This window comes from Euphorbia lathyris, chromosome 1 (genome assembly GCF_963576675.1).
Source record: "Euphorbia lathyris chromosome 1, ddEupLath1.1, whole genome shotgun sequence".
In the NCBI taxonomy this organism is placed as follows: Eukaryota; Viridiplantae; Streptophyta; class Magnoliopsida; order Malpighiales; family Euphorbiaceae; genus Euphorbia; species Euphorbia lathyris.
Genome location: NC_088910.1, coordinates 30,924,005 through 30,996,093, shown reverse-complemented (window position 1 = coordinate 30,996,093; position 72,089 = coordinate 30,924,005). Strand labels below are relative to the sequence as shown.

At 36.9% G+C, this 72,089-nt stretch overlaps 1 protein-coding gene across 6 annotated transcripts; it reads left to right on the top strand.

The window, feature by feature from the left end:
- Positions 1-26,083: 26,083 nt before the first annotated feature.
- LOC136226791 (structural maintenance of chromosomes protein 6B-like) lies at positions 26,084-47,838 on the top strand. 6 transcript variants are annotated; one of them, XR_010687868.1, is made up of 30 exons: positions 26,084-26,397; positions 26,655-26,760; positions 27,109-27,242; positions 27,496-27,594; positions 30,438-30,493; positions 30,959-31,045; positions 31,124-31,444; positions 31,942-32,061; positions 32,391-32,525; positions 34,586-34,662; positions 34,756-34,831; positions 35,465-35,539; positions 35,721-35,825; positions 36,541-36,710; positions 36,829-36,931; positions 37,047-37,159; positions 37,786-37,990; positions 39,240-39,371; positions 39,452-39,566; positions 39,651-39,736; positions 39,911-40,006; positions 40,883-41,019; positions 41,100-41,202; positions 42,076-42,155; positions 42,291-42,369; positions 42,515-42,572; positions 42,784-42,881; positions 43,098-43,192; positions 43,421-43,533; positions 47,435-47,838. XR_010687868.1 is itself a non-coding variant. In XM_066015445.1 (29 exons), the coding sequence occupies exons 1-29, from the start codon at positions 26,241-26,243 to the stop codon at positions 43,476-43,478; spliced, it is 3,276 nt and encodes a 1,091-aa protein (XP_065871517.1). In that variant the 5' UTR covers positions 26,084-26,240; the 3' UTR covers positions 43,479-43,775. The 6 variants fall into 6 exon arrangements, 2 of the variants coding, with proteins under 2 accessions (XP_065871517.1, XP_065871539.1); XR_010687863.1 differs by having other exon boundaries at positions 47,429-47,838; XR_010687865.1 differs by lacking the exon at positions 47,435-47,838 and adding an exon at positions 43,870-44,147.
- Positions 47,839-72,089: the final 24,251 nt, after the last annotated feature.

Genomic DNA, 72,089 nt, shown 5'->3' with positions numbered 1-72,089 from the left:
AGCTCAGAATGACTATGAATAATATCAGAGTGTGAATGTGCAGTCGGGTAATTGAGGGCCTGATGGAGCTTTGCTTTAGCAGATTGGAGTCTTGATGAGAACTGTCTTCTGAACTGCGATCCCCATTTTCCCATTGCGGAACGACACTCATTAATTTTGTCAAGGAAATGCAGACTCGGGTGAGCGTTCCAGGAGTGAATAACCGTATCAACAAAATCAGGGTCCTGAAGCCAGCAATTTTCAAAACGAAATGTGTGGTTCCGAGAGGGTCTTACTGGAGCGGGCGTGATTTGCAGTAGGAGTGGTAGGTGATCTGATGATGAGAAGGATATACTGGAGAGACTTGCATTTGGGAATTGAGCCTGCCAAGAAGACGAGACCAAACCTCTGTCCAGCCTTTCTTCCACAAACAGGGGAGTTCCTCTGCTGCGTTTGATAGGGGTCAAAAACCCCTATCTTTGGGTACGGTTTTAGGACGGGTTTTAGTGTTATTTGGTTAATAAGCGAGCAATTCTCGCATTTAAATGCTTTTGTGTGAGTTAGTTAGAAATTGGAAATGTTTTATTTACTTTTCGCTGTTTAGGCTCATTTTGTGCTCAATTTAGGCAAATACAGCCAAATTGGCATGCATCTAATAATTCCGTTATCTTTTGAAGCTAATTGATCCGTCAAAAGTCGCACCAAACGAAGCGTTTGCTCAAATAAGCGATTGGCGGGTCAATTTAGCCTTTGGACTAATGTTGTTTGGAGTTTTTGTGCATGCGCAGGGATAAGTTCTGGCGAAAAGACACGTAATTGGCATTTCAGCGACCGCGCGGGAGCGCATCGGGCTAGACTACTCGACGAACTGGCCTTCGCAGGCCAGCTCGCCGAGCAGGCTGTGCTTGCTCACCGAGTAGGCCCTCTGGTGGCCTGCTCGTCGTGAGCAGGCATTGCCTGCTCGGCGAGCAGACCTGCGGGAATTGGTCAAAAAGACCAATTCCGCCCACACGATGCCACGATGGACCCCACGACTTCCTACACGCATAAGGACACGAATTAGGTCAAGAAGAGGGCCCGAACCGCGTCTATAAATAGGATTTTTCCAATGTAAATTAGGCATCTTTCATTATTTGTAAATTACTTTAGCTTTCCCCTTGAATTTCCTCTCCATATCCTCCATCTTCATCAACCTCCATTGAAGCTCATTCAAAGCTGTTCTCGAGGAATATTCAAGGTCCGTCCTTAAGACCTAAGAAGCCGATTGCAGAGTAGACAGGTTCCTTGAAAGGGATTTTCGTATCTCCTTTTACTTTTCCTTGTTTTTACTCTTTGATACAGTCTATGAATCCTAGGCTAATTGTATCCTGTGACATTGTTCTTCATCTTTAATAATATTTTAGCTCTTGTTTTGTTCTATGATTGTTTGTTTAATCTTTGTCTTACGCTTTATTCAATTGGTTTAACTCATTCAAAAGCCCCAAAATCGAGTAGGCACATATTGTGAGCTGAATTTGACCTAGTCAGAGCCTAGGAGATTGACGACCTCTTAGTTGATTAAGCCCAAATTGCTGAGCCTTAGACCTAGTTCCGGCCTTACAAGGGAATCACGCACTAGGAACTTCAGGAGGGTAAGTAGTGTTAATCTCCTTGAATACAAGTGACTTAGATTAGGATTTTAATCAATAGACCTAATAACCTAACCTCATTATTATCGTTCATACCATGTTCCTTCGGGTAATTGCATTAGTGAAAGATCAATTAGGAGTAGTTTAACTTAATTAGGAGTAGTTTAACTTAATTAGGCGTAGAATAACTTAGTTAGAACTAGATAACTTAGCTAGGAGTAGCGTAATTCAACCTAGGAGTAGATTAACTTAATCAAAACCAATTCAAACCCCACAAAGCCTAGATAACACCTGAGACCGAGTAGTTCAATACTTGTGGTAAATAAGTCCTGTGGATTCGATACCTGGACTTTCCAGATTTATTACTTGATAACGACGGGGTAAACTTATCCCTTAGTGAGCCTTGCGGTAGCGAACGCCGTGAGGCGCATCAAGTTTTTGGCGCCGTTGCCGGGGACTTATTTCTTCTGCAATATCGAACCAAAGGTCAATTTGTTAGTTTAGGTATTCATTGTGAATACCTTTGTTAATATCATTTATACTTGTATATATATACTTGTCAATAATAACTATATTTGTTTATACTTATACTTGTTCATATCATTGTCTATATATACTTGTTTATAATCATGATACTTGTTTATACTTATTGTTTATACTTGTTTATATATACTTGTTTATATATACTTGTGTATAATAATCATACTTGTTTATACTTACGCTTGTTTATATTCGTTTATACGAACGTGTATTTATACTTGTCAACTTCATCTATACTTGTCTATCGGTGCTTGTTTATACCGTTTTGTACTTGTATACTCTTATATCTATATTTGTTCATATTCTGACACATACTTGTTTATCTTTACTAGTTTGCACCATGTACGTCAATCTATATTTGTCAATATAAACCAATACTTGTACAAAACCATGTAACCTTGTATGATGTGTATAATTTTCTTTCCGCTTTCATTTATTTCGTGTATTTATTCCTTCTCAGCGTATGCCTACAAGATCAGCAAGAATACCGTGTGTCCCTCTTAACCCTGAACTTGAACGTACTCTTCGCAGGAGCAAACAGATTGGAAAGCTGAAGCAAGATGAGATCATCGAGCCTATCAAGATGACTGACAATGAATGGAACAATGAGCGGAACACTGAGAACACCGGGCCAGAAACTGACACTCGTCTGATGAGTGAGATCCTGGCACCGCACCGACACCAGCATTTGTCCGGCATTGCCGCTCCGAATATTCCGGCCAATACATACGAAATCAAGTCCGGTATAATTCACTTGATTCAACAGACCGGACTGTTTGGAGGGGAAGCACACGAGAGCCCGAATGATCATCTGGATCGCTTCCTGATGTGCGCAGACACTGCAAGGACAAATGGGGTTCCTCAAGATGCTGCTAGGCTGAAGTTGTTCCCATTTTCTCTGACTGGGCAAGCTCTGGAATGGCTGAGAACACTGGAGCCTGGATCAATCACGACTTGGGCAGGATTGGAGAAGGAATTCTTGTCCTACTACTTTCCTCCCTCGAAGACAGCGATGCTCAGGGGAGAGATCACCTCCTTTCACCAACCTGAGCACGAGGCGCTCCATACATCTTGGACCCGATTCAGAAAGATGCTGCGCATGTGCCCTCATCATGACATACCCAAGCATCAGTTGGTGAGCGTCTTCTACCACGGATTGACACCCACCAACAGGGCTATTGTAGACTCCGCAACGGGTGGAGATTTGTTCAGAAAGACAGCAACAGAGGCGTATGACATGATTAATGAGCTGGCTAGGTAAAGTGTGCAGTGGCAAAAACAGAAGCTCGCTGGCCCCACAAGGCAGCGGGTATTTGCTGTGGAAGAACAAGAACAAAATCTGAGTGTTGCGGATATAAGTAGGAAGATGGACGTCCTGTTGGCTAAATTCAGCCAACCTCCCACCTGTGTGCACTGTGGCGGCGACCACCATGGAAAGGAATGTCAGGCAGGTAGCCCTTTCGCTGGAGACGGGGTGGAGATGGTCAATTATATTGGGGGACAGCCGAGGTACAACCAGAACTATAACAACTACAACCCCAATAACCACAACTCCTACAACAACAACAACAACTATAGGAGGCCTCAGCACCCGAACCTATCTTACGGGAATTCAAATCAGAATGTGCTTCGACCCCCTAGCGGTTTTGTTCAGGAGCATAGGTCCGGCATTGCCGCTCCGAATATTCTGGCCAATACATACGAAATCAAGTCCGGTATAATTCACTTGATTCAACAGACCGGACTGTTTGGAGGGGAAGCACACGAGAGCCCGAATGATCATCTGGATCGCTTCCTGATGTGCGCAGACACTGCAAGGACAAATGGGGTTCCTCAAGATGCTGCTAGGCTGAAGTTGTTCCCATTTTCTCTGACTGGGCAAGCTCTGGAATGGCTGAGAACACTGGAGCCCGGATCAATCACGACTTAGGCAGGATTGGAGAAGGAATTCTTGTCCTACTACTTTCCTCCCTCGAAGACAGCGATGCTCAGGGGAGAGATCACCTTCTTTCACCAACCTGAGCACGAGGCGCTCCATACATCTTGGACCCGATTCAGAAAGATGCTGCGCATGTGCCCTCATCATGACATACCCAAGCATCAGTTGGTGAGCGTCTTCTACCACGGATTGACACCCACCAACAGGGCTATTGTAGACTCCGCAACGGGTGGAGATTTGTTCAGAAAGACAGCAACAGAGGCGTATGACATGATTAATGAGCTGGCTAGGTAAAGTGTGCAGTGGCAAAAACAGAAGCTCGCTGGCCCCACAAGGCAGCGGGTATTTGCTGTGGAAGAACAAGAACAAAATCTGAGTGTTGCGGATATAAGTAGGAAGATGGACGTCCTGTTGGCTAAATTCAGCCAACCTCCCACCTGTGTGCACTGTGGCGGCGACCACCATGGAAAGGAATGTCAGGCAGGTAGCCCTTTCGCTGGAGACGGGGTGGAGATGGTCAATTATGTTGGGGGACAGCCGAGGTACAACCAGAACTATAACAACTACAACCCCAACAACCACAACTCCTACTACAACAACAACAACTATAGGAGGCCTCAGCACCCGAACCTATCTTACGGGAATTCAAATCAGAATGTGCTTCGACCCCCTAGTGGTTTTGTTCAGGAGCATAGAGATCAGGGGCTTGGCATGCCCCCATATCAACAGCAGAATCAAGGGCCAATGCAACCTCCTAAGGAATCTGACGAGGTGGTTACTCTTTTGAAGGAGATCTCGGATAGGCTTACCAACAATGAAGCTTTCTGCAAGGATTTGAGCAATCAAGTAGCTCAGATCAATAGGGACAGGCAAGAAAGGCCACAGGGTTCTCTCCCAAGCACAACGGAGAAGAATCCAAAGATCCTGAGAAAGGATTGAGTAAGGGGGAGAAATCGAGTTCTCCTCGGTTTAATTTCAAGCTTGAACAATTGTTTCTGCAATTTTTTTCCATTCTTTTTGTTTTGATTAAGTTTGATTGTTAATCTTTGATTTCATATTTTATATATATTGTCAAGCTTTGCACCCCATACTCTCTCTAAAAAAAATGTAAGATGTAAAATAAGGAATAAAAAGATAAAGATAGGGGATGACTCATCATCCCCTTCCTTATCTTCTTCTTCCTTTCCTTCTTTCTTTTTATTCACTTCTTCTTTCTTTCTTTTCTTCTCTTTTTCCTTTTCACAAAACCTAAACCCCAAATCCTCCATACTAACCCAAATTCAACGACTAAGGTATGTATTCTTACCTATTTTTGATTTCTAACATGTTTCCAGGTTTAGATTTTAGTTTAGGGTGTTAATTTTTAGGATTTGGGACAAAACCTAAGTTTTGGGTTTTTTTATCTTTTTTCTTAAAATAACCTTTTACTTGCTTTTAATTCTTGATATTCTTGCAATTTATAGTTACATTATGATCAATATGTGATTTGGGTATGATTTTTGTTCTTAATTTGTGAAAATTTGGAGAAATTGCTCAATTTGGGAAAAATCTCCATTTTAGCTCAAAGTTCAACTATTTAGTTTATAGTTGACAACTTACCAATAGAGTTCTATATCACATTCTTAATACATTTTAGTCATTGGGCACCTCTAATTTTGCACGAATTTAAGAATTACGGGTGAAATTACTTAGGGACTGAAAGCTTACGATTTTGGTCCCTAAGTTTCTAAACTATGGTTTTATCTCTTTAGTGGTGATTTGGAGGTTTATGTTTATGTTTATGAAAAGATTCTAACTAGTCCGTTTGGTCTATCTCTCAGGTACGATGGGAAGGAAAGGCAAGGGCAAGATCGCGGTTGACAATGAAGCCGACTCTAACGTCGAATTCAGCGATACCCTGCAAGCTAAGTATAACTCACCTTTCGGATTGGTAGATGAGCGAGATGGACTGTTATATCAGTGGTTTTCTAGGCAAGACCTTGCCACTCGAATCATTGTTGATCAGAAATATCTGGCATCTATAGGTCTAGAAAAGGACTTCAATGAAGTCCTAAAATTCCACGGTTGGCATAGACTGGCCACGAAAAGGACCCTAGAGTATTACGACCTCACTGTAGAATTTCTGACCACTTTGAGAAAAGAGCTACCCTTGGGGTGTGGTAAGCATTCTTTCAGACTAAACGGTGTACCTGATGCGCCCTCACCTAGTCTGAGATGAAGACTCACTAAGGGATAAGTGTACCCCGTCGTTATCAAGTAATAAATTTCTGGTTAAGTCTAGGTTATCGTCCACAGGATTTATTTCTGCAAGTATCGAGCTACTCGGTTTCAGATGTTATCTAGGCTTAGGGGGTTTTGAGTTGGTTTGTTTCAGTTAATCTACTGCTAGGTTGAATTATACTAATCCTAGCTAAGTTATCTGATTCTAACTAAGTTATTCTACGCCTAATTAAGTTACTCTACCCCTAATTAAGTTAAACTACTCCTAATTGATCTTTCACTAATGCAATTCCGAAGGAACATGGTATGAACGATAATAATGAAGATAGATTATTAGGTCTATTGAATAAAAACCTAATTTGAGTCACTTGTATTCAAGGCGATTAACCCTACTTACCCTCCTGAGGTTCCTAGCGCGTGATTCCCTAAGGCCGAAACTAGGTCTAAGGCTCAGTAAATTGGCGCTTAATCAACTAAGAGGTCGTCAATCTCCTAGGCTCTGACTAGGTCAGATTCAGCTCGCAATACGTGCCTACTAGATTTTGGGGCTTTTGAATGAGTTAAACCAATTGAATAAAGCGTAAGACATATATTAGACAAATAATCATAGAACAAAACAAGAGCTAAATTATTATTAAAGGCGAAGATAAATGTCACAAGATACAATAAGCTAAGTTCGGCAACTGTATCAAAGAGTACAAACAAGGAAAGATAAAAGGAGATACAAAAATCCCTTTCAAGGAACCTGTTTACTCTGCAGTCGGCGACTTAATCTTAAGGACGGACCTTGATAATTCCTCGAGAAAAAGCTTTGAAGGAGCTTCAATGGAAGTCGAAGAAGATGGAGGAGATGGAGAGGAATTACAAGGGGAAAGCTAAGATAATTTACAAAATTGAAAGATACTAATTTACATTGGAAAAACTCTATTTATAGGCGTGGCTCGGCCCTCTTTTTGACCTATTTTCGTGTCCTTATGCAGGTAGAAAGTCGTGGGGTCCGTCGTGGCATCGTGGGGGCGGAATTGGTCTTTTTGACCAATTCCCGCAGGTCTGCTCGCCGAGCAGGGCGAGCTGCTCGGCGAGCTGCTCAGCGAGCAGGCGCTACTCGCGACGAGCAGTGCCCTGCTCGGCGAGCATGCATCCTGCTCGCCCGAGCAGGCATCCTGCTCGCCCGAGCAGGCATGGCCTACGGAGGCCCGCTCGTCGAGCATTCTTGCCCGGTATGCCCCCGTGTGCTTGTCGACTGCCGTCGATGCCTTTTTCGTCCGAACTTATACCTGCGCATGTACAGAAACTCCAGATAACATTAGTCCAAAGGCTAAATTGACCCGCCAATCGCTTATTTTGAGCAAACGCTTCGTTTGGTGCGACTTTTGACGGACCAATTAGCTTCAAAAGATAACGGAATTATACTATGCATGCTATTTTGGCCGTAATTGCCTAAATTGGTCATAAAACGAGCCTAAACAACGGAAAATAAATAAAACGTTTCCAATTCCTAACTAACTCACACAAAAGCATTTAAATGCGAGAAATGCTCGCTTATTAACTAAATAATGCTAAAACCCGTCCTAAAACCGTACCCAAAGATAGGGGGTTTTGACCCCTATCAAGCCTCCTCGCACTTAAAACTTTACTTGTCCCCAAGTAAACTAAAAAACTAAACCCGCAATCACAAGCAAGCTAGAAAACCTCCCGGTTTGACTAGGTGCTTGACATAATTTCGAGCATCTATAATTACATGCATTCGGAAATACAAAGTAGAGACACGATATCCAAAAGCCGCATTTCAATTATCATAGGTTATAGTTTTAAGCAAAAGGACACATGTTCAATTAAACGAGCTTGAGGGGATCGCTAAGTAAAACACCTCACCATAGGTAGTTCACTCATTTCACACAATTTTGGTGGCTAAAGTGTTTACTCTCGGCTTATGTTCTTGCTTAGGATTACGTTGATTTTGCACGTTCATCCGAGGTCCTCTACTATGCTATATGACTCCGATGATATCAAAAACAGCCTCGAATTTGGGTTGTAATGTGGTTAGAGGGTTAAAGGTACAACAAGGGTTAATAGTTCTAGCGCTAGAAAAACAAAGTTCAAATGGCTTTAGCAAATATGAAGTGATTGAGCTTTTTATTCATCCATTATTCTCTTTTTGGGATGTTTTCTTGAGACGTTTTGATTTAAAGAACTGGGGGATGAAGTTCTCCCCTTTTAGTTCGTCTCTTTTTTTTTTCTGTTTTTCTCTTCTTCCCCCTTTTTTTTTGGATAGTGATGCTCATTCACTTCTTAGCCTTTTGGCTTGCTACTATAATGCCATAAATAAAGAAAAAGCGCTAGAAGAAAACAAAGGCTCAATTTGAGCTTTGCAAAAATTTTGGGTTAAGTAGCAAACCAAGTTGTGGTTTGCAAAAAAAATAGGTTAGAACGAAAGAAAAAAAAAATCTATAAACTACAAAAATATAGGCTCAAAGGGGCTTTCTAGAGTGGATGAAAAAGAGAAAATAAGGTAAAGAAAAAGGGTTAATTCTAATGAGGCTGATTTCATCGTTTATCATCTCAAATCATTGCATGTAGGTTCAACACAGTATTAGGTGCAAAATCTGTAATCTTCCACAAGTCAAAGCATTCACACAAAAATGTCAAGAAAAAGAGCTTTTTGATGTTCGCTCTTAGGCTCAAATTCAACTCACAATTCTTTGGGTTTCAATTTTGTGTTTACTAGTTTTCCCCAAACTCAAGTTCAACATCACATGCCTTCACTTCTTAAGTTATCTACCTAAGTAATGATTTTAGCATTTCTTCAAAAGTAGGGTCTAAATGCAAACTTTAGCTCATGCTTTTACAGATACAAGGATTGTGTCTTACACCTAAACTAGTTGTCATGCAATATTAGCTTCGGTTCTCAGTCCTCGAGGATAAATAACGAAGTTTAGATTCGAAGGAGGTTCACGGTTTTAGGTCCTAAACATGCAAAAACATAAATAAAACCCGAAAACGCTGAACTAAACTAGACACGACGCAACAAAAATTTAAAAATTATACAATTTTTGTAAGTTTGTCTACCCCTCCTCCTCACACTAAAAATATGCAATAAGTTCCAACATTGCATCACAAATCATAAAGTACGAGTGTAAAAAGTTAGGGTGGAGAAGACAACTTACTAACCAAAGTTAAAAACAGAAATCTATAATTGAATTAAAAAGAAAAACAAACCTAGAAAAAGTGTAATCCAAACTTAGGTTGCCTCCCAAGAAGCGCTAGTTTATAGTCGGTTAGCTCGACATGGAGTTCCTTCCTAGGTGTAAGCTTCTACTCGCGTTAGGAACTCGAACTCCTTGAGAAATAACCCGTACCTACAAAACGGATTAAGAGCCTCTAATAAGTTTAATGAAAGTAGGAGGTCGAATTTAAACATATTATGAAAAAGTTTGGTTTGCTCCCTTTTGGATTCTCTTGGTAGGTCGAAGAGAATGAAAGCTTCTGAGCATGAAGCAAACCTAAACTTTTCTAATTTTTGAGGAAAAGGTAGTTGAGATACACAAGTTTTGATTTGATCTTTTATCTCTATCACATGATTTAGAATTTCAGATTTTGAACCGGGGTTGCTTACCGCTTCCGGTTCCTCACTTACCTCGAGTGATGCATGTGATAGTGGACTTGGTTCTACCTTTTTGTCATTCCTCAAGGAGATGGCTTGAGCTGATTCCCTTTGTGGGATTTCTATGTTTTCCTTTATGCCTGGGAGAGCATCTCAGGATTGCTCTTGCATCTCATGGTTTATTTGAGCCAATTGGTTGCTCAAGTCCTTGCAAACCTCCTCGTTGATTGTAAGTCGGGCTGATATTCCTTTCAAAAGGGACATCACCTCATCTCATGAGCTAGAGGGTTGTGGAGGAACTTGGCTTGCTTGTTCGTAAGGGAACATTCCCAATTCGTTTTCCCTGTGCTCATTAACAAACCTATTTGGAGGCCTCAACATGTTAGGGTTCCCGTAGGACAGATTTGAGTGTTGAGGTCTCCTCCAATCACTACCATAAAAGCTGTAAGAATTGGGGTTAGAATTATACCTTTGGTGATTACCCATAAAACTTACACTTTCATTGGTGTTGAGGCTCAGTTTCGTCATCAAGATATCCATTTTCTCATTTAAGTCGGCCATGGAGGGATTGGGAGCCTCATTCTCCAGGGCATGAATGTATTGTCTTGATGGGATAGTAAACTTTTGAGCTTGCCACTCGACTCTTTCTTGCCAATTCATTGATCAGAGAATGCTGAGAAAAAGTGAAGTTCTAGCACAAAAGTTGATAAGTAAAAGTATATAGAACAAATACAAAAGATATGAACAAGTATAGAAGTTATAAAGAATTATATATAAACAAGTATAAATGATATAAACAAACGATATTCACAAGGAATGCCTAAACTAACAAATCGACCTTTGGTTCGATATTGCAGAAGAAATAAATCCCCGGCAACGGCGCCAAAAACTTGATGCGCCCTCACCTAGTCTGAGATGAAGACTCACTAAGGGATAAGTGTACCCCGTCATTATCAAGTAATAAATTTCTGGTTAAGTCCAGGTTATCGTCCATAGGATTTATTTCTGCAAGTATCGAGCTACTCGGTTTCAGATGTTATCTAGGCTTAGGGGGTTTTGAGTTAGTTTGTTTAAGTTAATCTACTCCTAGGTTGAATTATACTAATCCTAGCTAAGTTATCTGATTCTAACTTAGTTATTCTACGCCTAATTAAGTTACTCTACCCCTAATTAAGTTAAACTACTCCTAATTGATCTTTCACTAATGCAATTATCCGAAGGAACATGGTATGAACGATAATAATGAAGATAGATTATTAGGTCTATTGAATAAAAACCTAATCTGAGTCACTTGTATTCAAGGCGATTAACCCTACTTACCCTCCTGAGGTTCCTAGCGCGTGATTCCCTAAGGCCGAAACTAGGTCTAAGGCTCAGTAAATTGGCGCTTAATCAACTAAGAGGTCGTCAATCTCCTAGGCTCTGACTAGGTCAGATTCAGCTCGCAATATGTGCCTACTAGATTTTGGGGCTTTTGAATGAGTTAAACCAATTGAATAAAGCGTAAGACAGAGATTAGACAAATAATCATAGAACAAAACAAGAGCTAAATTATTATTAAAGGCGAAGATAAATGTCACAAGATACAATAAGCTAAGTTCGGCAACTGTATCAAAGAGTACAAACAAGGAAAGATAAAAGGAGATACAAAAATCCCTTTCAGGGAACCTGTTTACTCTGCAGCCGGCGACTTAATCTTAAGGACGGACCTTGATAATTCCTCGAGAAAAAGCTTTGAAGGAGCTTCAATGGAAGTCGAAGAAGATGGAGGAGATTGAGAGGAATTACAAGGGGAAAGCTAAGATAATTTACAAAATTGAAAGATACTAATTTACATTGGAAAAACTCTATTTATAGGCGTGGCTCGGTCCCTCTTTTTGACCTATTTTCGTGTCCTTATGCAGGTAGGAAGTCGTGGGGTCCGTCGTGGCATCGTGGGGGCGGAATTGGTCTTTTTGACCAATTCCCGCAGGTCTGCTCGCCGAGCAGGGCGAGCTGCTCGGTGAGCAGGCGCTACTCGCGACGAGCAGCGCCCTGCTCGGCGAGCAGGCATGGCCTACGGAGGCCCGCTCGTCGAGCATTCTTGCCCGGTATGCCCCCGTGTGCTTGCCGACTGCCGTCGATGCCTTTTTCGTCCGAACTTATACCTGCGCATGTACAGAAACTCCAGATAACATTGGTCCAAAGGCTAAATTGACCCGCCAATCGCTTATTTTGAGCAAACGCTTCGTTTGGTGCGACTTTTGACGGACCAATTGGCTTCAAAAGATAACGGAATTATACTATGCATGCTATTTTGGCCGTAATTGCCTAAATTGGTCATAAAACGAGCCTAAACAACGAAAAATAAATAAAACGTTTCCAATTCCTAACTAACTCACACAAAAGCATTTAAATGCGAGAAATGCTCGCTTATTAACTAAATAATGCTAAAACCCGTCCTAAAACCGTACCCAAAGATAGGGGTTTTTGACCCCTATCAGTACCCTATCGTCTCAATGACGTCACGTTAGCAGCCTTGATGGGAGTCTATAACCATCCAGAGGCAGTCTCGGGTTTTGAGGAACCCATGACAAAAGATAAAGCTTGGGAGCAATTAACAGGCTTATCAGAATTTGACTCCCGCACTGCTAGCCCAATCCACCTTCGAGACCCAGTGTTAAACCTTGTCCACAAGTTTGTGGCTCACAACTTGTTAGGGAAAAATGAGAGCAATAAGGTCTCAAAGACAGAATTGCTCATACTGTGGTGTGTGGCCAACCATAAACCCGCTAATAATATCAAAGCCATCTTTGAAGGCTTTTCAAGCCAAACAAGTAAAAAACGCGGGTCCGTTGGCCTTGGTCATTTGGTTACCAACTTCCTTGATAGCCAATTCAAGGATTTGGACATTCAGGAAGATGGTTTCCACCCCACCTTGCTTAACTCTACATTTCTAGGAAAGTCTACTTTCCATTCAGTTATGAACAGGAACCCATCTGGAGGAGCAAGCTCAAGTGGGAGGACAAGAAAACGGGCAAGGAACCCACTACGACAAAGAGAGGAAGAGCACGACAAACCTGAGGAAGGAGAAGCTGCAGCAGCAGATGACCAAATGGAACACCAAGCGCTGGGGACGGAGGCCCAGTTCCAAGCCATCAACACGATGATGGCAGAAATGCGAGATCTTAACCTACGGACCTTTAACACTATTCAACAGATGGACCAACGGTTCACGAACTTTGAGCAGAATATGGACCGAAGGCTTTCAGGTCTTGAATACGTAGCGGCAGACTACTGCGAACGCTACAACATGTCTTGGCCATACCCCCCGGCTGATCAGTAAGTTGTCTTCTCCACCCTAACTTTTTGCACTTGTTCTTTATGATTTGTGATGCAATGTTGGAACTTATTGCATATTTTTAGTGTGAGGAGGAGGGGTAGACAAACTTACAAAAACTGTATAATTTTTAAATTTTTGTTGCGTCGTGTCTAGTTTAGTTTTGCGTTTTTTCGGGTTTTATTTATGTTTTGCATGTTTAGGACCTAAAACCGTGAACGTCCTTCGAATCTAAACTTCGTTATTTGCCTTTAAGGGCTGAGAACCGAATCTAAGATTGCATGACAACTAGTTTAGGTGTAGGACACAATCCTTGTATCTATAAAAGCATGAGCTAAAGTTTGCATTTAGACCCTACTTTTGAAGAAATGTCAAAATCATTACTTAGGTAGATAACTTAAGAATTGAAGGCATGTGATGTTAAACTTGAGTTTAGGGAGAACTAGTAAACACAAAATTGAAACCCAAAGAATTGTGAGTTGAATTTGAGCCTAAGAGCGAACATCAAAAAGCTCTTTTTCTTGACATTTTTGTGTGAATGCTTTGACTTGTGGAAGATTACAGATTTTGCACCTAATACTGTGTTGAACCTACATGCAATGATTTGAGATGATAAACGATGAAATCAGCCTCATTAGAATTAACCCTTTTTCTTTACCTTATTTTCTCTTTTTCATCCACTCTAGGAAGCCCATTTGAGCCTATATTTTTGTAGTTTATAGATTTTTCTTTCGTTCTAACCTTTTTTTGCAAACCACCACTTGGTTTGCTACTTAACCCAAAGTTTTTGCAAAGCTCAAATTGAGCCTTTGTTTTCTTCTAGCGCTTTTTCTTTGTTTATGGCATTATAGTAGCAAGCCAAAAGGCTAAGAAGTGAATGAGCATCACTATCCAAAAAAAAGAAAAAACAGAAAAACAGAAAAAAAGAAAAGAAAAGAAAAGAGACGAACTAAAAGGGCAGAACTTCATCCCCCAGTTCTTTAAATCAAAACGTCTCAAGAAAACATCCCAAAAAGAGAATAATGGATGAATAAAAAGCTCAATCACTTCATATTTGCTAAAGCCATTTGAACTTTGTTTTTTTAGCGCTAGAGCTATTAACCCTTATTGTACCTTTAACCCTCTAACCACATTACAACCCTAATTCGAGGCTGTTTTTGATATCATCGGAGTCATATAGCATAGTAGAGGAATTCGGATGAACGTGCAAAATCAACGTAATCCTAAGCAAGAACATAAGCTGAGAGTAAACACTTTAGCCACCAAAACTGTGTGAAATGAGTGAACTACCTATGGTGAGGTGTTTTACTTGGCCATCCCCTCAAGCTCGTTTAATTGAACATGTGTCCTTTTGCTTAAAACATATGACCTATGATAATTGAAATGCGGCTTTTGGATATCGTGTCTCTACTTTGTATTTCCGAATGCATGTGATTACAGATGCTCGAAATTATGTCAAACACCTAGTCAAACCGGGAGGCCTTCTAGCTTGTTTGTGATTACGGGTTTAGTTTTTAGTTTACTTGGGGACAAGTAAAGTTTTAAGTGCGAGGAGGTTTGATAGGGGTCAAAAACCCCTATCTTTGGGTACGGTTTTAGGACGGGTTTTAGTGTTATTTGGTTAATAAGCGAGCAATTCTCGCATTTAAATGCTTTTGTGTGAGTTAGTTAGAAATTGGAAATGTTTTATTTACTTTTCGCTGTTTAGGCTCATTTTGTGATCAATTTAGGCAAATACGGCCAAATTGGCATGCATCTAATAATTCCGTTATCTTTTGAAGCTAATTGATCCATCAAAAGTCGCACCAAATGAAGCGTTTGCTCAAATAAGCGATTGGCGGGTCAATTTAGCCTTTGGACTAATGTTGTTTGGAGTTTTTATGCATGCGCAGGGATGAGTTCGGGCGAAAAGACACGTAATTGGCATTTCGGCGATCACGCGAGAGCGAATCGGGCTAGACTGCTCGACGAACTGGCCTTCGCATGCCAGCTCGCCGAGCAGGCCCCTGGAGGCCAGCTCGCCGAGCAGGCCCCTGGAGGCCAGCTCGCCGAGCAGGCCCTCTGGTGGCCTGCTCGCCGAGCAGGCAATGCCTGCTCGCCGAGCAGCAGTGCCTGCTCGGCGAGCAGACCTGCGGGAATTGGTCAAAAAGACCAATTCCGCCCACACGATGCCACGATGGACCCCACGACTTCCTACACGCATAAGGACACGAATTAGGTCAAGAAGAGGGCCCGAACCGCGTCTATAAATAGGATTTTTCCAATGTAAATTAGGCATCTTTCATTATTTGTAAATTACTTTAGCTTTCCCCTTGAATTTCCTCTCCATATCCTCCATCTTCATCAACCTCCATTGAAGCTCATTCAAAGCTGTTCTCGAGGAATATTCAAGGTCCGTCCTTAAGACCTAGGAAGCCGATTGCAGAGTAGACAGGTTCCTTGAAAGGGATTTTCGTATCTCCTTTTACTTTTCCTTGTTTTTACTCTTTGATACAATCTATGAATCCTAGGCTAATTGTATCCTCTGACATTGTTCTTCATCTTTAATAATATTTTAGCTCTTGTTTTGTTCTATGATTGTTTGTTTAATCTTTGTCTTACGCTTTATTCAATTGGTTTAACTCATTCAAAAGCCCCAAAATCGAGTAGGCACATATTGTGAGCTGAATCTGACCTAGTCAGAGCCTAGGAGATTGATGACCTCTTAGTTGATTAAGCCCAAATTGCTGAGCCTTAGACCTAGTTCCGGCCTTACAAGGGAATCACACACTAGGAACTTCAAGAGGGTAAGTAGTGTTAATCGCCTTGAATACAAGTGACTTAGATTAGGATTTTAATCAATAGACCTAATAACCTAACCTCATTATTATCGTTCATACCATGTTCCTTCGGGTAATTGCATTAGTGAAAGATCAATTAGGAGTAGTTTAACTTAATTAGGAGTAGTTTAACTTAATTAGGCGTAGAATAACTTAGTTAGAACTAGATAACTTAGCTAGGAGTAGCGTAATTCAACCTAGGAGTAGATTAACTTAATCAAAACCAATTCAAACCCCACAAAGCCTAGATAACACCTGAGACCGAGTAGTTCAATACTTGTGGTAAATAAGTCCTGTGGATTCGATACCTGGACTTTCCAGATTTATTACTTGATAACGACGGGGTACACTTATCCCTTAGTGAGCCTTGCGGTAGCGAACGCCGTGAGGCGCATCAGCGTTCCCAAGTAAAACCATAACCTTCAAGGAATAAATCAGTCAAGCTGCAATCTTCGAGGGTTTTCTGGAATTTTTCAATTAGATGGGCCGGGTAAATGTCGCACCCGCGTTTTTCCGACGGGCTCAGAATACAATTCATATCCCCAAGAATACACCACGGCAGGGTTGAGTGACTATGGAGGTCGTGGATGAGGTCCCAAGATAGGTCATGCTTTTGTCTGTCTGATTGGACATAGAAACCGGTGCATCTCTAGTCACCCCGAGGGTCCTTTATGAGGACATCAATGTGAAAAGAAGAGTAGCTGAGGATAGAGGCGTTAATAGAATTGTTCCAGATGAATGCAAGGCCTCCACTGCGCCCTTCTCTATCAACACAGAATACATTTTCGAAGCCAACCGACCTTTTTAACTGATCGAACTTATTTGCGTGCACAAGAGTTTCAATAAGGAACATGAAAGATGGCTTAAAGCTCTTAAAAATATGTTTAAGAGTATTTACTGAACGTGGGTTGCCAAGTCCACGACAGTTCCAACTGACGCCGATCATTATTGGCGGCGGGAATCCAATGTGGATCCGGCCGATGGGTTTGTGCTATTGACTTTAGGAACTTCCAAACCAAGGCTGTCAAAGATACCTGTAGGGGTGCTGGAGTTTTCTTTCTGGGTCAGTAACCTTTTCCTTTTCTTATCCTCATTCTGGTCAAGGTCAATGTCGGTCGATTCAAGATCCAGAGTAGGGGTTTGAACAACCATGTTATGAACTTCCTCAGGGGGTGTTGTTTGTATGAAAGGTGTGAAGAACATTCCCCGTTTATCTGCCTGAATTGGACTACCGTCAGCGCTACGAAGCCATTTTTCTCCGCCCCCGCCTATCACTCTTCTTGGAAGAACTTTTAACCACGGCCCCCACTCTTTTGGTAGAGTTTTTCCATTTGCCTGGAAGAATTTTGGGCAAAAACTGTCGGTGTGCCCAATGATACCGCAGATATAGCAGAAATACGTTAGCCGTTCGTATTTAAATTGAACAAGGTGTGAAGAGCCCCCACTGGTCCTAATCTTTTTCCACCTTTTTAGAGGGGTGCGAATATCTATTCGGACCCTTATACGCATGAAAGTCTTCCAGGAACCAACCTCATTGTTTGGGTCATACAGGCAGAAAGATCCCACAAAATTACCCAGAGTTCGACCCACTGCTTCCGACATGTAACCTGATGGTAAGTTGTGAATCTGAATCCAGATTGGCACCGAATTTAGTTCAATTTCATGAGGATCTTGACCATGTTGAAGGTGGTGCAGCAGGATCAGATGGCTGTCAAAAGCCCAAGGGCCTCCATCCAAGACTCGTTGTAAGTCGATCGGGTGAAAGAACTGAAAAATATAGCGATCAGGAGGAAGGGGTTGAACAAGTAAACCTTGGACTGGCTGCCAAATCTGGGCAAGCTTATGCTGAAAAAAGGGGAAATGGATGGTTCTGTTGGTGAGAAGCGTTCCAACAAGACTCAGGGCTGGGGCAAGGTGGGGATGAATGGCCGCTTTGCCATTGAGGAGGACTTCTTCGGCCTCTTCATCGTCCAGTGATAGAGAATCAAGCGCGAAATCCATGGTGACGAGGGAGGTGCGAAATATGAAATTGTGGGAGGGTGCGATGCTTAGAGGAAAAGAATCGCAGATGAAGGCAGCAAAGTAAAAAAGCCCCAGAAGAAATTTCAAGAACTCTCAACGAAGGAGAGAAAAACCCCAGAAAAACCTCAAGAAACTCTCAACGAATGAGAGAAAGATCCACTCAAATTGATCCTATGTATTCAATTTTCATTCATGTAAATTCGACTGCCAAATATATAAATATCATCATCTAATTAAACACAACAACTATATTTTATAATTTATACCATATATAAAGTTCAACTTAGAAATTGCTCATGCTCGCCTAAGGCAAAAACCACTACAAAACCTTCTAATATACTAAAAAAATGAACGAAACATACAGTAAAATAAGTAAATTTATTATTTTAAAGAGGAAATAAGTAAATTGAATTCCAATCTGCAAAAACCACTATAAGACCTATTATACTAAACATTGCTGGAAAAAAAAAACAAATGAACGAAATATGGAGTAAAATAATAGTTTAAAGAAGAAATAAGTAAATTGAATTTCAATTGTTACACACATTTACAATGTTTAGATAAAACATCAACTTTAAATAATGACAGAGTCGTGGTGAAGCTCTTAATCTATTGGTTGAGAGCTTAACTATGATCGTTAAGGTCATGGGTTCGAATCACATCGCGGTGGGGTGGGTTAGAGGTTTTCCTTTATCTTTAATGTAATATGATTAGAATATACCTTTAATTTTCAGTAATAGTGGCAAGCAAAACTCGTGAATTTTCAATAATAATAGCATGCAACACTCATTTGAAAGCATCCTGATTCTAGGTATGCATTAAGTATTTACATGTTACGCATACTATATTACTTATTCTATATGCCTACTTTACTCTAGAATTAAATATTTTAGCTCATATTTAATATCAAATACTTTTATATACTCTATCGGTTCATTTATGTCCTGATTCCCAATTTGATCTGTTAAACATCCTCATTTTCTGTTATAATTTTAAGTTAATCACAATCTGCATTTGGTCCTCTTTCTCAACAAAACATGTTCGGTCATTTCAAAATTTTCTTAAATAGCTTTTTTATTCTCATGTAGTTTTTTTTAGAATTAACTTGAAAGGCTAAAGTGAGGATCCCTAAACCGATCAAATTAGGAATCAACACATAAATGAACCGATAAAAAACTTCAATAACTGCACTGATCAATTTTAATATACCATAAACAAAATGAATTAAGTGCAGAATTTAAACCATAAACCAGTAGAAGACACTGTCATTTTCAATTTACAAATAACATTAAACTTGCAATCTGCCTATACAGTTTTCAAACTGACTGAATTCAAAAATGCCTCACTTATAAAAATGATTTCATTGAATTGAGTAATTCAGGCACAAGCAGCTTGTGCACAATTTTCATACAAAAGATAGCATGGAATCTTCACAGTAGAGTTGTTAAAAGCTAGCTATTCCCTAGTAACATTGTGATTGCCAGAGACACATACCTCAAGTTTCTTATTTATGTGCAGTTGCCGTGAATTTGGATAACAAATATTCAAATCAAGTTTAGCAGCTCAATTGAGTAATGCACAAGTTGTGCTAAATTAACCCAGGAGACAACAATGCATATCTATACTCCATTCATCACAGCCTACATGCCATGCGAAAGGCAACAATCGTCAATTTTCTCAATATAGCTCTGTCTAAAACCAAGAAGCTCAATAGTTTGAGTGAAAAAGATATGAGATTAGACAATAAATTGAGTGTCATGTAAGCTTTACTAAGTTTAGAGATTGCTATTACACACTTTTATAATATACACAGGCTCGCACCTAAGCACACATTCATTTTTTTCCTTAATGTCCTATAAAGAGCTGCACATAACAATATATTTTTTGTGAAAAACTAAAGAGAAATGTCAAAAAAAATTACCAGGTTGTATCCACTCAGGTAATCATGTAACTAAATTGTAAATCAATATGCAAAAGAAAAGGGAACACCAATAATCGGCACAAAATTCAGCACAAATGAAGTTTATGCTAGTGTATAAAATTAGAGACAACTCACACTTTATGATAAAGAATTGCATAATGCATATCAAGCCTGAGTAACAGACACTTCACAATACAGTTGTTTTGATTTTCTAGTCTATGGAATCCATCACAACATAAACAAATTAATACCATTATCGCATTAAAGACATAAAAGTTATACAAATTAAACAAAGTGTTTGTATGACATTCAATAAGTTCAACATAAGTTCACACCTTATTGTACCGAACTGGGAAAAGAAAGCTTTAAATTGTATAATGCATATCAAGCCTGAGTAACAGACACTTCACAGTATAGTTGTTTTGATTTTCCAGTCTATGGAATCCATCACAACATAAACAAATTAATACCATTATCGCATTAAAGACATAAAAGTTATACAAATTAAACAAATCTGTTTGTATGACATTCAATAAGTTCAACATAAGTTCACACCTTATTATACCGAACTGGGAAAATAAAGCTTTAAAAAATTCATAATCAGCACATGTAATCTGATAACAACATCAACAATTTCTTTCAAAATAATAATTAAACCTACCTTTATCCACCAATAACAACACGGTAGCTCCAATTTTCTGTTGTTTATCCCCGATGTCTCAATCAAGAAATCATCAAAATATCATGCAGGAAAATAAACTGTTACCATTGAAGGCCCAAAGCTCTGACTACCAGATCTCTAAATGTGAGGGATTGTTGTCGCAGGAACCATCCACATGGTTTCTATTGAACATAAAAACGGGAAAACAAAACATAAACGAAAAATCAAAACGATGGTGATTTGCTAATAGGAAAGAGAGGAAATCAGAAATGCACAGAACCTTGAAAGAAGCCAACAGCTTCAGCTCCACTGATCTGAAATGCGTGTATATATATAAATTTTGTGATAGGTTTAGGAAAACCCTAATTGAAGTTTAGTCTTAATACAACTCTACTTATTGAAACCGTAATATGCTATAGAGAATAGAATTTGTAAGAGATAAGATAAGGAAGGGTAGTATTAGTGTGAGATAAGAAGTCTATGTGCTGGTGATGAGAACAGTCTCGCTCGGAAGGAATAAAAACATAGTTTTGAATTTTTTTTTAAAATCTAAAAGTTAAGTGAAAATTCTAATATAATGACACATCATCTAAAACTCTAATATTGTGCCAAGTGTCTTTTTTAGTTCCGGCTTTTATATATATAAGGGAAAATTACACAAAAATTCATATTCTAACAATTATTTACAACTATGTCAAGTCATAATTTTGATTTATGTCAAACTAGTAAAATCAGTACTTTTAATATATTTTAGGAATAAAATTTATAAATTAAATGTCTAGAATATATTTTCTACGGTTTATGATTTATGAATTGGAGTCTACAATGTCTAAATTAGGGTGTAAAATCATAATATATAGAGAATAATGACAAATTAAGAATTAAGTTTGGTGATATGACTTAGTTGTAATTTTGTACTTAGTTATGATATTCATGTAATTGACCCTATATATAATAGATAGATAATAGATGGTATATATTTATTTTTATGATAAAAATAAAATTATCATACCTATTATGGGTTTAATTATAGAAATATTGGAGGTATAGATGAACTTTTTTTTTTATTCTTGTAAAAAATAAATTATATTCACCAAACTAAATAAATTAATAAAATCACTAATTTAATTAGCATACTAAACAATTTTTCTGAATAATTAGTAATCATGCCTTATATATATTGGAGATTTTGAGTTTGCTTTCAAATGTATGCAATGGTGGTTTGAAGTTAAATTGATTTTAGTTTCTCTATCTTCTTCAAATCCTTATTAATACCATTAACTTGCTCTTTTGTCCTTTTCAAAAAATGAGATTACGAGCATTTAACATTTGGATTTCAACATTAGAGTTTCAAAATCAGTGCAATGACTTTAATCCAATTTTGGTATATGAAGGATTTAATTACTTAAATTATGTATTTGCTTTTATTATTGTTTTGTATAAACTCTGCGTTTTGTTGTTGGCATTTCTTAGCTGTCAAAGTTTGTTAGAAGAAACTTAGCTGTATACGTGTCAAGGCATGTTTTTGTGATGTAAACGACTATATAAGCTCGAGTATAGTGCTTGCACTAGTCATGAATATGAAAAAGATGTGATTTCCCTTTTATATTTCTTCTTTTTCTTCTAATTCCTTATGTCATATCCTACTGGTATAATTTGGAACCAGAGCATCCTTAATCATCATGTGAACCACACACCCGCCATATCCAATCTTCTGATGTCAATTTCTAAAAATACCCGATCTCGGGATTTAAAAAAGATTGAGGATAACCTCAAATCCATGGTGAAAAGCATGTTTGTTGAGCATAGTAAGAAGCAATAACATGTGTTTGTTGAGCAGAGTATGAGGTAAGAACAAACTGTAGGTGAGTATAACAGGACCATAGGAGAGCTGGTCGCTATGATCCAAGGCTCTAATCTAGATGAAATGAAGATCCTCGTCCATAACTCTCTTCACTCAAAAACCACAGATACACCTCATTCACAGTCCCGCTCATGAATTAATCTTCATTCCCATACCCTATAAGAACACCCTTATCTCATATCTATTTGTTTCACCAATAGATTTTTCGAAATTCGGTGGAATCGGTCAAGGTGGATGGTCATTCCATTATGGACGTTTCTTTAAAGTCGATTCCACACCATATGGTACCAAGATCAAGTTAGCTTCATTGCATTTGACTAACATAGCGCTATAGTGGCACTAGTCATTTCTAAAGAATCGGGGCAAATTTGAGGAACCGCCATGGGAGGAGTATGTGAAAAAGCTTAAGAATCGATTCAAAGATCGAGTTTATGAATATCTAATGGCTGACCTGGAGCGATTAAATCAAACGGGTACTCTAATTGAATATATTGAGGCTTTTGATGTTTATTCCTATAAGGTTGATCTAATAGAGGAGCAAGTGTTTAGCTACTTCTTGAGTGATTTGAAAGATGAGATCAGTTACCCGATGTTGATGCAAGGGCAAAAAATGCTTCAACAAGCTTATGCACCTGCCAGGATGCAGGATGCTTACTTAACAGCCATCAAACTAACACGCCTACTCCATAACAAACCCAATCCTGTTACCACCATGTCACACCTAAACCAACATTCTTCCAATAGCAATTTCACCTCAAAACCTCCCCTACTTCCTATATCAAACACACCAAATCTTTCAACAAATTACAATAACTACACTCCTACCAAATTCAATCATGCCAATACAAGAACCCTGTTGTACCACCCACTAAACCTCGAAGGTTAAGCGAGATTGAATTAACTGATATGAGAGCTAAGAATCTAAACTTCTGGTGTGATGAGAAATTTTGCCAAGACACCAATGTAAGAAAAAATACATACACATGATTATGGTGCAGGAATGTCCTAAAGGGGCAGGAGAGGATGCTTGTTTTGAAGCTGAATAAGAGCAATTGGAGGTGTGCGTGTGATCTTTTTATGTGTTGTGGGAGGTTTACTGGAGCAATGACCTCAAACCATGCAGTTAAAAGGAACTTATAAAAAGAAGACAATCCAGATCTTAATGGACTCAGGTAGCACTTATAATGTCTGAGACCTCACTATTGTATAAGGGTTGGGATGTGTGCTTAAATTTATACCACAAATTAGCATTACTATAGTTAATGGACAAATGTTATTGTGTTGATATATGTGTGAAAAGTTTGTGTGGAGGAATGGAAGGCAATCAATATGAAGAAAATATTTTATTTATGATCTTAGGTGGTTGTGAAATGCTGCTAGGGTTCAGTGGTTAGCCTCATTGGGAGATATCACATGGAAATTTAATTCTCTTTTAATGACTTTTGGTTTGAATGATATAAGTCATGTGATGCAGGGTATTAACCACATTTTTGTCAAATTTGTGTTCGAACAGAACATGTTGCACATGCTTCACCATGGACATACTGCCTTCTTAGCTCAAATTGAACACCACAAGCCCACTAATGATACAATTCCTTCTGAATTAGCTCCCTTATTAAGAAAATTACATTTCCTTTTCAACAAAATAACTACATCACCACCACAAAGAACCCATGACCATAGATTTCCCTTGATAGAGGGAGTTACCCATGTTAATATCAGACCCTATAAGCATTCTTCAATTCAAAAGGATGCTATATAGCAGATGGTTAAGGAATTATTAGATAATGGCACAATACAACATAATATAAACCCTTATTCACCCCTAGTGGTTTTATTAAAGAAAAAAAATATAATACTTGGAGAATGTATATTGATTACAAGGAGTTGAATGGTAAAACAGTTAAAGATAGGTTCCTTATACTTGTTATTGAGGAATTATTCGATGAATTGCATAGTGCAACAATTTTCTCTAAGATAGATTTGACATTGGGGTATTATCAAATAAGAATGTATCATACCGATATCCCTAAAACAACTTTTCGAACACATATGGGACATTATGAGTTTATAGTTATCCCATTTGGCTTAACTAATGCTCCTTCTACTTTTTAAAGTTTAATGAATGAGATCTTTAAGTCTACTTAAGAAAGTTTGTACTAGTGTTTTTTTTATGGCATTTTAGTCTATAGCTCAGACATGAATTCACATGTTGAGCACTTGAGATCTGTGTTTGAAAAGTTGTAGCAACATAAACTCTTAGCTAAGAAAAACAAATGTACCTTTGGGGGAGTTTCAGTTGACTATCTTGGGCATGTTATTCAAGGTGGAGGAGTGTCTACTGACTCCAGGAAGATAGAGGCGGTTGCAAATTAGTCAGTTCCAGTTAATATTAAACGTTTGAGGGGGTTTCTGGGAATGACATGGTACTATAGAAGGTTCATCAAGCAATATGGGGTTAAAAGCAAACCATTAATGGATTTACTTAAAAAGATAATTTTGTATGGAGTGAGCAAGCTACTGTAGCATTTGAATTGCTCAAGGAAGCTTTGACAACAACATCAGTTTTACGTTTGCCATCTCTAGAAAAGTAGTTTGTGGTGGAAACAGATGCTTGTGATATGAGACTTGGAGCAGTGCTTATGCAAGAGGGGCACCCCATAGCTTACATCAATAAGGATTTGCCCCCCCCCCCCCCCCCCCCAGGCATCAAGGGTAGTCAATCTATGAGAAGGAACTGCTAGTAATGGTTTATGGAGTCAAATGTCGGGATCACTATCTGGGACATTGGAGATTCCTTATCAAGATCATCCCCTAGTCCTTTTTATAAACTGGCTTAGATATCGAAGTGGGTTCGCCGGATAGTAGCCCCTCTTTTCGACTTTGCTTTTATACAGTTGGAGGTTGACACATGAACTCTCAAGATTCAACCAATTTTTAGTTCTTTTGGATTTATTTACGTAAAAAAGTTTCAAACAAACTACTATTCACTTAGATTTATCTAAAATATGGCTCTTTACTCAATACTTATGATTTATTATTTTGACTATTTAAAACATTAGCCTTTATCACTTTCACTATTATTTGGTAGTGTATATTCTCTCATCTGAATAGTTTTTTTAAATTTATATGTATTGAGTTTTTATTAGATAGACTAAAATTTTAACAAAAAATTTTAATTTATACTCTATATTGGTTAATATTTCATCAATTTTGATAGACTAGAAGATAGATGTTATCAAATTTGTAGAAACTCAATTTTAAATAATTGAAGAGCAAATGTTACTAAATAACAAGATGATGGATAATTTTTTTTTGGTGAGTACAAGATGATGGATAATACCTATTAGGGTTAGTAACATTTTGAATAAGTAAAAGCGTAAATCGTGATTTAAGCCTTTTAAACAAAAATAGACGGCGGGTTTTTGGGCTTTGTCAAGGCCCATTGTTTATTTAGTAGAAATCGACAGCTGACAAGGCTTACGTAATCGTAAGTAGGAACGGGCACTCGTAAGCCTATGTCACAGGGTATAATTTCTTTCCCGCCACAATGACACTATCAGAGAAACACTCCTCCACTTCTTGCTCTTGGCGCCTCAGTTCTTTGCTCTAGGCTATAACTTATAACCAAATATCATTCCTTTGTTTGTATTTTATTTCTTTCTCTTCAACTTTTAGGGGGCGTAACGGAAGAAAGGCAGCGTATCCTCCGCCGGGTAATGCCATGGCCGATCCTAGGGTTTCCGTCAATTACAACTCTGACTCATCACGATCCGGGGCGGGGATCATTACGAGGATTCGGTTAGAGAATTTCATGTGCCATAGCAATCTCGAAATCGAGCTATGTCCCTGGGTTAATTTCATCACCGGTCAAAATGGGAGTACGTTCACTGTCCTTTCTATACTGGATCATTGATTCGAGTGTATACGTCTAAATGATTAATTTAATTAGAATTTTGGAATTCTAGGTGAACTATTTTTAAATCGTCGAAGTTCTGTAGTTTTAAGTTTGGTCTTTGGCGTCTTCTATTTTTGCTTGTTGTGGCGCATATTGGTGGAATATCTGCTGGTTTTGCGAATTTGGGAGGTAATGATGAAGTGAACGAGTAAACAGTGGGGTTTTTTCTGACTTTTTCAGGCGGTAAAAGTGCAATACTGACTGCTTTGTGTGTCGCTTTTGGATGCCGAGCTAAAGGGACACAGAGGGCATCGACGCTGAAGGATTTTATCAAAACTGGTTGCAGGTTTTTGTTCTTTGCATCTCTTTATTATTTTTGTTTCCTAGAATAGGGAGTTGGTAAACTGCTCTCTTAAGTTGCAATGGGTCTATTTCTAATAAGGTTCTTCTGATTAATAAAAAGGCAGAGAAGTTGAATAACTTAACAGCCCAAGCTGTTGGCAATCTTATTTTTTGTGTGTGTGTTTTCAAGGCATTATTTTTAGATTTCTCTCTGCTTTTGAACTCATGAAGACATGCTTGGTTTCCAGCCATGTCCCTTTTAATTTTTTTATATTGAAATAATCATTTCCTTTTTCTTTTAATCATATAGGATTCTTCTGTTCATCACATTTATTTGAAATATATTTTGCAGTTACGCTGTTGTTGAAGTAGAAGTGAAAAATGATGGGCATGATCCTTTTAAGCCAGAAACTTATGGTGATGCAATAACTATAGAACGCAAAATTAGTCATTCTACAAGCTCCACCATCCTAAAGGATTTCCAAGGTCTGAATAACTTTCTGGTAACAAATATGTAATTTGTTTTAGGACTTGACTTGTGATGCTGGTCGCACATGTAAATGCAGAAATTTTCTAATTGTTTTAGATGCTATTAGATATAAAGCTACTTCGCTGTTTATCAATTTGCCTTTTACTCCAACACATTCACCAATAGAATCATACTTGATGGATGTTAGGTTTAGCTATCCTCTGATTACGTTCACGGGCAGTTAAATTTTTCTGATTATGATACTGATAGGTGAAGAAGCAACTTTGCAGAACATGTTGCTTGGATTTAACAAAAGAGTTCGACAACCAATAAATCTTGGCATCTGGGAGTTTAGAGCCCTTTTGGAAGGTTGATTGACTTGCCTTTTGAAGATTTCATATGCTAGAGCTTGAAAATGACTTAAGTATTTGACCAGCAGCTATGACATCTTAGACAATGTCGTATATTGAAATTATATAAAAACAAATTTTCAATATATGGGAATAGGATTTTGCCTAATGTAAGAAATCTAGGCAATAAGAGATACTTCTCAAAGGTGTTACTGAGCAAGAAAGCTAATGATGCAACAATGCAATCCTTCATATATATGAGGTAGGATTCTACTTTTGGGGTGAGGATAAACTTTAACGTTTATTATGGAGTTATGTGAGTTCTTACATCTCTTATGACTATATTCTATTGTAAAATCTATATTTTGATGTGTTCACTCGCAGAGTTTTCAGCCAAACTTCTCTTGATGCTAAATTTCATTCACAACAACAACAAAAGCTTAATCCTGAAATGATTCGGGGTTGGCTAACATGAACCGTCATACGAAATTGTGAAATCAAGTCATGTCAGCGACATAAATTCTCTCCCTCCACTCCATCTTGTCATATTTTCCTCAATCCCCAATAAACTCATATCACTCTCAATCACCCTCTTCCAAGTTTGCTTAGGCCTTCCCCTACCCCTCACCATTGAATCCTTTTGCCACTCTTCAATCCTTCTAATCGGTGCATCAAGTGCTCTTTGTCTTACATGGCCAAACCACCTTAATCGATTTTTCCTCATTTTATTCACAATAGATGTAACCCATACTTTCGTCCTAATTATTTCATTCCTCATCCGATCCTTTCTCGTATGGCCACACATCCATCGCAACATACACATCTCCGCCACCGACATCTTATGAATGTGACAGTGTTTCACTACCCAACATTCCGTACCATATAACAATGCAGGTCTAATTGCGTGCTGTACAATTTTCTCTTCAATCTATCAAGCGTTGCTGAGATTGCAAAGGAAACCCGTAGCACTCTTTCACTTCAACTAACTAGATTTAATCATATGAGCAACATCTCCATTTGTTTGAATAATAAACCCTAAATAACAGAAGCAATCCGAGCCCTAGACAACCCTCCCATCCAGGGTGATTGTACCTGCCTCCCTACTTCTGTCGCCGCTAAACTTATACTCCAAATATTCCGTCTTACTTCTGCTCAACTTAAAGCCTCTAGATTCCAAAGTTTGTCTCCACAATTCCAACTTACTCTCCACGCCTTCTTTCGTCTCATCAACCAACCCAATATCATCTGCAAACAACATGCACCATGGTATACCATCTTGAAGTGAACTCATTAATTCGTCCATAATGACGGTAAAAAGGAATGAGCTAAATGCGGAACCTTGATGCACTCCCATCGTAATAGGAAACTCTTCAGTCTTTCCAACACGCACGTTGCGCACGCTCATGCACGCTCCCTTATGCATGTCCTTTATGATGTCAATATACTTCCGCGAAATGACTTTCCTTATTAAAGCCTACCAAAATACTTCCCTTGGTACCTTATCATATGCCTTCTCCAAGTTGATGAAAACCATATGCAAATCTTTCTTCTTATTCCGATAGTGCTCCATTAATTGTCTCATTAGATGAATGACCTCCATAGTTGATTTTCCGAGATCTTCACACTTCTCCTTAGCCTTTGTTTGATCACTCGCTCCCGAAGTTTCATAGTGTGACTCATTATTTTGATTCCTCGATAGTTGGCACAATCTTGGACATCGCCTTTGTTCTTATACAAAGGGATTAGAGTACTTTTAATGGCATCTTATTGCTTCTTCAAATCTTATTGAAGAAAGTCGTCAACCATTCAATTCCTCTCTCTCCCTAACATCTCCAAATCTCAATAGGGATGCTATCAGGTCCTACTGCTTTCTTTAATCCCACCTTTTTTAATGCCATTTTGACTTCACCCTTTTGAATTCTCCGCATCCATTCACGATTTACCATATGGTGAGGGATACTTATATCTCCAACATCTTGTCAGCGATCTCCATTAAATAAGTTATCAAAATAGGACCTCCATCGTTCCTATATCCTTATCTCCAAAGAGGACTCTTTGGTCCACATCCTTCACACATTTAACTTTTCCGATGTCTCGCGTCTTCCTATCTATCATACGTGCAATTCTATATATGTCTCTTTCCCTTCCTTATCCAATCTTTATGATTCACCTTTGCTCTGGCATCTCGTATGACCTTCTTTGCTTCCCTTTTAGCCTCTTTATACTTTTCGTAGTTCTCATCACTCCTACTTTTCCCCAATATTTTATAGTATTCTCGCTTATTCTTTATTGCTTGTCACACTTCTTCGGTCCACCAAGATGTGTCATGCTACCTTTAGATTCCCTTAGAACTTCCTTCACTACTTCCTTTGTATTATGCTCCATTTTAGTCCACACCGAGTCTATATCTAAATCCATGTTACAAGACCAAATATCTTTTGCGGTCATCTTATCCACAAATTTTTGTTGGTTCTCCCCTTGCAGTTTCCACCACTTAATGTTAGTCTCTATTCATTGTCTTAAAACAGAAAATTTGGAAACTGACTATAAAAAGTATACTATTTCTATTACTACCGAAGAACATAATTTTGAAGTTGGATAATCCTATATTCTTCAAACAGATATTACTGCTCCAATTTTAATCCTAGTTTGTAGCTCGTATTAGTTGATGAGGTATTTGTAGCCTGTGTAGTCATTCCGTGTGGATTCTTTTCTAAATTCAATATATGAAAGTGAACTTAAAATTCATGCAAAGTTTCTTTAAATTTAGTTTTTAGCTCAGTTTCCTGGTATCGCTGGCCTGCTTCGTGATTGATGTGAGCTGCTTCATTCACTTGTTCTTTAACACTGAGACGTTGGCAGGTAGAAAGGTTGCTAGTCGAAGAGAAGAACTTCAAGAGCTCATTGAACATTTCAATGTGAGTGTTTGTTTGCTTACTACTGCTTCTTGCTTTTCTAGAAAATTTAAATTATCTTCGTATCAATTTTACATAGTATTTCAGTTACTTTTCTAAAAGGGTCCTTTGAATGGTCATGGAAAATTTAACTTCGCTGAAGCAAAGTTAAGTTCCTTTAGTCCACTCATCATTGTTCTTGATGATGATCAACTTGATGTTCTAAAATGATCAGAAAGAAATCGAAGCCTATGCATGTAAGGCTAAACTTTTTGATTTTGTTAAACCTAGAAGTGTTCTAGAGATACATTCTTTTTTTTAGTTGATTAGTATAGGTTGAAGTTCTCCATAATTTCTCTACATTCTTATGTTAAATGAACTGATTTTTTTTTTTTTTTTTGATGAATCTTCAGTTAATACCCTTTTTATCTTTTACTGCTTTTGTTGCTGTAATGGGGTCTTCAATTCCTTCAATTGAATAATCTACAGATTGATGTTGAGAATCCTTGTGTTATAATGAGTCAAGACAAAAGCAGAGAGTTTTTGCATTCTGGGAATGACAAAGATAAGTTCAAGGTAACTTCACCCTTATGTGCTTATGTGATCTAAAAAGGAGGAACAATATGGTCATTAAATTTATGTGTTGTTGCTCAGTTCTTTTTCAAGGCAACGCTTCTTCAAAAAGTTGGGGATCTCTTACAAAACATCAATGAACAATTGAGGTCTACAAATGCACTTGTTGATGAATTGGAGGCTACAATTAAGCCCATAGAGAAAGAACTCAATGAGTTGCAGGCCAAGATAAAAAATTTGGAGCACCTAGAAGAAATAACTCATCGGGGTCAGCAATTAACAAAAATGCTTGCATGGTCGTGGGTTTATTGTGTAGATAAGCAACTAAAAGATCAAAGCTTGAAGATTACAAAACTTAAAGATCGTATACCGACTTGCCAAACTAAAATTGACTGGGAACTAGTAAGGAATTTTTGGCAGCATTCAAAATTTCTAGGCACAAATTCTGTTTGCCTGAATTGCTTATAAATGTTGACTTTATTTTATTTGAATAAGTGCAATGAAGTGATTTTTTGACTGGAAATCTTTATATTTTATATAAATGTATATATATATATTTTTTCTAATTTTCTCTCTTTCCTTTTCTTGTTGCACTATTGAGGATTGGGTTTTTCATCTTTCAGCATTTGGTTTTGAAGTTTTATTGAATTTGATGTTCCTGAAAGTTATCAGCTTTTAGTTGCACAGCCTGTGTGTGCTGGACTGGAGTAGATCACGCATGCTTCAGTACTCTTTATCTGCTTTCTCTCTGTCCTTAACCCCAACTATTTAACATTTTGCATATCAACATTGTGCTACAGATTTCCTCTAATTTGTGTATATATTGTATGATATCTATAATTTTCTTTTCTTTTGTGAAGATCTAATCTATAGGAAGTACTAAACTTATTTATTCGCAGAGCAAGATGGAGTCACTTGCGGACCTCTTCACAAAGAAGAAGGCCCAAGTTGCACACATGATGCACAAGACATCAGAAGTGAGGAAAAGGCAGGGTGAATTGCAGCATTCTATTTCTATGGTATGTGGAAACTTGGTTCTTTATTTCTTTGAGGTGGCAAGGGACTGGCTCATAATTGAAAATTTCATTGGATGCATATGTTCAATTTATTTTCTGTTTGTCCCCTTCACTTCTACTTGTGCATGTAGTAAGGGAACAAATGGAAGTAAACAACTCAATGTTTGTCAGTTACAGTAGAATAGAAATGTTGAATTGAATCATTACAAAGTGAAATTTTAGTCTTTCAAGTCTTAGAAGAATAATTAATCTTCATGCACATCTGTTGCATTCTTCAATGGTGTCCATTTATTTGTTTGTGTTCTACATATTGATGTCGAGTATCCTTTTAGGCGACAAAAAGGAAGCTTGAGATAGAAGAAGAGCTTGGTCGAGGAGCTAATTACATCCGGAAAATGGTGAGGGCTGCCAGTTTGCTTCAACAACAAGTCCAGGATATGCAAGAGCAACATGTTATTAGTACACAGGTCATACAATAGAGTTTCTTTTTGCTAACTTTCTCCATTTAAGATGTCTCATGTCTTTTCTTTTTGGAGTTTTTGATCTTTGTTGTGATCAGTAAATGAAAATTCTATAGTTTCCAATCTTTGTTCTTGCTATAGACCATGGAAATAGAGAAATCCATGGGATGCCATATAGATTAAGAGCCTACATGAATATATTTTACTTAGAGCAATACACATGTATATACAAGGTTCTCCTTCAATCAAGGAGACATTGTAGGTCCCCAGCAGCCTACAACAGTCCTATAACAGCCTAAGCATGCTTTAGTTGACTTAGGCATGCTTACATTTGTTACATTGAGTTATTATGTAACAGTTCTTTTGGTATTAACTTAATTTTTTCTTTTTAATTAGTTACTTTGAACAATTGTGTTTCTTTTGTTATTTCTTGCGACTTAAAAACTGTTATTTTGACCTGATAATATTTGAAAGAGTAGCAAGCACGAGGTACCATATCTATAGTAACCCTCCTATGATCTTGATATGTTGTCGATGTAATTTTGATTGGCGACTGCTAACAAAAATCATATTGCTTTAGCAATTTTGGGTTTCTTAGAATGCTAGTTGTTCATTCCTCAATTCATCCGCGTCATGCTTTAGTGTATGAAGTTCTTTTGTATGCTTTCTTGTTCCATTAGTTACTATTTTTATTGTTTTGATTTTTGTGAGCTTATGGTGGTTTGCAAAGGGATATTGTTTTTTAGTTTTATATTTAATATTTTTTGTTCTTCAACTCAAGAGGATGCTATAATGTTTGTTATAAACCATGTAATACACTAAGGAATACATGGGCTACCATGTAGAGTAAGAGCCTACATTAATATTTATTAACTTGTTACAATACACACATATATAAGCTACACAAGGAAACACAGCTGTAATAGGGAGACCCATTCTGTTACAGCTGTAACAGTATGGGTCTCAGTCCATAACAGCCTTGCACACTTTAACAATGTTGAATGCGGAAAATAGGAAATTAAAGTAAGGAACTTGTCAAGGAATCAATTGAACCAAAAGGTTAAGCTAATAGTTAAGGCACAAGAATAAATTTTATTATTGTTATCTTCGACACACCCCTCACGCCCCCTGGGCTTGAAGTGTGTACAACAAAGGCCCACCTTACTATGTGTTGAAGTTCCACAAATAAATGGGGCTGCCAGGATTCGAACCTTTGGCCACTTGATCTAAGAAAATAGCTTTTATTATTATCTCGAACAGAACTAATAGCAGTGCGAGGAGGAACATGATGCACTGTGTTCACTGAAATACCTCTGTTATGATAGGATATTAAAAAGCACACGAGTTGCTTCCATGAAGTGGATGATATGAAGAGAGTTACCTATTATCAAGGGTTTTATTTAAATTTCTCAATAAGAGAATGTTCAATGAGGGGGTGGTGAATGGTATATCTATACTATATTCGATGGACTGATAACATGAAAGATGTGCTTAGATCTTCTAGGTATAGATTTAGAGGGTTGAGAACCATAAAATTGTTATATGTGCAAATGCGACAGGCATAACTAGTACAGGGTTAATGTTATTTTGAATAAGCGGATGCCAATCAATTGTGGGTGACATGTGATATATCTTATAGGGATTATAGTCTTGGGGAAAGAAATCTGCAAAGATGTGACATGGCTCAAGAGTCTAGTGGAGGGTTGGAATGGGTGGGTGTTGATGAAAGCAAAGGTGCTGATCCAATTTGTAAATGTGATGCCAGGTGCATGTATTAGTGCGGGCAAATGTTATAGAGGACATACGGTTTGCAGGCGTACCCAACAAGTGAAGTTAAAGATGTGCTACTTTTTCAAATGCAACTATTTGAAAGTGGATCTTGCAACTAATTAACAAATTACTCTTTTGGCTAGTGAAATTGAAAAACCTTTTCATTTTATAAGCTGTAGTTTATCATTCATTGTACTGGGGAGTATTTTTTTAAATCATGAGATTTTGTGTAATAGCCAAGACTTTAATATGCATGAAGATAAGATTTTTATTCCTCTGTTATGGTTTTCTTCCAGGCTGAAGCATCTGAAATAGAGGAAAAACTAAAGGAACTTGAGTACATTGTTGCTTCTTCTAATGCTACATTATCAAGGTTACTCTTTGTAATTGTATCAATTCATTTGCCTATGTTTGTGTTCATCTAAAGTTATGATTTATTTGACCAGCAAACAAAATTATATTTCAGGTTAAAGAAAGAAGAAAATGACTTATTCGAAAGTGTGTCCAAGAGAGTGAATGAACTGGAAAAGATAACCGAGGAGGTATTTATAGATATCTAACATAATTGTTTGGAGCATGCTATTTGTTGTTTTGCTATATGGTTCATCTTTTTCTTGTTTACACTTTCTTACATTGAAGGAGAGCTAGTTTCCAATCAATACGTGTGACTACCTCTCGGCAAGATTGAGTTAAATGCCTTAATACTAAAGGTTCACATCACAGTCATAGGCATGGGATTTGTGCTTCAATACGGCATAGTTCATTGGTGTACTTGACTATAACTTTTAGTAATCATAGCCATTTTTCCTTGGTGTTTAATTTGGCGTGCTTTTATAAGCTTTTCACACTGATTGTTTGGTTTGATATTTAAGTCATTTATGGTGGCAATTTCAGTTAATTCTTAATATGGCGTTGATGAGGCTGTCGTTTTTAATGTCAATGATTATGTTTTTGTTCTCATAGGAAGCTTTGCTAAGAATAACAGCTCCCTATGAGAATTCATTGAGAAATCAATGGTTATGTTGCCAAACCTTATTTTTCCTCATAAAGAAGCTTTGTCCATGATAATAGCTTCATGTGTATACACATTATTTTACTGTTTAAAAGTTCATTTAATGTTCTTGTGTATACACATTATGATAATGGTGAAATAATCCAAAATTTTGGTTGTTCAGATTGGACGTTATAGAAAAAAAGAAAATGAAGTCAATGTAGCCATTCGCCAGCTCCGGCAACACAAATCTAACAAGGTACATGGCTCATGTGATCATGCAATATAGCTCTGTATTCTTCCTTTTTTGATAGGCATATGCAAATGGTTGATTAATTCTCTCTTTTCTTCTTCTTTGCCCTTTGTTTTCTTGTTGAGTATAGGATCTATATGCTGATGTCGAAGTCATTCCTTAACTGCAAAAACATTTCCCTTTATAGGTAACAGCCTTTGGCGGAGAGAAGGTGATTCATCTTCTACAATTAATTGAAAGATATCATCAGAGGTTCAACAAGCCACCTATAGGTCCGATTGGTGCCCATCTGGTGAGTAATGTTTAACTAATATCCATTTGCCAATGTATTAATGATGTCAAATAGATACTAATTAGGTGGAGAAGGATAAATCTGTTTGATCCCAATTAGTTCGGAATCAAAATGTTGTTGGGCTAAAAAAACATTGAGACCAGGCTTTGGAGCAATTTGTGTCTAGGAGGTTACAGGTTCAAGTTGTGTAAACCCATTGGTCTTTTAATTTGATATTTTTTTTTTAATTTATTACAAGAAAGATCAGAGCAAAGGTTGTTTGTTAAAGAGTATGTCCCTCAACATTGCAAAGTAGGGTTCTGAATTTTATTGTAATTGATAAAAACCGAGTTTTTCATCAATTCTTTTAATAAAATGAAGAAAAGGAATTTCAAGGCCAGGATAAAAACTTTATATAGAGCTTCTGTATAATGTTGAAGTATTTATGAAAGATTAACTCATTATAGTTTGGGAGTTAAATATATCAACATACACAGGTAGAGATAGATAATAACAAGTAGAAAAGCACAAGTGTCATTTTCCTGCATTTTTAACAAATTCTATTAGAAAACGTTACTCTTGTTTACAGTATGCAACTAAAGGACCCTATTTTTCTTCATAACTAATAACCATGTTTCACTATACAAGTAGTAATTTTAATAATCATGATTAGTTAACTACTGTGATGTTCTTCCAATAATTTACTGATGCACATTGGGTAATGATCTCAATGTAGGCTTTGCGTGACGATGACAGATGGGCTCTTGCTGTTGAAAATGCCCTCGGGAAGTTGCTTAATGCTTTTATTGTAACAAATCATAAGGATTCTCTCCTTTTGAGAAATTGTGCAAGAGAGGCAAGATACAATAACCTTCAAATTATCATTTACGACTTCTCACGACCAAGGTAGATGAATGATTATTATTGTTTGGTTACCAGTCACTTAAGATGGATAGCTATATTACTTTTGTAGTTTAATGATTAATCTGACTTAATATATTCCTTTTTTTACTTTTTGGCACAGGTTGAACATACCTTTTAACATGCTTCCCCAAACAAATAATCCAACTACACTTTCCACCATACAATCTGAAAATGATACTGTACTAAATGTGTTGGTGGACATGGTAATTTTACTGAACTCATCATAATAGGTTTTCTTATTTAACTTCATGTGGCTTGTTTGTATTTGGAGGTTTTTACTCCTGGATTCTCTTCATGATATATGTTTATTGGTTCTAGGGTGCAGCTGAGAGACAAGTCCTTGTAGAAGATTATGATGGAGGAAAAGCTGTTGCTTTTGATAAGAGGATCTTAAATGTGAAGGAAGTTTACACATTAGATGGCTATAAAATGTAAATTATTAATAAATTCCGTAACATCTTGCCGTGTAGAATATGTCATGGAATATAATCAACTAAAAATGCAATAGGACAAAGTTTTTTTTTTTTTTTATATATACATTTAATTATTGAGGGCGAGCCTTGGCGCAACGGTAAACGTTGTTGTCGTGTGACTGAGAGGTCACGGGTTCGAGTCTTAGGAGCGACCTCTTGCCCAAAAATTGGCAAGGGAAGGCTTGCCCCCAGTACATCCTTGTGGTGGGACCCCTCCCCGGACCCTCGCTTAAGCGGGGACGCGTAGTGCACCGGGCCGCCCTTAATACATTTAATTATTCATTTTCACCAATGATGCATGAAATGGCCAATTAAACATAATTCTAGTAACGCTATGTTGTTACAGCTATGTACAGAGTTGAGAAATTCACATGTTAGATGGATGGGAAACAAGTTGGTCTGCTAAATGGTTCAAGCTCTTGCTGTATATATGCTGGTTCAGCATGTGTTGTTTGTTCTGTTCTTGTAGATTGTAGTTCTATGTTGCTGTTTCGTTGAACTATTGAAATGAATCTCTCTCAACTCAACTCTTTGAGAGGAACACAGTTGTGGTTTTACAAGCACTTATACTGCTTTCTTCCCAGGTTTTCTCGTGGATCAGTCCAGACGGTGCTTCCTCCAAATAAGAAGCTTAGAACTGGCCGTCTGTGTAGCTCTTATGATGAGCAAATTAAGGATCTTGAACAGCAAGCATCATCTGCTGAAAGGAATTCAGAGGGATTGCGAAAAAGGAAACGAGATGTTGAATCATATATGAATGATCTTCAAGGTGAACTGAAGAATGCAAAGGTAAATGCTACATAAAGTTCTCTTATAATGTTTGGATTGATTCTGACTATTGATATTATGGTACCTAAGCGCGTGTGTCCTTGTATCACATTTTATATGTCTGCATCTTTCTGAGAAATGCTAAGATTCTAAGAAAGCTCTGAGACAATTTAGTGATCTTTATTGAATGTGCACGTCCTATGATACAGCCAGCTAATACAACCTGATATAATAGCAAATGGGTGAAGCATGCATGTGTCTAATATGCCCTCACATGGTTGATACTTGATAGTTTTATGGGTAAATAATTTATTAGTCCTCTTCTTTTTACCTAACACACTGTTTAGTCCCTGTATTTTGAAAAACACATTATAAGGTCCTTATCCTTTTGTCATTTTTTTAGATTTTTAACCGAGAAGATAGAAAATAATAGAGTAACAGGGTCATTTTGTATCACGCCATGGCTGTCCTGAAAGTTAATATATTTGGTTAAAAATCTAAGAAAAATAGACAAAAGGACCAAAGGGTTAACGGTTACAAAAGATAGAGACCTTATAACGTGTTTTCCAAGATAGGGGACTGAACAGTGTGTTACGTAAAAAAGGTAGGGACTAATAAATTATTTGCCCTAGTTTTATTCAAGTTGTTGATACACTAGAAGAAACATCATTTTTTTAATTCTTAATTTACTCTACTTGAACATGAATAATATTGAAATAATGCTTGCTTATAAAGAGGCAAAGTTATGTCCTTTGATATGTTAGATGTGAATACAAACATGGAATGCCACAAGTAACACTAGAACTTAGTGGAACTCCTAGAATATCTAATGTAGGATATAAGTTTGCCATTGCGCCTAAATATTTTTGTCTAGCTTCAGAGACAAATGGGCTTAGTTGTAAAGGTGTCCTGCTGATGTGGGACAGGATCTGCTTGAACTGCTTTACCCTTGTGGAGTCTGTTTACTGGTATTTTGAACAGGGTATGCTTTTCAATGACCCTTAGTGCCACTTTCGCTGCCTTTTTATCAAAGTGTCCATGTGGCATTCGTGTAATTTCTTGATATGGTCAAACATTAAGACTGTCTATGCAATTATCAATGAAGCCTGATTTCATTCCAACTCCATTTATCAGGCTCTTAAGATTGCCATCCAACTCTACTAATTCGTGTATATAAGATCTCCAAGTCCTTTAGGCATTTCGAATTTGATATGTGCATGCATGCCTTTACATACTTGTGTGTAAGTACTATTTCATTTGCTTCATGTAGGCAAGACGCCTGAATGCTGAGCGCGACTTATATTCTAAGGAGCTAGCAGTACGAGATATGCAGAAGTCATTTGCCACTGAAAGTAGTTCGTCAGCTGCACCAAATGCCGATGAACTGCATCAAGAAATTTCAGTTTGTTCCTTCTTCTCTGATGTTACCAGGATTTGCAACTTGTCCATTCAACTTTGGTCACAAGTCTTATTTTTCTCCAGACAATCCAAGGGCAGATTCACGAAAAGGAAAGTTTTCTGGAAAAGCTTCGAGTCAGAAGGAATGAAGTTGAGAAAGAGGCCATGGAACTGAAATTATCATTTGAAAATTTATGTGGTAGGAAATGTCTTCAGTTTTATTTGATAACTTGGATATCTACTTCTGCATTCTCTTTGACTTTATATTTGAAAAATCTTCTAGAGTCTGCAAAAGGAGACCTTAATGCCTTTGAAGAAGCAGAGGGCGAGCTAATGAAGATAGAAAAAGACTTACAAGCTGCTGAAGCGGTCACTATACTTTTCTTTGATCTCTTTTCTTGATGCTTTACTGCAATTATTTTGCCATAGCCTCTTCTCAGTGCTCAACTGCTGGGTTATTTAGTTCCTGCCTGAGCAGTTGTTCAAAGGAGAGAGAATAATTGTTTCTGCAAGCTTACAAAATCCCTCTCTTTTGTAACCCAGGAGAAGGCTCATTATGAACGTGTAATGACTAACAAGGTTCTTCCTGACATTAAAGCTGCAGAGGCACATTATCGAGAGCTTGAAGAGGAGCTTAAGGTACAGTTTGTGTGGAGCAGTGAATTTGAACAAGTTGCTCACACGCATATAATCTTTTTTCATGTTTTCATCTCATTCTGACAGTAATAAATAAGGTTTGGGTCAGCTAGGAAGGTGTAATGGCCCAAGATTTTTTAGAAAAAACAAAAAAGATAAATAAGTATTTAGTTCATGAGCTATATTAAAATACACTAGTCAAACCCTGCACTTCTAGAAATGCATGCGGACGCCCTTCAATTTTGTTCCCCCTTGTGATTTTAGGTTTATAAGTGAAGGAAAATACCAATATGCCCTTCATTTTTATTTTCAAGGATCCAAAATGAGTACTTCTCTCTCTTTGCAACAAAATATTTTCAGCCCATATTGATAAAGAGAGAAGATGAGTAGCAAAAAGAAAAAAAGATTTACTATGAATTTTAACATTTATTCCTATAAAGGCAATATTATCATTTTTCTGTATTTTAGCTAATAATGGCATAATAATGTATTATTAAACCTACGGGGACTGACTAGTATATTTCATTATTATTCAGGGAAGAAATAATTCTTTGCTCAGAAAATCTTATGCAACAAAGTCATTGAGTTAATGCAATTTACATTTAATGTTGAAGCTAAGAGTGTTTTCACCTTCTTTATGAGCCTTCTGTACCTTGCACGTCATGTCCCTATTTTTACATATTCTTAACATGAAATATTCGAAATTGAAAAACAGGCCAGCTATATAACTCCATGTAGTTATTTTTAGTCATTATATGAGAGTACTTTTGTTCTCTTTTTTCCATGGTGGGCTAAACACTAAGCATTTGAATTGAAGTCATTTCTGTAGTGTGTGGCATAAAGCTGGTTCAAATTTTTTTTATCTTTTATCGTATGCAGGAGAATCGGGGGAAGGCTTCTATCATCTGCCCTGAGACTGATGTTGAAGCTTTAGGTGGTCTTGATGGAAGAACCCCAGAGCAACTCAGTGCCCAGTTGAACAGAGTGAATCAGAGACTTCAACATGAGAGCCAACGGTATAACTATGGTCTCTTTTTGCATCATTAGAACATAGTTAAATATATTCGGAATGATATTTTTTTCAATGTTGTGGCAGGTGTTCTGAGTCAATTGACGACCTGAGAATGTTGTATGAGAAAAAACAGCGTAAAATTCTCAGAAAACAAGAAACATACAAAGGGTTCAGAGAAAAACTGAAGGTAAGTTCTATAGTGCTGGAGGTTTTATTTTATTTTGGACAGTAAATATAGTTCATATACTTCGTATAAAACATCTCCTATGAAATGTGTAATTTCATTGTAAGCCTTTACCTAATAAGGTTGGGTGTCATCCTTTTTATATCTATGTGTTGTTTCCTTATTGTTGAAGGAAAAATGTACCTTTCCTAAAATCCAAAAGGTATTTGCAATTCTTCCTTTTTATATTTATGTCTGGAGCTAATTCCACAAATGTAGGCAAATGAACGAGGCAGTTTTAAGTGCAACTGTATGCATAATTTTGTTCATTGACAATGGCCTACCTCACTATTCATTCTTGTACTTGGCGATGTCCTCGTTAATGTTGCTTTTCTAAATAGGTGCTTGATGTCCATAATATTTTTATTATTAGTACTAGTACTGAGTGTGAGAATTGTGCATAAAAAAATTAGAATGAGGAAACAAAGGATTGTAAAATGAGGAAAATATTGGAGGAAAAGAACAAGGAATGTTTCAAGAGAAGGGATTTCCATCAGCGATAATAAATAAGAAATAATGCTTGCTTTTAGGTTGGGATTCAATTGATGCATTAGGGTGATGCTTGGAGCATGGATTGGCTGGTGTCTGAGAGCCATAGCAGCTCTACGATGAATTTGTTTTATGTTGCATGTATAATGAACAATAGTCTTAACTATTTACGTGATATGCTTTTATTTTCTTAGTCTAGTTTCTCAGTTTCTTTTTTCCATCTTTTACCATTTCTTGAGTCACTGTGAATAAACACCAAAATTATGTTGTCATTTTACTTGAAGTTTGTAATTTTTTCTTGATAAGTTCCTTGTCTTCTGTCTTCTTCTCTCCATTGTGGAACTGCAGGCTTGTGAGGAGGCCCTAAATTTGCGAAGGAATAAGTTTTTGAGGAACAGCACTCTTCTAAGGCGCCAGCTAACTTGGAAGTATGTTGTTTAAATTCGCAATCAAAAACAGTTCTTATTTATTTTATTTTTAAGTATCCGAGTGGTTGACTTCTTTACTCCTTCCCAAGTTTTATCATTTGTTTTATCACTGAATCATTCGAATTTTGCAACTAGTTTTAATGGTCAATTAGGAAAGAAAGGGATTAGTGGAAGCATCAAAGTTAATTATGAAGAGAAAACCCTTGGAGTAGAGGTAAGCAACTTGTTCTTAATGGGTGTTCTTATTTTAATGTGATTGTTTAATAAGCTAACTTCTTTATGCACTCTCATTTGCTTCGGATTTTAGTGCCTTTGCTTATTAATCACTTGAATGTTACCTTGTTCTCTTATTCTTTTAGGTAAGGATGCCCCAAGATGCATCAAGCAGCACTGTTCGTGACACTAGAGGGCTTTCAGGTAGGGTAACTTCCATATGCTTGTAGATCATCTTATTCATATGCTTCTTAAAACTTAAAAATATCGTTTTATGGATAGATGCCACTGGTTGCCCATACTGTGAGCTGTAGGGAAGAGTTCTTCATTTGATTACCTGATTAATTTGGTTACCTGAAACCATTTTAGCTTGTTTTCTGGAATTTTCATCTTGTTATGGTGTCTTGTCCTTCAGGTGGTGAACGCTCATTTTCAACATTATGCTTTGCATTAGCTCTTCATGAAATGACAGAATCCCCATTTCGTGCAATGGATGAGTTTGATGTATTTATGGTACGGCATCTTTTTTTGAATTTGCATTCAGTGTTTGCTAAGTATTGTATGGCTAATCTCTTATTAACATTTTCAGGGTGTCAAAGTCCTAGTGACATGCTTTTGACTATATTCAGAGGACGCAGCCTTTTGTGTCTTTTTTTAAAATATGATGTCTTCTCCTTCCAGAGTCCCAATTTCTGATAATATGTATTGGTTTCTTTTGTGGATGTGCAGGATGCAGTTAGTCGCAAAATCAGCTTAGACACTGTGGTGGATTTTGCCTTGGAACAAGGATCCCAATGGATATTTATCACTCCTCATGATATCAGGTTTTAATGTGTGCTTGAATATATGATTTTTCCACGTTTATTATATGAAATCTTTTTCTGATGTCTCTGCTCTAGTACTAGTAAAACCACCTTCCAAATATTTGGTCCCATTTTACAATCTCCCAATGATGGAGTCTTATGATGGTCTTTTATGACTAAAATGTGACACTAGGAAAAAAGTACTTTAAATTGAGATGATAGACACTACTTTCTTTGTTCTTTATACAGTATGGTAAAACAAGGGGAAAGGATAAAGAAGCAGCAAATGGCGGCTCCTCGTTCTTGATTATAGCTGTGGTAGTCTGGTCCTGAGAATGTGCTCCGCTCATTTTGGTCAATTGGTAAGATGTTTATATATTCTGATATGATGTATATACTCTTTATTAGGTTATTATAGTTGAATCTATTTAAGTAAACTTTTAGAAGGTGAATAAACTTCACCTTTAATTGAAGTAGTTTGGCTGAGAGTCCCTATGTGCGTGTAAATGATTCTCTCTCTGCCCTAATTGTAGTGCTAACAAAGTACGAAATGCAAAATTAAGTGATAAAAATATTTCAAGCGTGGTTATGATATTTAGTTAAATTTGCAGCTGAATATACTGTTTTTTGTGTGCAACTCTGAGTTCTTGAAACTCATTTTATTTACTTTACTTTGGCGTGACGCGCACTAGGAGCAGATATACTCCGGTATGATGCTTGTACTAGAGAATTGAGGGGACTCGTATTTTAGCATGTGAGCTTCATGTATCCTGATGTGTCTAGCGCAAATAATGGCGGGTGATTTTAGTTTCTATATGGCATGTAGGTCTGCAATTTAACATGGGTGTTAAATTATTTTAAGTTGTATTCAATATGCATGTTGGCCATATGTATGAATTTAGTAAGGACTGACTGACTGATTGATTGAAAGTCAATTGTTTCCTTTGGGTACGGTAATGCTTAAATGTATGGACGATTCATAAAAGCTCGGATAAATGTGTTCAAGAATGCGGACTATTTAACAGGCTGATTCAGAACTGTTTGTATCTTCCAAGGAAGCATCGAGCGCCTATGACTCTGATTTCTTTAGTTTGCTCGAGTCAGTTACACTTGTCTTCTGCTTGGCATTTATCTTTCCCATGAGATAAATTCCAGTTACAAAGTTTCTGGGTAATGGTTTGGATTTGGGGAAAATTTAGGGAGGACTGGATCCCCCTAAGACCTCCCTGAGACTGCGCCATGTGGTCCCATTGGGGATTTTGCGTCACATTTTGCAATCTCAAAGAGGTCTTGGGAGGACCCAGTCCTCCCCAAAAAACCACCTTGGATTTGCATAATTTACACTCAATATTCTCCTTACTATCATGATGGTTCAAATCTAGACATAAAAATCAATTTTGAATAAAAGCCAATTTTGACTTTCTACTAACATGAAAGTCCTCTTATATCACTCCAATAAATGTTAATCCTCTATTATAGACTTAATGAAAATGACATCTTAACAAACTTTACAACAACAACAAAGCCTTAATCCCGAAATGATTTGGGGTCGACTAACATGAACCATCATATAAAACCGTGAACTCAAGTCATGTCAGCGACACAAATTCGCTCCCTCCACTCCGTCCTATCCACTACCATATTTTCCTCAATTCCCAGTAAACTCATATCACTCTCGATCACCCTCCTTCAAGTTTGCTTAGGTCTTCCCCTACCCCTCACCACTACATCTCTTTGCCACTCTTCGGTTCTCCTAACTGGCGCATCAAGCGTTCTATGTCTCACATGGCCAAACCACCTTAGTCGGTTTTCTCTCATTTTATTCTCAATAGATGTGACCCCTACTTTTGTCCTAATTATTTCATTACGCACCCGGTCCTTTCTCGTATGACCACACATCCATCTCAACATACGCATCTCCGCCACCGACATCTTATGGATGTGGCAGTGTTTCACTGCCCAACACTCCGTACCATATAACAATGCTGGTCTAATTGCCGCCCGGTAGAATTTTCCCTTCAATCTATTAGGCATGCCGGGATCACAAAGGAAACCCGTAGCACTCTTCCACTTCGACCAACCAGCTTTAATCCTATGAGCAACATCTCCATCTACTTCTCCATCCGTTTGGATAATAGATCCTAAATACCGGAAGCAATCTGAGGCCTGAACAACTCTCCCATCTAGGGTGATTGTCCCTGCCTCCCTACTCCTATGGCCGCTAAACTTACACTCCAAATATTCTGTCTTACTTCGACTCAACTTAAAGCCTCTAGATTCTAGAGTTTGTCTCCATAGTTCCAACTTCCTCTCCACTCCTTCTTTCGTTTCATCAACCAACACAATATCATCTGCAAACAGCATGCACCATGGTATACCATCTTGAAGTGAACTTGTTAGTTCATCCATAACGATGGCAAAAAGAAATGGGCTTAGTGCGGAACCTTGATGCACTCCAATCGTAATAGGAAACTCTTCAGTCTTCCCAACACTAGTACGTACACTCGTGCATACTCCCTCATACATGTCCTTTATTATGTCAATATATTTCCGCGAAATGACATCTTAACAAACTTTAATGAGAAATATTTGAAAAGGGTGGTTTTGTAAAAAAAAAACATGGCTTTATATGAAATGTGAATCTAGAAAACTTTAATTATTGAGATTGTCAACATTTGTTTTGAATTCTTGTCAGAACCCGAGTTCTGATGAGAAAATTTCAGAATAGAAAGAAGGAAAGAAGTAGAGAATTAGAGGAAGAAGGAAGGAACACGGATTACTGAGAATAGAAAAGAGAAGAATTTAGGAGAGAGAAAAGATAAAAGTGACTTCATCAATTCTTCGGTGAATTGTTAGTACAGTGTGTGATCTCTTATAGAAGAGAAGGCCAAAACAGTTGGTACAATTGTGATATAAGACAACTGGCACTACAATCCAAAATCCTAACAAACTCATAATAACTAGCTACTTTAGCTCATAGGATCTATTAAGGAAATAATCTAAATAACTAGAAGGAAGCAAACAGAATTATAAAAACCACTAATAGTCGTGACAGTTCTCTTGCTTTCATAATGCACTTTTATGCAAGTAAAGGAACAAGTTGAGTGATGTTTATGTCTGGTTTTGAAGTTGAGTAACCATTATATTAGTGAACAAAGTTGAGTAGTATAATGGGTAAACAATTTGTTAGTTGTTATATTTTTACTAACATATTGTTTATTGTTTTAATGATATATTATTTAGTTTTTAACTTTTTTCTATTTAGTACATTAGTTCCTCAAATATTTTGAATTGTTGAATAGAATAAAAACCGAAGATTAAATAATATAGGATAAATAATTTATTAATCTCTTTTTTACCTAACACATTGTTTAGTCCTACTTTGAAAAGAACCAAAGTGTTCGGTTAGTTAGATTAAACAATATAGGGTAAATAATTTATTAGTCTCTTTTTTACGTAACACACTGTTTATTCTGGAAGCTAAGATATGTTCGGTTAAAAATTTAAAAAAAATAGACAAAAGAACCAAAGTGTTAATATTGATAAAAGATAGAGACTTTGCAATGTATTTTTTCAAAATAGGACTAAACAATGTGTTACGTACAAAAGCGGAGACTAATAAATTATTTATCCAACAATGTAAATATGATAATTAGATATCCGTTTGGATTTCACTAAGCGTTCCAGTTGGATCCCTGTCTTGGGATGTTCATTTGTCCTCAGCTAGTTCCTATACATGACCTTTTTTAGATCCCAACATTTGCTAAATATATTTCATTTCATTTTTTTATTTGGTGAGAATTCTACTTAGGACTCGGCTAAGGAATTCTATTGTGAACCAGATGGTTCCTCATAGATGATGTCATATCAATATTTAGTGAAAGGACTCTTACTGATCTCGAATTGCAGTAAGTTTTTTTTTTTTTGATACAAGAATTGATGTATGGTGCAAAATACATCAAATTACTCCTGCTTTTTTCCCCTTAATCTCCCATCATTTGTCAATTATGCTTCTACTCTACACTATCTCATCAAAAGGTTAGATGTAGAAAATGAATTGACGATCTCAAAAAATGTATAGTTTATGAATCTGTACTGTTTCCAGGGATAAAAACTTTCATTGAAAATTAAATTGCAGCTATAATGTAAAAGAGCCAGAACCCTCCTAATGATCAATATAATGGACTTGAGAAAGTAATATGAATTTTGACGTTAGTAAAGAAAAAAGTTTCAGGGTTTTTATATTTTTTTTGGTAGGGACAGGAAAGGAAAGAGTGAAGAAAATTAGAAGGATAAGAAAAGGTAGTGACGCTCATCATCCTCTCATACCCAGCAGTCGCCAAACGATCCGCCACCCGGTTATGCTCTCTGAAGATGTGGATGAACTTTATGGAATCAAAGGAAGAACAAAACCTTCTAATTCCTTTGATGAGATTATGGCTATTTAAACAAATAGCATTTTTTTCGGAAATCATTTTGATAGGCTCAGAGTTGTCAGATTCAACAATCAGTTTTTTCAACCCAGACTCATGGCAAGTATCCCCTAAAGGTCAGCCGAAAAGGACAAGTCCAATTCAGGGTTTTTATATTTAGTTTTACGCCCATTTTTAATTATTTATATTTTAACTAATTTAACTAAATTTTTATTATACAGTTAGGCTAATTAAATAATAACAGTGCATTAATAATTATTTAATTAAATTAATTTTTGTATCGTTAAATGTGATTATTAAATTGGTGGGTCAAAGTTGGTTAAGAGGACTGTTTTTCCTTTTTTCTGCTGAGACCTTCTGAAAGTTATATAAAATTAGTGGGCAATGTTAATGGAGGAGGGTAAATTACATACGTGGTGTACAACCTTTACTCCAAATCAAACTTTGGTGTATAACTAAAATTTTATCACATTAAACCGTACGAACTTCAGGTGACCTCCCAATAAAGTGTACAACCGGTTTTTATGACCGGTCAACGCTGGTCAACTATGCCACGTCAACATTTTTCAGTGTAGAATTAAAAAAGTGGGACCCACTCTTTATGGAATTGACTAATATAACCTTATTCTTTATAAATTTACTAAAATACCCCCATCTTCTTCCTTCAATCACTCTCTCTCTACATCTTCTCTCTCACTCATCTCTCTACCATTTCTTTACCCGTATAGTTTGAGAAAGAAAAATTATACTATTCCTAATGTATTCATACTTCCTAAAGTACCCCACTATTTTCTGCTCACCAAAACTCTCTCCATCCTATCTCTCTATAATTCTTTTACACAACCACCGACCTCTTCCCACCACCTCCGGCGTCCTGTGCTAGAACGGCTGCAAACCCACTTTATTACTCCAGGTGATTTTTTTGTTTCCATTTTATGCGGACTGAGTTGTTCAATTTTTATTAATTTTGTCTATGCAAAGATTTATTTTCCATCTTCTTCCCTTTTCTCAAACCCCACGAATTGGCGTTCTTGAGTTTTGTCAGGGCTTTCTATTTTTGTCTTACACCCCTTTCATCTGCTAATTACTTAGGTAATATGTTAGATTAATTTGGTATCATTGAATTCAACTCTTGAGAGCTCTAATCGAATACGGAAAGACGAGATAAAGCAAATGTTGGAATTTAAATGCTGCTTTATTCAACAGAGAAAAAAAAAGCCCAAAAGAAAAAAAACAGCAATGGCATTTAAAAATGATAAATATGAAGAATCAATAGACAACGGAAATAACCTCTTCGCTTTACCTTTCAATCTCCCTTTCTTCCTTCTTTTTCCGGTCGTTCCTCGGTAACCAAGCAATGGAAAGGCAAAAGGAGCAGGTAGAGAGACAAAAGATGAGTGCTGGTGCAGACAACAAGAGAAATAGTAGTGAGAGAGAAGATGTAGAGAGAGAGAGAGATTGAAGGGAGAAGATGGGGGTATTTTAGTAAATTTATAAAAAATTAAGGTTATATTAGTCATCCCATAAAGAGTGGGTCCCATTTTTTTAATTCTATAATGAAAAATGCTGACGTGGCATAGTTGACCAGCGTTGACCGGTCATAAAAACCGGCTGTACACTTTATTGAGAGGTCACCTGAAGTTCGTACGGTTTAATGTGACAAAATTTTGATTGTACACCAAAGTGTGATTTGGGGTAAATGTTATACACCACGTATGTAATTTACCCTGGTGGAGGGAGAGTTAAGAAGTTTATAGGTGGGAATTGTGGAGGAGTGGTTACAATTGAACGCTATAAAACTTTGTCTCCTCATTTGCAAGGATAACCAACAAAATTAAAAATCAAGCTAAAATTCTACACAATTATAATTATAATTTTGATTTCTAGCACTTTTCCTTTACTTATTCCTTTTCCTTTTTTCGGTCTTATAATTTCACAGTTTTCTTGTAATTTATTTATTTTTCTTTAGCTTAGCTTTTGATAATCTGAACATTAAGAAATTATTCTGTCCCTTTTATTCCTAATAATCATTTGATTTTCAAATTCAACACATTTCAAAATTCGTGGGTATTATAAACCGTTGACACACTCATAATTCCAATTCCACTACAAAAAAGGGTCATAACAGGGATAAACTCTCAATGTTAATGACTAAGAGGAATTTTATTTTTAACGTCTAATATAGTACATTTTATCCTTAACGTTGGCAACAAATAACAAATTTACATGTAACATTGGTAAATTTGGTAAATAATAATTTATCAAACTGTTTTTTTTAATCATTACTCTTATTATTTACATTTTACATATACACCATTTTTTTCACTCATCGCTAACTAATCACATATATAAGCCATACTACTTAGGCCCTATAAAGGGAAGGAGTACACCGTTGGTAAAAGGATTCTGGAATCTCTCACACACACACTAAGAATTCTTACTCTATATTTGCTCTATCTCATTATTGGAACACTAACTTGATAATCCCGGTGCAGGAGGTGAGCCAACGAAAATAGCCAACCCGAAAATTGTCATATCCTTATTATTTAGTGTGGTGAGCATGGAGTAACAAACGACTTCCATCATAATTTCTTGAAATCATTTTTACCACTAAAACCATCTTTCATACCATGGCGGACAAACAATCAGCTCCTACATCGGTCAATGAAATGTTGAACCCTTTGATCGCGACGTCTAGCTCACCTGCAGTGGAGGTCTAACTCAGGCCCGTGGGGCAGCCACAGAATCTGGTTCCTTTACTAACAGAGGTTGAATCCAATGAGGAAGACGTCGAGCCCTCCAGGAAGCTCTTTAACATGATCAGGAGTTTTTGGATAACTCAAGTCCTCCATATGGCGACCTAAATAAAAATCACTGACCAACAACAAGCCTTTCAGAAAGAGAACAAGAAGGTTTAGGAGTTCCTAAAGCAATCGCACAACAATAGCCTTCCGCATCAACTTCTCTGGCATCAGTCGTGGCAACTCCAGTATCGGTTTCCAAAGCAAACCCTATCGTAATACAGACCATCCATTGCCTCTTGATAATCCCACAACCCACCATTCAGGCCCACCAGCCACAGTCAGCCATCATCTCAGTCCCGACTATCCTTGACCTGCTAAATGTTGAGGAACTTCTAGAATCCAAGATCCATAGGGTCCTTGACAAAAGGGTCCTTGGCGGAGTGATGGGGGAATATCACATCAACCAAAACCCTATCGTCCATCGAATCATTGGCACCCCGATTTCCCAGGGACTGGAACACCCCCAAATTGGCATAGTGTTTCGACACAGATGACCCTAACGACTACATTAGCTCTCTCATGAGTACTAAAAACATATACTCGAAGAATAGGGACATCATGTGCAATTTTTTTTTCACAACCTTGTCCAAGAGCGCACATGAATGCATAAAGGCCTAGCCCCAAATCCATCGATTCCTTCGACCTTCTCAAAGATCTATTTTTATCCCACTTTGGGGCCGCTGCTAAGGTTAGGAGAATCAAATCAGACATGAACTACCTACGACAAAGGCAAATTAAACCCCTAAAAAATTACTTGTTTTATTTTCATCATCTATCCTCCCAAGTCAAGTGCCTCAATTTGAAGGTAGCTCATGAGCTCTGGCAAAAGGGATATCCCGTGAACCCCTGAGCCAGAAGTGCTTCTGTAAGCTTCCGCACTCTTTTGAAGAGCTAATAACCATAAACTTATGTGCACAATGATGACAACGACCATTTGGAGGGCTATGAACAGTCCGAAATAGATAAAGGCAAGGGTGATGGAAAAAGGGAAGAAAAAGCTAATTAGACAGCCGACTCAAGGGACATCTCCAGGCCTAGAAGAGCAGACGATCCCTTTCTTTACTATCCAAGATGAGATGAAGAGCGGAGGGACCTTAGGGACGCAGAAAAAATTGGATGCTCCGCGGGCCATGAAGTACACTATTCTGATAAGGCACCATTGCCCTCACCTTGTAAAACCACACTCCTGAACAACTCGTCCTCTCAAACAGATCCCACAAGCCTCAAACGAATAAAGAGCAATACTGAAAATATCACAAATCCGCAAGGCACTCTATAAAGAACTACAAACACTTACAGAAGGAGATTGGCAAGCTCGTCGAGCAAGGAGCCCCACCTAGAGCTATCCGCCAAGCAAACAACCACTAAAGACCACGTGAGCCCCAATAGAGGCAGAAAGATGTCAAAAGGCCCTGCTATTAAGGTGGAATTCAGATAATTAGGGAAGGAGCACCATCATACTCTATGAAAATCTCATCGAGAAAAAGAAGAATAGGGGCCACATGAGTCACTAGTCGTCCAACCTCCCATTTGCACCTCGTATTTTGAAGCTCTAGTGGTCACATTGGCCATCGTGGAATTCAACATCCACAAAATTTTGGTGGACACAAGCAACTCTGTCAACCTCCTAACCTGGAAGGCATTGGAGGTAATGAAGTACAATAAAAACAAGCTTCAGGAACACACTTTCCCTATGGTAGCACTGTCTGACATCAAAGTACTAGTCCTTGACCTCATCTCTTTGCCCATCATCTTTACGAAGGGAAACAAAGAAGTCAAGATCTAGGATGTCTGGGTGGTGATGGACATCCTGCTCGCGTATAACGCAATTCTAGATAGACCCCTCATCTTAGTTTCAATGCCCACCATCAACATCTCCGCCCTTACTCTCAGTCTTCCTGGCTCACGGAGCTAGGGACTATTGTACCTGCGGGTATCTAGCAATACTGACCCTAATGGGACTACTTGTACCATGTATAATAGGGTATGTGATGGATATGGGATCAAAACTATTACCCGTGCTGGGTATAGAAATACCCCTAAGGTACCCAGTATCCATTATCCATCATAAATCTTTTATATATTAAAAAATACTATTGTTTTTATATGTAAGATGTGAGATTTAAACCCCAACATTTTGTTCTTCAACCATTGAGTGATAGCATTAAGCTACTTTATTCTTATTGATCAATGTTCAATTTGTTCAATTTTTAGATGGATGATTTATTAAATTTATACTTTGTTAAATTTGTAACTTTTTGTTTTATGTATTTATTCTTGATGGGTAAGGGTATCCACGAATTAAATGGGACGTGTATGTGATGCAAAAAATATACTTGTTAGAGTTATGGGACGGGTACAAGTAATTAAAAAATAAACAAAGGGTTGGGATTGGCACTACCCGCGGGTACCCTATCGGTTGCCATCCCTACGGGGCCCTCTGGTCATCATCTATGACTGTCTATCACACCCCGGAGGATATGTGCGGATACAACCCGTAACCTATTGAGCCAGTTGTTGATTTCTCACTTGTAAAGGGCCACATAATCAATACGAGAGTCAACTCTATCTAAAAATAAGGAAGCCTTCGTCTGGACAACGACGAACATCACTAGAGTGTCTCCCGAGCATGCCACACATCACTTGGACATTGACTCTTCACACACGTCGATCAAGCAAAAGAATCGGTTGCACTCCCAGGACAAATAAGAGGCCATCAAGGCTGAGATTAACAAGCTCTTAGCTGTTAAGCTTATTTGAGAGGTGCACTACCCCGATTGGCTCTTTAATGTAGTACTTGTAAAGAAGAGAAATGAGAACTATATAATGTGTGTAGATTTTACAAATGTTAATAAAGCATGCTAGAAAGATTGTTACCCTCTGCCTAACCTCGACCAGCTCATCGACCAGACAACTGGTCACAAAATTTTGTCTCAAATTGATGTAATAGCCAATTTTCAAAAATCCCTATGGACCCAAGTGATGCAGAGAAAACTTCATTTATCACACACGAAGGCACCTACTCCTACAATGACATGCCCTTCGGGATGAAAGACATCAGAGCAACATACCAGCGGAGCATGGACAAGATGTTTTTTGACCTCATTGGCAAAATAGTCCAGGCATAAATTGACGACATTATAGTACTCAGTGCGAATGAAGAGGACCATTCTCGTGACCTCACCCAAGTCTTCGATATTTTACACAAATACAACTTAAAACCGAACTAGAGAGGCGCTTCTTCAGTATCCGATCGGGAAGCTCATGGGCTACATTTTATCGGAAAGAGGAATTGAACCCAATCTAGAAAAAAAAATCAACGCTATAGTAGAAATGAAGGCCCCAAAACACTATAAGAAGTCTAAATATTGAACGAGGAGCTCATATCCCTCAAAAGATTCATTTCATGCTCCACCTAGCAGTGCCTCCTTTTCTAGTGGAACCCCGAGCGCCAGTCAGATTTCAAAGCGGTTGATGTGCATAAAATGTATGCATGCTTCTAGAACAAGTGCACCCTATCGTATCAAGTAATGCAATGTACTTCAGTACAAAAATCGATCCCATAGAGATTCTATAAAAAAGCATTAGTTATTTAATAGATATTTGAAGTCAGGATTAATTAATTTAAAAGGATTTGGTTGTGATTTAGACTAAAAATGATTGTTGTTTTGGACGATTAATAAAAATGCTAGGGATTCGGGTTCACTTCCTAAATTTGAGTTAAGTGAGGTTGTTAAGTTAAACACGGTGGAAGTAATCGTGACTAAAGATGGTAATTTCTCCGAATGAAACTCAATGCAAAGACTTCGGTTCATCTCATTCTATTTCTTCACTCCTATTTAACTAACCGGGCCAATGATTAAATAAATTAATATGATAAGAAAGTTTAAGTTCAATGAGAAATCCTAGCAATAGAGTGCTAGAAACCACACCGATTTTCTATCGAGTCTAAGAATGTAATCTTCCATTAATCACTTGTTACTATGGTGAGTAAGAAACAATTAATCGAACTATAGATTTTAAGCTTTACATTCTTAGTTCTTTGGCACAAATTCTTTTGAATGTTTAACTTAATAAAGACTCTAACTTAACTTATGAATAAATGATGTTTCCAAAACTCAAAGCCCTAGCTTAACTTCACAAAACTTATGTTAGGCAACCATACATCTCCCTAAGAGAGCATGGTAGTCAATCCCCATAGGCTCCAAAAAGCCACTAACCTTATGATCCATTGAAGCGCATGATCGCACCATCTTCGTAAGCCAAGTGTTGAGGTATTTCCGCAAGTGCACGGTATACGCTTGTAGTAATAAAAGATATCGATCCCACAGGGAACGCTTTTTAACAAAAACTTATTTTGAATCAGTTAGATTTACTTTTAAGGTTTATAATATGTAAAATCGTTGAATTAGATTTGGTTTTGAAATTGCTAGAATAAGAATTAGATTAGAGTATAACAAATGTTAGAAAATACTTCTGATTTAGGGATGAATTTGCAAGACATGAACGTTTAGTACTTTTAGAAAAGTAAACAAATGTATTCGTTTACATTAAGCAAAGAAAACAACTTAAACTTTGTAAAAATTAGGGTAAATTTCATCAATGGTGTACAACCTTTGGCCCGTTTCACACTTTGGTTTACAACCTTTGTTTTGTTACACTAAAATGTACCACCTTATAGGTGACCTCCCACTATGGTGTACAACAGGTAAAAATGACCGGTCAACCCAAAGTCAACACGCCACATCAGCATTTTTCATCCTAGTCATTAGTAAAAGTGGGACCCATAAATTATATAAAAAAAATTATTTTATCCATTTCTCCCTTTTTACCCCTATCTCTCCATCTCTTCATCTTCTTCCCTCAATTTCTTTCTCTTTCTAACCCCTCTCTCTCTTCAAAAGATTTAGATCCGTAACCCTTCACTCTCTATAAGCCATGGTTTGGACTGGAAAATCACGTAATAATACATTTGAAAACAATCAGCTCATTTCTGAAAAAAGGAAATTTGTTTCCCTTTTGCTAATTGATCATTTTGGTTAGTTCTACTATACAAATCTAGAAAACAAAAGAAAACAGTAAATATGCAACAAATTGAAATTACACATTACAAACTGTAGTAGCTGCAATCTCAATGAAAAAAAAGTCGCAACTCCTTTGAACCATTTGGTGATGCTTGGACTTGAGCCGCATACGAGTAAATTCCAGAGGATATCCTCCAACGAAGTTGGGTTCCATGATTCCCAAATGCATTTGTTTGCTATGTCAATCACTACTAATAAAGATTCTTGGAGCAAATGGCAAGCACCATGATTTATTTCCTTCTCTGCCCTCAACAAATAACCAGTGTCGTTTACACCTAATCAGCCGCATCAACTGGAAATTTCTATCCATGCCGTAGAATCTGTAAATTTTCTATCCTTGCGTTTGAGTTTGGAAATTTTAGTCGCGTTTAATCTGGAAATGTCAACAACATTTGAGTCTAGAAATTTCAGCGGCGTATAATCTGGAAGTTTCAACCGTTTGAGTCTGGAAAGTTCTATCAATGCGTTTGAGTCACGGTTACCTATTAAAGAACCTAATCGGCCGCACCAACAGATCTTCATTTCTATCCTGCATTTTTCTCAAATTTGTTATTTTCCGTGGTTGCAGAATGAGATTGTTGCACAAATCTCTCCATTGATTTTGGGATTTGAGTATCTTTCTTTGCTTCTTCTTATCACTGTTACCAAGTTTTTGTCTAAAAAAATCATCCACGACCCTAATTTCAAAAAAAGAAAAATCCATTTGTGTTTGAATCTAAAATTACAAAGGAGAGAGAAAGAGTTGCAGAGAGAATTTGGAGGAGGAAGAAATGGAAAAGAAAAGGGTATACAAGTAATTTCACATTTGATGGATTACTTTTTGACTTTTGGAGAGGTCAAACTGCTGATGTGGCATATTGACCTTGGGTTGACCGGTCGTTTTTACCTGCTGTACACCATAGTGGGAGGTCACCTATAAGGTGGTACATTTTAGTGTGACAAAACAAAGGTTGTACACCAAAGTGTGAAACGGGCCAAAGGTTGTACACCATTGATGAAATTTACCCGTATAGATTATAACAATGAAATAAATGACGAAACCTCTAATTTTAGGGCTTTGAACCATAGTCAATCTTCCTACGGTCGGGTAAGATCGCTACCTTAATCAAATTAATACTCTACTGATGATATTAATTTGTTAAGTTGTTCAACAAAGTTTCCTTGTAAAGATTTTGAATTTAACTACGGTTTAATGAAAACACCAGCAATCCACCTCGGATCCTTTACCAAAGTGCTGCATAAAAATCTATCGAATAGAACAGACTTTATTAGATGAAATATAAATTTGATACAAGTTTAAAGAGAACAAGGAGCATGAAAACATTCTACGGTGTGCAAGTGAACGGGTTGTCAATCCTTTCCTTGGGTTTCGTTAGAGTTTGTCAGACTCAGGGCGGATCCTCTACTCAATCTTCTCGCTGTAACTTCGTAATAGGGATACGGTCGGCCTCTACCAAAATGTAAACTAATATGAACAAATCTAAACGCTACTGTGTTTGTTATTATTGAATAAACAATGTGTGTACATCATATTGCTTTTTACAGAAATGAAATCTAAATTCTGAATCACTTGACTCGGAATTTCTGCATTAATTCTATACTAATCTCTTTCTTCTATATATTTCCAACTCTCCATCAATTCTTTATTTATAGATGTTGAAGAGTCGTGATTGAAGTGTCGTGTCCATTGTGAAGGATCGTATCCGTTGTAAAAGGATGTCTTTATCCACCCGAATGAACGCGTTTTATCGAAAACGAAAGTGTGAGAATGGCTTCTTCCAAAATTTCTGAACTTACCGAGAATGCAAATTCTCGGCCGAGAATGGGGGAGCATTTATTTGGTCTTTGGACGAAGGGAAGGAGCGGATGGTTGACGCGTGTCGCAACCGAGAATTTGGGATTCTCGGTCGCAGCTTTCATAAAATTCTCTACCGAGAATTTGGTTTCCTCAACCGAGAATTTGACATTTTCTTCTGTTTCTGACCTCGTCTTTGTCCTCGTTTTGGTGTAATTGATCTTCGTCGTTTTTTACTCCTTTTGTAGGGTTTTTATTCTGTTTTTGAACCTCTTTCGCTCCTATTTGGATTCTACAAAATATTTAGGTACCTTGCAAGAAAGAAACGTATTCGAACGTAAAAGTATTCTAAACAGGTATAAATAGCATAAATTCGTAGCAATATTGATGTAATTATTGATGATATATTAGGTATATTTTGGGCTTAACACCAAGAAAGGCCATAAAACCCTTTCCTAAAGCCCTTGCTTAACTCCACAAAATTTACTCAAGGCAAACAAATAGCTCTCCCCAAGAGAGCATGTCGGGCAATCCCCACAGGCTACAAAATCCAGTCAACCTTACAAGACATTAGAACATATAACCACTCTGATCTCGTATGTTGGAGGAGATTATGCACCCTTTCCCCAAAACCCATAAATGATTTCGCACATATTGTTTAATCAAACACAAAAATAACACAATGTAACAAACTAGCTAACACATATTTTTCCTTCGAAAATAAAGCTTACACCATTGACCTAAAAATGGAAACATTACAAGAAAACAACAAATTACATCATCCTGGCGACTAGATTAAGGCCAGGGATCACACCATCATCCATCAACAATTAGTACATATCACTACAGTATCTGCACTCATCTGTGTTGTGGCATTTCTAGTGATGATATAAGCAATCTTTCCCTTTGTGAGTCATTACATGCTCACTATCGGGGGGTATACTCCCAATAATTCCTTGCTGATAAAACTCCCTAAAAACGACACTTTCGGGGCCTTACAGGATCCACAAACGTTGGACCACCAAGATTAGTCAGAGAAGCATATCATCCATCTCTACGGCTTGCACAGACATAGTCAATCAGGATCTTTTCCACTCGAGCATTTTCATCTCGTAGAAACTTCCTCACCCACGTGAGATGTGGTTGTGTTAACTCACCCACTTTTCTGACTCAATGACTCCACACATTTTTTAGTCACACTGTAAGGTCTCGACTTCTTCTCAATAGTTGACCATTGGCTACTGATAGCGCGACGCCTAGTGGTAGAGTTTCTTACGACGATTAAATGTGTATTGCGGTGAATGTGCTATGTCTATGGATGTGGTCTTTATAAATTGCTCTTGACTCTACTTAGACGCTACGACTACTTAGGGGCAAGTGTACCCCGTCGTATCAAGTAATAATCCGGTTAAGACCGGGTATCGAATCCATGAGATTTATAACTACAAGTATTAGACGACTCGGTTTTATATGTTATTTAAGCGGTGAATACTTTGAGGTTGATGTGGTAACCAACTACAAACTACTCCTAACTACGGGTGAGACAAATTTATATAACAAAACTCTACGAAATGATATGGAAGGCGATAAGTTATAAATATGACAAACAATGACTCTCAATATATAAACGGTTGATGATTTACTCTTGCAAAGACGACTACGTGTAGTTCGACCGACCCGTGAAGTACTTAGACTACGTGGTTCCTAGTCAAGGCGTGTCTAATGCTGGGGACCAGAAACTAGGGCCCGTAAGTTCCGTGGCTTGTCAATTCCTACGGTTTCTGGTTTGTCACTTCCGGTAAGGCAACACCTATATGAATCCCTAAAGATAGCCCGAATGGCGTCAGAAATCGCGTTCCCCTACACAATAGTCAATTATGAGTATCAAAACAAGCAATAAACATCAACACGTATACAGGAACGGAAATTGCACATCATATATTATAAAATATGGAGAGTAAGAATATAGAATACAACCAAGCCTAGTACATAGGATGAGATCAAAGCTAATTAGCAAGTAAAGAGGGAATAATCGGCCCTCGGAACTAGCCAACTGGACTCAAGGCCGTCTCTTAGGACTTGGAGGTGGAACTCTCGAGCTTGGTGACGAATGATGGAGCGGAACGTTGATGGAATGCCGGAATAACCGAACAAGCTCTCGAGGTGGGAGAGTTTTATTACATAAACTGAATCTATACTACAAAACTACACAACAACTATCTAAGAGAAGCAAAATGTAGCTATGTACAAGGTGTATATGGTAGAGGGTAGAAGGTGATGTAGAAGCTAGATTCCCTAAATGAGTGATAGTCACTCTTATTTATACATCAAGCTAGGGACACAAATGTAACTTCACAAGGTGCAAGTATGGAGCAACATCATTGAGTGCAGAAATCCCATAATACGCCCTGCGTATGGTGATACACGCCCCGCGTATATGCCCATTCCGTTAGAAATCTCCTGCATGTGGACCAATTCTATGTCTTGTTGTCTCAAATACGCCCTGCGTAGCTGAAGTACGCCCCACGTGTTTGAGTCTCTGAAGTTTTATTGCTTGAATTGGAGCTTTTACGCCGTGCGTAGCTGAAGTACGCCGTGCGTAGCTGAAGTACGCCGTGCGTAGCTGAAGTACGCCCCGCGTAGAGGATGATACGCCCCGCGTATGGAGAGTTGACTCCGGGAGACAATGCAGTCTGACTTTCAGGATTAGGCCAATCATTTCCGACATGTGTCATACGCCCTGCGTAAGGTGTCATACGCCCCGCGTATGCTGAGTCATTTCCACATGGTGCCTGCGGATAAGGCAATTATTTCTGACACCATGTTTTACGCCCCATGTAGAGGATTATACGCCCCGCATATGGAGTGGATTTTTGCTCCTTTCTCGTACCTGAAATACAAATCTTGAGAGCCGAGTTAGCTTGACGTTTTTATTTCCTAAACTAATAAAAAACGAGGAAAATGAACTGAAAGTACGAGATTTATTTTTATTTCTTTATTTTATCAAAAACACTTTATTTTTATAATTAAACTTATTTATTTTATCCAAAATCAACCCGTAAATCACGCTAAAAGATAGGGGTAAAATACCCCTATCAGCTACCAACCACCTCACAAGAGCTAGATCCAGTAACAACAACTGGACTCCGGGGAACCCTAATCACTTGGTTCTTAGGACCACCGGGCAGTAGAGTTCTATGACTGGTTTTTCCCACCAATAATCCCCATAATCTCTCTCCGGAGTACCAGAGAGCCGATATACATAGGGATGAGGCATCTTAGAGATCACTTTATATACAGAAGCAACTTTGGACACCTCGATCGCATCTCTTAACGACATCATATTCTCAAACAAAGATTCTATGTGAAGGATCAAGAAAATTTTGTAATTGGTTATTTAGAATGAACTTCTTCGAGCAACCACCCTCATTTTTATGCTCTCCATGAGAGATTGGTAAGGCACATATCACATCAACAAATACATCAAATCCCCAACAATGGTAAATTATCAAAAAAATCACCATTCTAGATAAAAAAAAGATTTTATACATAATGGCAAAGATACAAAGGCCAAATCAAGTCAAATCACTAATAAGATATGCTACTAAAGCATAAAGAACATACTAGTTCCATATAAATCGAAATATAAAAGAAAAGAGAGGAAAATTCAAACCAAGTCGATTAATAGTAAAAAAATCCAGCTACAAAATTCAGGCTTTCTATAAGAGCACCGGTTCATAAATATACATGTATTACATTTCAAAATCAATGTAAAGCTTTGGCAAATGCCAGTGCAGCCCTTACCACCACTGGCTCATACAAATCCAAATCCACCACCAAGATCTTGGGTAATGCAAAACCAGCTTCATGCACACTTTCAATACCATAGCTCGGCCAACCTGCTATAGATGTCTATTACAATCTTTGGCAAACACTTTCAAATTAGAGGCCTCCTTTAGCGTGGTGTTATAAGCGCAACATAGAGACTTTCGCTCGTTCTCAATAGCATCGACATGCCTATGTGCATCTGACAAAGCTTTTTCCAAAGTTGCTTTCTCCAACTCACCATCACTTTGGAGATCAATAAATTTCTTTTATATTTCAGCCTTTTCTTCCTTTTTAGTGGACGATGGGAGCATGGCTGCCCGTGGCTCTTCCTCTTTTTGGGACAACTTCAAGTCTATATCTTTGGCATTAGCTTCTAATTCCTTTACTTGCAGCCCCCAGACCTGCAAGCAACAATTGCTCTGATGTCTTCAATAAGTCATTTTCGATCGAATGTTTATTCACCAGCTGATAAACACTGTGACCTCCATCTCATTGTTCACCAAAACAACTTGACTTTGATTCATTTTTTCCTCTTTGCGTCGGTACTTCATATACTCCTCATGGCTATCCATCAAGGCTTGTATAATCACCCTCACTTAAATAAAAACCCACGAAAGTTAGAAGGCATCAAAAGACATGGGATCTTACCACTCCAGATGAAGTTGTTGCCCACTTTAAATAGCTTGCAATCGCATTTGTCATGTCCTCATCAGGGCGCATTTGTCCGACAAACTGAAGGAACATGTAAAGCTTTTCCTCCATGTTCGTGATAAATGTATCCCTTTGAGGACCAGAACACACTAATGTCCCTTCCGTGCCTCCAAATAATCATTCCCCCTATGCCTCGATCTCCTCTACACGCTGGCATTCCCCCCCCCCCCAACTATCTCATGTTCCCTCTCCTATCCTCCAAGACTAGTCTTGGGCAAGTCAACTCTGTGATAAACACCTCCGTAACCACTAGTCTCCCTGACCGCCTCGTCATCCTCAAACACTAAATTCACCCTCACATGTGTGAGGACCTTATTGGTGGAGCATTTGGTCCTATCCCATCTTGGGAGCAACCTCTCCCTCGTCATTCTCACTTTCACTAATGGGAAGCTCATCATCCTCCTCAGCTCAGCCTCTGGTTGGACAGACTCCTCAACCATCTAGCCTCGCCAGTTGAAGTGGACACCCAGCCTATATATTGAGCGGTTTGATTTTTTTATCGATAGGATTAAATCATGGCAGACCGTAAAGCACATTCGAATAAGCCTATCGTGGAGGCAATAAGTCATACCCAAACTCTATATCATCAAAGTCCAACGCACATTTTTTGGAACACATCTCCGATGTGACACATAAAAAAATAGTTAGCACTTCACAAACACACATAAAAACTTTGATGCATTTTATATAAATAAACGAAGGGTCTACTTTTGGGCAGTTGTCTATGAAAATTCACATTCACTATAACTGAATCCAAATCCGCTAGGTCTCCAGCAATGAGCTTCCGCATAACTAACCATTGCTCCACATCCTCCCTTTTCCACACCCTAGAAGATGGGCCAGGCGTCACTAACTCAAAATTAGCCAGTCATCAATCATAAAACTCTTAATCAGTGCCATGACATCCTGCTTTGACTTAAATTAGAGGTCCTCCAACTAAGCTACCAGACATAGCTCTTTCTCTATCGTTACTCTATCTATCAACCAGGTCCCTGGGTCTATTGCTAAACCGTTAGAATTCACATAATGAGGAAACTCCCGGTCCACCATGGTGACCTTGAAAAACTGATGCCTCCACCAGGAGAGTTTGTCCGAAAACCCTCTAATCACGTTGAATTTGGGTGAAGAAACATGATGTGTTGTGATTTCTCCCCTTTCGATGGTTTGAAGAACTTTCAGAACACCAATCTGATTGCCCAAACCTGCACCTATCGACACATTGAGTGAAATCCCACCATCATCCTCCACCTATTTGTGTGGATCCATCCAGGATAGATGTTGTACTCCCCCAACACCTACAAAACATCAATAATGGCAACCGCATCCCCACCTCCAGCTATAAACATCTTATTCTACTGCACGACATCATCAGTTCGGGCGACCTTAGGTAGTCCACTCAACTCATAAGGCTTCCCAATTCGATACACTAATGAGATTGCTCATAGGTCTTTCCTCCCAATGATGCTCCAAGCATCCTCTATGCGTTTATATGTAGGAGAGCTCCGACGGTCCTCCAAGTCGTAGCGCGCACCGTCGGATCCAGCCTTCCCAGGACCCCAAGGCCACACTTTTCCCTACACCCTCTCGTATAGACCTCAAAAGGACTCAACATTCTTTAACAAATTATTAGGGACTATCACCTCAACGGCCACCCCGTTAGTAGGCACACCTGTCGTCGGACACGACAAAAATGAAGCCATTTTCACCACCGATGGCTTCCTCACATGCAATTTCACTTCCACGGTTCTACTTTTTCTACCCGTATCAACTTGATCACCCTCTGCAGTAGCCCCTTTCCTTTTCCTATACCTAAATCACCCACTCCCCACGAGAGTCGTTTCCCTCAAAACAACACCTAACAATCATACTCTCCTAACACTAGGCTTATTAGACATACTAATCCTACCCAAATATCTCAAATCGCCCGAAAGAAGACCCAAAGCACACTAGAAAATGACTAAAAATAAACAAGGAAGAAAGCACTGATCTCGTCATTTGAAGCATCACCTAGACAAATCACATAGTTAGAGTGGAAATTTCAGTCGACCACTATCACACTAATCACCCACACAAAGAATCGAATAATCAATTATCTTCCTCATTTTCTCCTCACTCTGAGAAGTTGGAAGCAATAGCCAAAATTTGGCCGAAAACCTAACTCTTCCCTTTTTATACTCACATAAAAAAAGGAAACAAAGATGTTAAGCTACCCAAAGGTCACGTTCAGCCATCAGTCACCATGTGACTCTATTAGTCTTTATGGCGGTGTCTTTTCCAGACTTTTTAATGACACATGCCTCATAAAAGCACGCTCCATTAATTTCTCTAGATAAATGACAACTTCAAAAAATTATACGTGTCTCCACCCCATTTCTTCTTTTGATCAGACTCTGCACCAAAAGCCAGACATTCTCCATTTCCTTACATTCAATTGTTCATCACTTTGTGTATGTGTGGGGGGGAGGGGGGGCTAATTGATGAGTTAAGTGGATCGTGAGGTTACAAACCCCAGCAAGCCCGCTTGTGCAACGTTCTCAGGCTTACAAGCCCACGAGTCCATAGGGCCACAAGGACACGCTTATAAATAAGCTCTATTGCCTAGCCCCTATAAAGGGAAGGGGCACACCGTTATTGAGGAATCCTGGAATCTCTCTCTCTCTCTCTCTCTCTAAGAATTCTTACTTATCTCATTACCGGAACACTAACTTGATCATCGGAGTGTCCAGAGTGACACATCCCGGCGCAGGAGGTGAGCTAACAAAGATAGTCAATCCAAAAATCCCCATATACTTATTATTTATGTTTTGTAACGAATGTCTGAAGTTGATCAAAATTATCAACATTAGGGATAAAATTGTTTTTGGCTGCCAACATTAAGTGAAAAACCTCATCATTTTATATATTAGGGGTAAAGTTGCTCATAGTTATCAATGTTATGGGTATTTTTTTCACCCTTATGCCTTTAATTTTTAAAATTCATGGAGAAAAAAAGTAAAATCAAAATTGAAAAGTTACTGAGTGTAATTTATTCTATAAATAAGATAAAGGGTTAATTATATGTAGATGCTCTGTGGTTTCGCCGATTTGCAGATTGATATTTGTTTGTTTTTTTTTTTTTTTTGCAAACACAACCATATGGTTTGTAAAATTTTGCATTTGAGTTCACTTTGTCGAAATTTGACCTATAAGGACCTCGAAATGAAAATTTTCAAGAGTTATATAATAATTTAAGCAACTTTAATTTTTCAATTTTTTAGATTTGAGGTCATTTAAGTGTTTTTTAGAGAGAAAGTTAATGTTTAGAGAGAGAAAACTCAAAAAACTATGATTTTGAAAATTTTTAAACATGGTTTCATAGTAAATATGATACTGAACAACTTTAATTGTTGAAAAGTTTCATTTTGAGGTCATTATCCGCCAAATTCGGTAAAGTAAAAAAATGTAAAATTTTGCAACCATGAAACTATATTTGTAAAGAAAAATAATCCATATAACCACGTCACATCTACTTATCATTAGCCTAACATATATACCAAATTGTGGAATCCCATCGTTATGAAGGATTATTTCTCAAGTGTTCTTTAATTTTAATGGTTTGGCAAGGTAAAGAAAAAGAAGATAAATCATTATTTATTCCAAATGTTTTTGGCAAAGTTTAGAGATATATTTCTTAAATCCCATTCGATAAGATGTAATGGAATGACCATTACATTGAAGATCTGTAAACTTATTTGGTTACATGTTACAATTTTGTTGTAATGAAATGAGAAAACCATGAGTTAAATTTTGTTCAACAACTCTTATAATCTCGGTTACATAGAAAAATGACTTGAATGTCCATTACATCCAAAGCATGTCATAGCTAATTCCTACTTTTAAATCTCCATCTAACCTAGAGGTGGCAATTTCTGACACGAAAATATGATTACAGAGCCAACCCGACTGACACGACATGATTGACACGAAAATCATTTTTCTAGCATTTATAACATATAAAACCATATGGAACATAAATATGAGATAACACGATTTTGACATGAAACACGATAATTGCCAGGTCTAACCTCTCATTTGTCAAATCTTACATTTCATCATTGTCAACACAAAAAGTAGAAAAATATGAAAAATTGAAACAAGAAAAAAAAAAAGAAAAAAGAAAAAAAAATAAAAAAAGAAAAAAAGAAACTAGAAAAAAATGAGAAAATAAAAAAAACGGTGAAAATGTACAAAAAAAAAAGTATGAAAACACGAAAAACTATACATTAATTTATTGATTTCAGTTAATATAATTTTTATTTGATTTCGATTCAATTTTTTACATTTTTCGTATTTTCCATTTTTCATGTTTTTCGTTGATTTTAATTTAGGAAATAAAATTTTATGATTACATTTAATTAGGAAAACATAAGCTTAATATAAGTGCATTGCGCACAACTTTTATAAAAAAAAATTAGGAAAATATAAGTATTGCAATGGTAATTACATTGCATCATTTTCTTTTTATTTTCAACCAAACATAGTAATAGAATACTATTCTATTATATTATTCTATTCTATTATATTACAAATTTGATTATATTATATCACTGTATTATCAAATGGACCCTTAATGTAATATATATTAAAATTTAGTCCTCAAACCTTCAGAGTGGTCTTTGATTGCTTTGAGTGTAAAATCGAGCTCATATATGTTTATCTTGAAACTGTTTTGTCACTAACCAAGCCAAAATGATACAGTTAAGGTAAAATAGAAAAACGATTTACAATTTTTCATTATTAAGGATGCAATCAAAAGGAGCATAAAAATGAAATGTTGTGGGTTTTGAATTCATTTATTAAAAAAAAAAAACAAGAAAAGAAAATGCAATCAACACTTTGTGATAAAGATATAGGCTGACACTCACACTCTCTTATCCCTTGTACAGTAAAACCTCTATATAAGAATATATTTGGGACCGGACTATTTGTATAACAATTGAAAGGTTATTACTAAATAGAGTTTGGTAATAGAGGTTATTACCAAGTTGGAACCGAATTATTTTTATAACAAAATAGAGGTTATTCTTATATAGAGTATTCCTATATAAAAGTTTTCCTGTATCTATCTATTCGGATTAAGTAAAAGTTTCTTTTAATGAATTCTACTGTTTAGTTGTAATATTAAGTAAAAGTTTCGGATATTATTATAAAATACAGATAATTTATTTTTTTATTATGTACCGATTGCACGTAAGTTGATTTTAAAAAAAGATTTCATATTTTGTATGATTTAATAATAGAATTGAAAATTAGTATTTTTAAATTTGGTGAAATATTTGAATTTTTTTTATCAAACTCGTAAAAATACAATATATTTATTTTAAAAAATAAATATTTTTTCACGTTTAATCATATATTTGTGATTTATTACTAACAAGTGACAAAATGACGCACATGTAAAATGTAGATGACAAGATTTATAACCGAAAAAGTAATTTAATGAATAATTTCTTTAATTGATCTAACTTGTTAACTTTAGGATAAAATTATTTTTTACTGACAATTTAAAAGTAAAATTGTCCACGTTAGAAGTAAAAATGTTCTTAAATATAAACATAACCCTACTATAAAATAAAAATGATGGCAGCCCACAGAAAGCATGAGTTGAGGGCCTCCTGATGCTGCCATAGAAGGATATCTCGAAATGGAAGGTTTCTAGTTTATGTCCCCACCCCACCCACTACTTTCAAAACAAACGGCTATTTTCAACGGCTATTTTCTTCTACCCATATTTTCAAATGCATATCCACCCCCTCTATTCACCATAAGGAAGGCAGTTGGTATATATTGCTCAATAGTCAATGATAGCCATTTTTATGGGGTAAATTACACCCATGGCCACTGAACTTTATCTATTTTCATATTATGGCCACTGAATTTCATTTCTTCCCAGTTTGGCAACTAAACTTTACACTTTTTAACACCGGTGGCTACTCAATTTTAACTAACTTCTCAAAATGACCGTTAACGATCGTTAATGATCGTTAACGATCTCAAAATGAAAATATTCAAGAATTAAAATTGTTCAGAACAACATTTACCATGAACCCACATTTTTTATTTTCGAAAATCACATTTTTTGGAGCTTTCTCTCTTTAAAAAATCACTTTCTCTCTCCTAACCAAACAATACCTAAATAACCTCAAAACAAAAAATTTCAAGAATTAAAGTTCCTTAGAATATTATTAACGCTTTGGATTTTTTATTTTTAGCTGTCAAAGGTTGTTTTGAGATGTTGAGTGACCACCGGTATTAAAAAGTGTAAAATTTGGAGGTCATATCGGGAAGAAATGAAATTCGATGGCCATAATGTGAAAATGGGTAAAGTTCATGGGTGTAATTTATCCCATTTTTATGTGCTTTTTTCATTTAAAGTAACTTACTTGTCAATAATAACCATGTTGGGGGTTTGTTTGTAGTAAATACTATTTAATTTAGGGTATTTCTAACTTCCTTTTAGTTTGATTTTTAAGTTAAAATTTAAATATAGAGTTTTAAAAATCAACTTCAAAAGTCTCTTAGTAACTCCTCAAATGCTCTCTATTATTGAGGAGTTCCTAGTGTCTCTTTATTTCATTTTTTATTAATAATTTATTATTGAATAGTCTCTACTTTTACTGTTAGTAAATATAACAATACTTAATAATTTTAATGATAAAATCATAAATAATGAGTGAATATGAAGAGTATAGTTGAAGATGATATGTCTTATTAGTCAGTCCTCAGATCACTAAGAGTCAATTGCTTATATTATTTTTAGAGAGTTGACTAGGAGTCTTTTGGAGATGCTATTATCACTTATATCTATTATTTTTATTAAATACTACTTGTTTCCTTTTCACTGGAAAAAAACTCTTTTCTATCCAAATACTCCATTTGTTCCACAATAGATGTCTTTTAAGATTATTACACAAAAATTAAAAAGTACAATTAATTTTAACTAAAACACTTTGTTACTCTTATATTAATTGTATCTACTAATTAATTTTTATTTATTTCCAAAATAAAAAGACAACTTAAATATGAATATATTTGGTAAAAGTCAATTAATGTGCGTAAATTGACTCAAAACATCATGTATTATGTAAGAAAAAAAATTCACTAGAAAGATATTTATTGTGAAACGAAGGGAATATAACATTACATTTTTTATAGTCTATCCAATTTTTAGTTTAAAACAACTTGAAATTTGTAATCGTTAAAACAAAACCTTTTCGTTTAATTCACTTTTATTATGTTAAGAAATTGTTTTTGTTAAACTGAAGAGTTGAGTATACATACAATACAATGTTGAATTTAATGAAAATAATCTTCCAATATAACAAAATTGCTTTGTTGATAAGCTTGATGCCTAGCATCCATAGGCAAACCTTGTGTCTGCTGTTGAAAGTCATATTGATTCACTTGAATTTAGGGAGCTCTCTTCTTCCTCCGCTATTGTGCATGCTCTTCTCAGAGATGATTTGTTGTCAATTTACTTTCCTCCAATAGTTTTAGATATGTTTTTATGTTCATTTCATTTCTCTTGTTTTTTTGTTTTTACTTTGTTGTTATATAAAAAAAAGTGAATACTCCCCATTGAGGTTTCTAATAGTTAAATTATTCATATTTGTCGAGAGCAAAACCAGATTGTGCGATGATTTAGCTAGCTTAGCCCACAATTCTGATATTGGTATTACTCGTCTAGAGATGCTCATGCTCCAAATTCCTTGTGGACCAGTTTGAAGTCTTCCAGCGCATGATCCCAAACTATTTTGTTTTCTTTTCTTTGTGTTTTGTTTGTTTTGCTTTTCGTTGTAATAAAAAAAAGTGGATACTCCATATGTGTTTTTAAAAGAATACACGTATGTTTTTAAAAATTCAAAAATATTTTTGAGATAATTATTTTAAGAAACTCTTGATAACTTTTAGAAAATTATTAACTTTTTTTTAAAGTTCATCAATATATTAAATGTTAATTTGTCTAGTAGAGATATTTCAAAATAGCAAGAAAATTAATATTTGTAGTAAAATATTACTAAATGTTTTAGAAATACTATTATAGGAGGTTTGTAACAAATACTATTTAACTTAGCATCTATATGTATTCTTTTAATTAAATATTAGTTATTTCCTTTTCACTAAAAAGAAAAGATAATTACTCTTTTCTTTTCTATCCAAAAGTGAATACTATCTATTGAGGCTTGCGATGGTTGAACTATTCATATTTGCCGGGAGAAAACTGTTGCTCATGGTTTAGCTAGATTAACCTACAATTCTCATATTGGTGTTACTGGTCTGTAGATGCTCATGCTCCAAATTCTTTGAGGAGCGGTTTGAAGTCGTCTTCCTTCATATGATCCCAAACTAGTTTGTTTTCTTTTATCTGTATTTTGTTTGTATTGCTTTTAATTGTAATAAAAACAAGTGAATACTCCTTATGGGTTTAAAAAAAAAAATTATTCCGGATGTTTTTAAAAATTCAAGAATATCTTTTAGATAATTATTTTAAAAAACTAGTGGTAACTTTTAGAAAACTATTAATTTTTTTAAGTTTATTAATATATTAAATTTTAATTTTTCTAATTTGGATATTTTAATAAAATAATACCAATATTAATTTTTTTAAGTAAAATATTACTATAAATATTTTAGAAATACTATTTATGAGGGTTTGTGATAAATAATATTTAAATTATTATTCATATGTATTAATTAAATATTAGTTATTTCCTTTTCACTAAAAAAAAAGACAACTACTCTTTTCTATCCCAAAGATAACATTTTTTTTATATATCGTTTATACAATTTCCAATTTAAAACGACTTGAGATTCATAATCATTCAATTTAAACTTTTTCGTTTAATTCACTTTTATCATGTTGGAAGATTATTTTTATCAAACTGAAAAGTGATTCACGTTGCTAATAAGTTTGCTACGTATCATTCTGTGGTACACGTTGTGTTTTGAAGAAATTACTTTAAAGCACATGTGTATAGAGATCAAAATTGTGTTGCTGATAAGCTTGCTGCTGAAGTGCATAATGATCCGTTTGGATTTGTGGAGCTCTGTTCTCCCTCCGCTAATGTGCATGGTCTCCTTTGAGATGATTTGTTGTCGGTTTACTTTCCTCCAATAGTTTTAAGTTTATCAATATATTAAAGGGAATTGTGGTTACACCTGTTTTCAATCGGTACTTTTGTGGTTTAAAAATTTACAAACTGGTATCTTGAGGTTCATTTCGTTAGCAAACACATACCAAATTGACTAACAATGTTAAAAAAAAAGTCAAAGGGAAAAAAAGTTAATTTTATCCAATTATTTATTTATTTTATAAATTAACTCACATTATTATCCAATTATCAAACAAACAAACAAACCTCAAAATAAAAAATAAAAATCAAATACACTATCATATTTTCAATCTGTTGTTACTTTCTTATTTTTTACTTGTATGTTACAACCAAACCACCATCTAGTAAACCGGCAGTCCCTTTGTGAGTTGCGACATCATAGGTTCCTGCACTTCATTCTCTGGTTTGGGCGCTTCGATTGCTTTTCCCGTGGAATCAGCATTCACACCAAGGAATCGCCGCGGCGGTGGTGGCCGTGTGCTGCGCTCTCAATAGGATTCTCCTGCGGCGGCGTTCCCTGCATGACTCCGGAGTATCTTCTAGGTAACCGTTTGTCATAAGTTGATAATACAAGTCAGGCATTCTCAAAACCTTGGTAAATGAAAATCAGGCGGATTTAAACTAGGGGTGAGCACAGGGATATTGCTGTAAACAGATGGAGAGATAGACCACAGAATTAAGCAAGAGAAACAGACAGAGAAACTGGAAAAAAAGTGGTGGTTAATTAAATAATCTACTAACTTGTAATTCTTTATTCATAGTAGTGAGTTGATTTTAGGGAGAGAAAAATTAACAAAGAAAAGTGAGAGAAAGAAGAAGAAAAATAAAAAATTAATAAGAGAGGAAGAAGATTGTGTATTTGATTTTTATTTTTTAGTTATGGGGTTTGTTTGGGATAATTTGATAATAAGGATAAAATTAACTTTTTTTCATTGACTTTTGACTTTTTTGAACACTGTTAGTCAATTTGACCCGTGTTTGCTGACGGAATGAACCTCAAGATACCGGTTTTTAAATTTTTAAACCATAAATATACTGATAAAAAACAGATGTAACCACAAGATTTATTTATGTACTTTTTCCAATATTAAATGTTAATTTTTCTAATAGG

Coding starts and splice junctions, on each gene's coding strand:
- LOC136226791 (XM_066015445.1), top strand. CDS start 26,241: ATGGCCGATCCTAGGGTTTCCGTCAATTACAACTCTGACTCATCACGA. Junction 27,595..30,437: donor GTTTAGAGCCCTTTTGGAAG/GTTGATTGACTT, acceptor AGACGTTGGCAG/GTAGAAAGGTTGCTAGTCGA. Junction 34,663..34,755: donor TCTAATGCTACATTATCAAG/GTTACTCTTTGT, acceptor ATTATATTTCAG/GTTAAAGAAAGAAGAAAATG.